Source organism: Solanum dulcamara, chromosome 1, assembly GCF_947179165.1.
Source record: "Solanum dulcamara chromosome 1, daSolDulc1.2, whole genome shotgun sequence".
NCBI lineage: Eukaryota > Viridiplantae > Streptophyta > Magnoliopsida > Solanales > Solanaceae > Solanum > Solanum dulcamara.
The window spans coordinates 49,376,894-49,448,982 of record NC_077237.1 but is presented as its reverse complement, the minus strand read 5'-3'; the positions used below and the strand labels follow the sequence as shown (position 1 = coordinate 49,448,982).

The 72,089-nt window shown below is 37.1% G+C and overlaps 2 protein-coding genes across 3 annotated transcripts; both read right to left on the bottom strand.

The window, feature by feature from the left end:
* Positions 1 to 39,606: 39,606 nt before the first annotated feature.
* LOC129882647 (squamosa promoter-binding-like protein 12) lies at positions 39,607 to 46,107 on the bottom strand. Of its 2 annotated transcripts, XM_055957150.1 has the most exons (5): positions 45,928 to 46,107; positions 45,115 to 45,586; positions 44,787 to 44,923; positions 43,700 to 43,963; positions 39,607 to 40,394 (listed from the first exon to the last, which is right to left on the bottom strand). In XM_055957150.1, the coding sequence occupies exons 2-5, from the start codon at positions 45,495 to 45,497 to the stop codon at positions 40,063 to 40,065; spliced, it is 1,116 nt and encodes a 371-aa protein (XP_055813125.1). In that variant the 5' UTR covers positions 45,498 to 45,586; positions 45,928 to 46,107; the 3' UTR covers positions 39,607 to 40,062. The 2 variants fall into 2 exon arrangements, with proteins under 2 accessions (XP_055813125.1, XP_055813045.1); XM_055957070.1 differs by lacking the exon at positions 45,928 to 46,107 and having other exon boundaries at positions 43,700 to 43,897; positions 45,115 to 45,775.
* Positions 46,108 to 65,179: 19,072 nt separating this feature from the next.
* On the bottom strand, positions 65,180 to 67,358 carry LOC129882570 (uncharacterized). The gene is made up of 2 exons (XM_055956976.1): positions 66,574 to 67,358; positions 65,180 to 65,634 (listed from the first exon to the last, which is right to left on the bottom strand). Exons 1-2 carry the CDS (start codon positions 66,971 to 66,973, stop codon positions 65,618 to 65,620), a joined length of 417 nt encoding a protein of 138 aa, XP_055812951.1. The 5' UTR covers positions 66,974 to 67,358; the 3' UTR covers positions 65,180 to 65,617.
* Between the last annotated feature and the right edge of the window lie 4,731 nt (positions 67,359 to 72,089).

Below are 72,089 nucleotides of genomic sequence, written 5' to 3'. Positions count from 1 at the left end.
TAGGGCCTAGCTGTAACATAGCAATTAGAATCCCGAAGGAACCTAACCAACCCTCTTAGTATAACCTTCATGATCATACATTAAGTAAATAAGCAATAAAGCTTAAACAAGATATGGAAGAAAAATCTCAAATAAAACATTAGGCTCGAAACGAGAAAGCGACAACATAGACTTTTTACTATATAACATGTCTCTACTACTAAATGTGGGCGTAAGACAATCTCCTAGCTCATCTAAATAGACAACATAAGAGAAATAAAATAACAACTATCAAATATGAAATAAGTGTCATATCCTCGAACTGGGAGGACTTACCAACAGTAAGCTAATAGCAAGCACTAGCCATGATCGGAAGAAGGATGAGCGTGATTGGTGAACCCTACATTATGATATAATATAGGCAAAAGTATGCATTAGTACATGAATACACTAAGTATGTGAGAAGATGCATGAACAATAAACATAGGACATAATCAATATGAATCATGGGATGCAATACCAATATCTTTAAAACATGAATAAAGTCATGAAAACATTAAAATATTTATCTCATGGTCAATGCATCAAAATCTCATAATTATCATAAGAACTCATAACTCAATAGAAAAAAGTATGGGATAGGACTTTTAACCGACATATAAGACCATGTGAGCTAATACATGGAATTTGATGACTCCCACATTGAGATGGGGGAGGCTACCATGACAGGGCTTACTCCATTAGTAACTTATCCAACTTTGCTACGTGGATCCACTAGCTTCACCATACTGACATTTGTTAACCTATGTGGACAACATAGTTTGGGACGTTAAGCTACTACTAAGATTCCCTTGGGTAACAAACCTTTGGTTTACCGGACCAAACCCCACCTAAAAGTCCTCTCGGTGCTTAGTCAATATCCCAATGGGACTTTCATGAAAACATAGTCCTTACATCATTAGTAAAGATAATAATAAATATCAATCCATCTTTAAAAGATAACATAAGAATATCTCATCTATCACATCATAGGAAAATAATAGGATTAGCTCATCTATTATAAAACTCAGGTAATGTAGGTGTACGCCTTCCATCATTACATATATTTTACTCATAAAATATCTTTAGGGACTTAACTTGTTCTATCATTAACTTTCTTGAAACATCGTAGAATCATCATTCATAAATTTCTTTGCATAAAGCATCTTTAAACTCATTCATAAAGCTTTCATTGAAATAACTTGAAAATCATCATCATATCTCATAAATCATACTTGAAACTAGCATATATCATGAATCATTGAAATTCATCATAAAATCATGTAATATGATGTGAATTATTCATAAATAGGCTAATAAAATTAAAATATATCATAATTAAGAAGACCCAATGCAAATCATGAAATTAGGGATTTTAATTGAAGAAATCATAAGAAGAGTTTGAAAAGAAAGTTTGTGATTACATGGGTGAAAGGTACCCATGGATGAATTTCCTCATACCTTAACCTTTATGAGCCCTAAATTGAAGAGAATGGAAGGTTGACTTTGAAGAAATCCATTGAATTGCTTGAGGGACAAGAAGCATTTTGAGAGAAAACTTGGGAGAGAAGATTTTGGTTTGGGGAGTATTTTGGGAGATAATGAGAGGGTTAGAAAACTTTAAGGTAGTTAATAGGTAAGAATCTAGTCCCAAAAACCGTCCATATTCTTTAATGAAAATAGGAAAATGACCAAAATATCCCTAACTTAAAATTGGAGTTGGGCACCTGGATAGGACCTCACCACGACCCATGAAGGCCAGTACGGGCTATACTCAGGGTCGTGGTGATGGGGTTCAAATTATGGAAGAATGTTTCTAGAAGAGGTGCCACCACGAGACCCACCACATTCCGTGACGGGCAATACAGCCTGTGGTAGTGTGGACGTGGTCCTAGAATTGGAAAGCAATTTGAGGGTCTTTGGGAGGGGGGGTCACCACGGAGAGCACCATGACTCATGGTGCTCACCACTACTCACGTGCATTGTGCATTGGTACTTTGCCTTGGTGATCTATTGCATCAAATATTTTCTGACCCAATGTTTTTGAATTCCAACGTAAACACCATTCTTAATTGTGTTATTTCCTAGAGTAGTTCCTCGTTCGCTAGATTCATATTATGGTTAGTCCCAATTTCAAAGGTTCTCCTCGCAGTTTTTGTGTCCCTATTACTCCATGCTCTATACATTTTAGTAACATGATCAAGTCTCTTAACAACTTCTTCAAAAGTTTTTGCTTGGAATGCTCCTCGAGTGATAATGTCTGCAACTCATTCATATTTTCATCCAATGCTCTATAAAATATCTCAATAAGTGACTCATCATGATTCTTTAGATTGGTACACTCCTCAAATACGTTGTAAACATTTCCCATGCAATACTTATCGACTCTCCCAGTAGATGTTGGAAGTTGTTGATTTTATCTTTCAGCTTAAGTTTTTTCGAAAAAGGGAAGTATTTTTCTATAAAAACCTCATGTAACTTCCCCCATGTAGTGATGGAGTTAAATAGGATCTCCGTCAAACAAGTAGTTTCTTCACCTATAAGTGATAATGGGAAAACATGAAATTCAATGATGTCCAAATTCAAATTCAGGTTACCAACACTGATCTTGCAAACATACACCATATTATTCAGATGAGTGTATGGATCTTCAGATGGCAAGCCTGCAAACAATCCTCTACTACGGAGCATCTGAATCAAACCACAAGAAATAGTAAACTTTGCCCCAGGAGGCAATATAGGTAACACGATGGCACCCATAGTCTTAATGGCATCATGATTGACCCCATAGTTGTTACAAATACCCAACTCAAGTCCCTATATGGTGGAGGACAATATCTCACTATGGGTTGGTTATTATGAACATTCTACGGTGGATGTTGGGGAAGATTTTTGTGAGCATCCTCTTCTTCCATTCTAGATTGTTCTGCGACTTCTTCTTCCATTTCATGACTAGCATTGTTGACCATTCTCCTTAGATCCCTTTGAATTTTGGGATTAAATAGAAACATGGGTTTGCCTTGACTCCGCTTATTGGGCTTACACTAGAACGCAACTTGTTTAAGCATGAACAAAAAGTAATGAAAACATTCATCAGGAAATAATGATTACTAGTCAAATAACACAGTTGATATAATCTAAATCCTTATTCCTTGGCAATGGCATCAAATTTTGATACGCCCAAATTACACCTCTAAAAGAAGTATAAAGTGGTCGTTTTGCAAATAAAGAACCTAACAAGAGGTTAGGGTCGATCCCATGAGGAATGAGGTTCAGACTTAGCCTTAATATTATTATTCTTAATCTTAGTTGTACTATTTTCATAAAAAGGAGGATATTATATATAAGTAATTAATTGTAATGATCGTAAGTAACAAGTATCAAAGTAACAGATTAATATGTTTGAACTCAATAAAAGATGAACTAGAGTATATGTGTTCTCATAAATCTTTAACTCAGTAGAACTTTATATTAGTAAGCTTCGTCTAGTGTGTAACATGCAAGATTGATAAGTTAATATCACCTAATTGGTTGGTCCCTAAATAAATGATTATCACCATGCAACTTGGTCTATCTATGTGTGTATTGTTTACTAACCCTTACCAGTTATCCCAGATTAGCTAACTCTTGATCCATTCAAGCTATTAGATGAGGGTTGATAGCCTCGAATCTCCATTGTAAAATCCTTTTTTCCATACATTACCTCCTTGGTCGGCCAAGTAAGAATAAGGTGAGTTGTCATATTTGCAACTGTTAAACTAAATCAAAACAAAGGGAAAAATAATACATGCATGCACACTATTCAAGAATTACTATGTATTAGGTCTACATCGCTACTTCTTCATGGCTCTCAAAAACCCTAATTGTGTAATTAGCTACTCATAATTAGTTGATCACGATTCATAATAATTTGGTTAAAATAAATCATGCATTTACAAGTATTAATATGGAATTATGAAATTTTGAATTAAATTGCAAAGCTAAAATTCGACGAATAAAAGTATAACCACAATTCCACGAATTCAAGAATTAAAGCAAAAGTAGTTTGTCCTCAATCCTCAAACCTAAAAATGTGCATAAAAAATAAACAAAACCCAAAAAGTGTATCTGTAGATATCTTATCCAAAATAAACCAAATCTTGGAAAGTTAGAGTTCGACAATCATCTACGACCCCACGACCTATGGACCGTAGATCCTTCTACGGTCATGGAGTTTCTTTGTAGAAACAGCTTTCGAGTTAGCCTTCAGTTTCCTTTCTAAAAATGGGACCTACGGTTCTTATACCAATGCACGGTTCGTCCTTCTCACTCATAGGTCAAGTACTGAGGCTTCCTTCTCTGATCATTTTCTACGGCGTCCTACTACTCGTAGAACTTTCTATGACTCCTAGGCATTCCTCGTAGCTCCAGACTTGTCCTCAACATTATCACTCCCATCTATGAATGTGACCTATGGCTCGTAGAAGTTTCTATGACTCGTACACTGGCTCGTAGAAGGCCAACTTTCAGCTTCAGCACTGCCTTTTCATCTCATGCTGCCAGAACCTATTTTTCTGCAAAATAAAGACAAAACTACATCAAAATCTACTAACAAATGCTTATAAGACACGTAAAATAATGATTTTAAATTATTGTAAGTACTATAAATCTATGTTACATCAAGAATGAAAAATAAGCGTTGGGGTGGTTGTTGTTTGATTGTTGTTTCGCCAAAAAGCCATCTCCAGCGAGGTTGGTTGGAGAAGGAGAGAGATGAGGGGAGCAGTGGGGTGATTTAAACTATTAAAGATAAATTATCTATAAACTGTAATAAAAAAATACACCAAAAAGGATAATAATTAATCTAAAAAATTATTTATGTAAAAAATTCTTAATCTTATATTTAACAACTTCTTTAAGATGATGAGAAGAATATTGGCTCTTTATCGATAAAAAAACAACTCCTCCCCTAAAAAAATTTGAGAAAATCAAAAAATCTAAGAAAGCCCTAGGTTGAAAAAACTCGATTATTATTGATTTGATTTAAATTATAAATTTAAAATCTGACACAAATAAATTAATTTGGTATTTAAAAAATTCGAACCAACCAAGTCATAGTACCCCCCTAGTTATAGATTATAAAATATTTGACACATTTGCTTGTATTTACGTAACTTTCACTAAGTTCAACAAAAGAGGATGGCCTAACTTTAACTTTGGACACATTAAAAATAACTACATTCACTAGTAAATTGATAAAAATAAATGCTATTTTAGTATCAAAAGAGTTTATTTTATATATAGTATATATTTACTGGCCATTAGTTTGATGGGAGACCTACATACTTATCTTTATTTTGTTATAAACCCATTGAATGAGTGGATTATCCATTTAGTTAATGCATAAACTACTTACATTCATGTACACATATTCTCTAGGTTCTATGAACCATTTTGGATAAAAATGTATCCATTAACTTGGGGATTTAACATAGTGACTTTTGGAGTGATTTATCAACCTATAATTAGGGTTGACATTTACCACTATAAGGGATACTTGAAGAAATTTGAATAGAAGAAAAGTTCTCTCTTTCATCGACATATCTTTTCTTATTATCTTTATAGTTATATTATTTTGAGTTTGATTTACGATACGTTATCAGCACGAGAATCTATCCAATTGAGATTGATTTTTAGTTTTTCTTTAGCTCATGTTCTGGTTGATCTCGTTATGAAAATCGACAAGGGAAAATTATATCTACTTTAATCAATAATATTCTATGCATAAAATCACATATGTATTTTCTATAATCTTTATGACTTAGAAATATGTTTTAGTCGATAGTCTAGAATACAATAGTATTCTATCACTAACATTGACCAGGAACCAAAGGTGTATACTCCAATTGGTTGAATATTCTGCTCCACAAAATTTCTTAAATGAGAGAAGGTATAAAATATTTATAGCATGAGTTTGTTTAACTGCAGAAAAAGAACAAAAAGCTCTCTGGTAAGATTGTAAGCATATATAAGTGAGTCATATTTCAATTAATTTCTCATAAAAATTAAGATAATTGATAGAGTATTGTTTTGATTACTCTAATTTTGAGGGTAAGTTTTATTTTTCCTTATTACAATTACTTATATTGTCGAAGGCATTAGTTGAATGAAGTGACTATAGTTTATGAATTTTATTTAAATATTTTGAAAGACTCAAAGGGTGAGTCATGATGTACTTTGGTCTATTATACCATTAATTGAGGGTAAGATGGCAGATTTAAGTTCTATCGCACCAAGAGAGTAAGACATCAATTTGAATTTTGATGCACCATTATGATAAGGTATTGGATTCGAATCCCATATAATTATGGCCTAATGCGCCTTATATAGATAAGACATTGATTTTGAGTCTCAATCCACCATAGTGATGATACAATGATGACTAAGGTAAAAATAATATACTTTTGATGGAAAGTCATGAAATCATCCCATTGAATTTTCTCCATTCTCTAAAGAAAATGTGGTAGTAGTACATGATAACTTTGAAATTCACCCAACTGATTTGCTCCATTCTATCATATGAATGTGGTGGCAATGAAGAATAAGTCAGAAAGATGGCAAGTGATTGAATGTGTTAATAAAAATGTGGAGGGACATAATTAGTAATCATCATTGTGGTAATTATAAAAGGAAGAACATTGTGGGTTATCCAAACAGTCCTTCAAAATGTGAAGGCAATTTTATCATTATAACAGTATGAAAGGTCATTGGATCCATTGTTGTTGTGCGACTTAATAATTTGATAAATTTATATATCCTCCATCAAAAGAAAGGAAGATAGAAATGGTGATACACTTGACCTTTTAAAATGATGTTGAGGTGGGTCATATAAATATGATAAATTTCAAAGGCATGATAATAATATTATAATATAAATTTATGAATCATATACAAATGATTTTCTTGTAGTATGGATAACTTTGTAGAGCCTCATGAATAAGGCATGCTTTGCTGATCAGTAACCAAACAAAATATGAGACTTTCAATGGACATTTCACCTTCCAAATCAGTTTCCACGGCCATCTCTTAGTCAGTGATATATTATGGTTAATCTTCCAATAGCATGACTTCAATGTGTAGACCATTTGTTATGTGTTTTTCATATTGGTTTGTCAAAACTCAGGGATGTAACTGGAAATCATTGAGGACCTCTAATAACTTGGTGACTTCCTCAATTTCCCACTCATTTAATGCTCTTCTAAAAATTAGATTCCAACCTTGTGACTCCATACTTGTGCCCCAGCGGTATTTCTCTGCAAACTCAGGGGTATACAAATGAGGGAATAGGTTTCTCAAACTGTCCTCCCTTATCCATCTTTTATTCTAAAACTCTGTCTTAAGATCATGCCCCCACATTAATGCATATATTGTTTCCGAGATGTGTTCATAATGTTCTAATGGTCTTCCAAACACTGCATCCAAAAGTTCCATAACCTCTTTAGTTGTGCAAACATAGAAATGATTAATCCATTCCTTGAAGAGAATGTGAGTTGTGATAAGGATCGTGAATGCTCGGCCATTCTGAAAGTGAATGGATCAAGATGTGGTGAAATCATTATGAGTTGGATATATGCCATAAATCACCTCTATGGGAGGTTTGAGAAAAATAAAAGTCAATTGGCATGGCCGATTGACCATTCTAGTTCAATTATAATGCAAAAGTAATTGAGAATTCACATCGCTATATGTTGAAGAAATAAAATATTTTTCAAGAATTCTCTTGTGTTATTTGTTCTCATGATAAAATGATCATTGTACCAGCTAAGGTTTGGATTGTATTTCCCAAAATTTTGGAACATATAAAAAGGTGAATATGGACTCGTTCACCTTCTATATAGACCGTTTGCAACTATATAATTTTAATAGGTGCATCTATGGGATGGTCACATATTCTTTTGCCAATACAAATTGGTTTTTGTAAGGTTGTTTGCTCAAATTGTTAAATTAAGAGCACAATTCTAAACTATGAAGTCATGTTAATAATGCTGGTTGGTTTAACAGAAATTGTATGCCTCCAATTATAGTTAAACCATTGGCTACGATAACAAAAGTCCCAAATAATATTTGGTATGAGATAAGTTTATTTAACATATAGTAGCACATGTACACATCAAGCTAATAGGGTTTCTCCATTATAATTGGTTCATAGTCAGGAACCAAATAATATTCATCTAACTTTGAATGTGCGATATATGATTTAATTGCTCCACCATACACAAAGATGGATCCCAACATGAGGTTGGGGTGAATGTTAGATTTTCTAATATTAGATGGAGAGATGATTGGCAGCTGCATATTATGAGATGAATTATCTAGATAATTGTTAAAAATATGTGAACTTGAAGTTCAAGAGATAATACATTTGCATAATTTTATAATTAATTGCCAGATGAATAGTTAACCCTATGTTATAATTGAACTGCAAATGCTTCAATGAGAGGTCCTTGAATGACAAAGTCTATGGTACGCCTGAAGTTTGATAGATCTATCAATTCTAAATGTAAAACTCCTTGAGGAAGGGGAGGAGAAATGATCAAGATGGTCATGATAATCGGACAAGTTCTTTAAAGGAGCACGACGACATAACACTTTATAAAACCTTGGCAAAGGTTCAAGTATCTGAAATGATGAAAAACAAAGAGATATCAATAAATTATGTCATATTGAAATTGAGTCAAATGACCATTGATGATATCTTTGATATGAAGTAGAAGTCAATACTACATATAGTGATGAGGATCTTGAATTCAAATATGTCATATAGTATGGATAGATAAATGCTTGGCCAAATGAAATGCACTGTTTAAGTATATTTTATTTCACTTAGAAAAGTAATATTTTTGAACTTATTTCATAGATCAAGATATAATATCAGTGGGGTACAAATGAATTATTGTGTGAAAGTATAATCATAAGAAATAAAATACGGCTTATGGCTCGAGGCATAACGGATTTTCGTAAAAGTCCTTCCAATATTAAATGGAGATATATTCTCCTGTGGTGCATGCAATGAGGCTTGTTTCAGTCTGGAAATAGATGAAATACTTGAATATGTAAAATGACTAATAATCATGTCTATCTAGACAAGGAATGTTAGATGAAAATACTTGAATGATTTAAAAGGTCTTAAGCGATTCCATTGGGTACCACTATGATTGTGAAATTGCTTAACATAAAGAAAGATTAATTTTAATCTCATGATTAAATGCAGTTGTGCACTTACAGATTGTTGGTTATGCAAACGCTAGAATATTATTACATAACGAAAGTTATATGAGGAGATTGTCATATTACCATTCAATTTATGACAAAAAACTAATCAAGCAAGTGACTCGACACATAAAAGATGTGTGATTTTCTTTGAGAATAGGAAACGAGCTTCAATAAAATTGGAATAATCAATTTTTGAATCAGAAATTATTGATTATACAAATACGGGATATATTTCGATCCCCATAAAGCTCAACCTCAAATGATATATTTGTTTACATGTGGAGGCACAACAATATCTTGGAATTCAATGACTCATACACTAGTAGCAACTTCTTACAATCATGAAGAAATAATATTTAACCCTGAAGTAATTTGAGAGTGTGTTTGATTGGGATCGATGACTTATCATATTCACGAAGTATGTGATTTTTCTTTTGAAAAGAATATTTCAATCACAATGTATGAAATAATACAACATATATAGCTTAATTGAAGGAGGATACATCATAGAAAATAGGATAAAGTACATATCATCAAAAAAAATTTCAATAAAATGGTGAGATAGAAGTTCAAAAGATCCGCTCAAGTGATAATATTGCAGTCTTATTTACTGAGGCATTGCCATCATCAACATTTGATAAGTTGAGATATAAGATTGATTGCGTCATCTCCGATATATCAAGTAAAGTTTTTATCAGGGGGAGTAAAATACGTGTTATACTCTTTTTCTTAATCATGGTTTTGTCCCATTTGGATTTTCCTGATAATATTTTTAATGAGGAAACATTTAAGGCATATTAAGAGATATATGTACTCTTTTTTCTTCACTAGGCTTTTTTCTATTGGGTTTTCCCTATTAAGATTTTAGCGAGTCACATTATCTATGGACATTCAAGGGGGGGGGTTATAAATCCATTAAATTAGTGGATTTTCCAATTAGTTAATATATGAATTATTTATACTCATGTATACATATTCCCTAGGTTCTATAAAATATTTTGGATAAAAATGTATTCATTAATTTTGGTATTTAACATAGTGACGTTTGGAGTGATTTCTCAATGTATAAATAGGGTTGGCATTCACGATCGTAAGGGACACTTGAAGACATTTGCGATGATCACTATGTTCTACTCTCCATATCTCTTGTGTATTGTTTGTAGTATTTTCTCGATCCAAGCCTAGATCCTAGACGTGACACGATAAAGGTAGAACTCTGAAGGTACCTCAAACAAGCCTCTTAACATTGATTTAGCCTTCATAAGTAATGACGATGAACAATAAATGGAAATAAAAGGGGAAAATGGAACTAAGGGAGAACATTATAGAATAAGTTCATTATTAACCTTAGATCATCATACATTTGTGTACAAACATACCTCTACTAATAGACTTGGCTGGGGCTAAGACATGTCCCTAGCTGACCTCAACAAAATAAAATGAAATGTGAAATAAATGTCTAAAGGTCCCGACATATCATAAGCTAGAAAGATAAAGGAGTATCATTCCAGAAACATGGGAACTCACCCAATAGTAGCCTTCAACAATCTCTAATAGACACACGGAGGAGAATAAGGAGGAACGTCGGTCCATATATGGTGATATCATATAGGCAAAAGAGTATGTGTTAGTACTTTGAATGTACTAAGTATGTGGACATGCAATAAATATTGAAAAACATTAAAGTATTATAAGGTAAAGTACATGAGTAGATGCATGCACGAGACATCAAGTAAATAGCATTTGAAACCTTCATTTGTGGGAAGGTGACTATAACCAAAATTAAGACCATACTAGCTATTACATGAAATCCAACATAACCACATACATTGGCACGGGGCTCCTATGTTGGCACTTAGTTAACTCCATCAAACTTTATTCATTTTCTTAATTTTAACTTTAGATGGCCATATGTGGATTCACTAGCCTAAAAGCCTACAAGGGCTCCTATGTTGGCACTTAGTTAATGAGACAAGGGGTTGCTACTAGGATTCTCTTACCGAATCCCACCTCAATGCCCCATTCGGTGCTAAGTCAAATCCCACAAAATAGTATATCATGGTAACATAAGCATAAATATAATTTGAGACTTTAAATCATCATGCGGTAGAATAGCTCCTTAAAATCTTTGGTGATTTAAATATGCAAGAATTGTCCTTATTGCATAAGAATCCATCATTCACATCATTTGATCATTCTTTTATTTCATAAGACTCTTTTTTTCTTTATCATAAACATTCATTTTGATTCAAAAGCTTTCAAGTCAAACTTCATTGAAAACATAGTAAAACTAGGTGGGTTCTCTGCAATTCAACTTTCAAATCATGAAAATCAATGCTAGCATGCATGAGAGTAATGGAATGCACCAATTTAAACATACTTGAAACAAACCCACTAATTCACTTTAAAACTCTTTCATGCCTTCATATAAGGATCTTTGATAAATCAATAATACTATGCAATTTAAGAGCCTATATAAGCTAAGATAGGTAAATAAACTTCAAATACTCAATAATCTATGCATTTGGAATCATGATATGAAAACTCATAAAATTCACAATTGAAAATGAGATACTAAGTTAGAAAATACTTGGAATCCATGGGTGGAAGAACCCATGAATAAATATCTACATACCTTGGGGAATAAAGCCCTAATGCAAGATTTAAAATGGTGACTTGTTCTTGATGAATCCTAGTCTTTGCTTGAGATGAAGAAGGCCTTGAGAGAAACTTTAGGAAGGAAGGTTTTTGTGAATTTGAGACAGTGGGAGAATGAAAGGTTTGGGGAGGTTTAGGGTCATTAATTAGAGTAGATTCAGTCCCAAAATGACTACACTTTGCTGATAAAATATGGGAAAAGACCTGAGTACCCCTCTTTAAAATCTGGCCAGAAATAACTCGTCCTGCAAGGTTTGAGAAAATCCTCAGGACTTTTACTATGACTCATCTCTATGAGTCATAGACTCTTCTACGATTCATAGAAGGAACTCATCCTGAAGAGTTTGAGAAACCCTATGGACTAAGTCTCTAAACTTTCTCTATGAGTCATAACTTGGCTCGTAGAAAAACTTCCTCCCTTAGTCAAATTACCAACCTCAACATTACTTCTACGAGTTATTTCTACGACTCGTAGAAGCACCTATGACTCGTAGGTTGAGTTGTAGAAGCTCATTCAGTTTATTTTCCAAAGTTTGTTCCTTTGTTTTGACTTTTCGACTTACGGAGTCTTATAATATCTCCCCCTTGGGAACATTCATCCTCGAATGAGATTCATATAGCATAGAAAGGAAATGAAAGGAGAACTAGCAACCTAACATGAATGCAATGACACATAAAATGCATAAACCAAGAGATTCTCATACTCATCATAAAACATGACTTTAAAACCAACTTTATGAGCACGCATGCATATGAAATACTTAGGAAAAATTGAAATGTAGGAGTTTTGAACAATGAAGCATGAATAACTTAGTACCTTAGGCTTGAGTAGAGTGAAATCGATGAGGGTATCACTTCATCATTTCCACTTCCGATTCCTATGTAGAACATTCAACTTGTTGATTCCTCCAAAGGACCTTAATGGATGCAACTTCCTTGTTCCTCAATCTCTTGAATTGCCGGTCCAAAATTTCAACCAGGACTTCTTCATGGTTAAGTTTTCTTCAACAATCACTACCTCTAAAGGCAAAATGGAACTTAGATCACCTACACATTTTCTCATTATAGATATATGGAATACCGGATGGTCCATAGTCATTTCCAATGGAAACTCCAATTCATAAGCAACCTTGCCAACATATCTCAAGATTCTATAAGTCCCTACATACCTAGGGCTCAACTTTCCCTTTTTACCAAACCAAACTATGCCCTTCATGGGTGAAACAATCAAGTATACCCAATCATCCATACTAAACTCAAGATCCCTCCTCTTATTATTGGAATAGAACTTTTAGTGACTTTGAGTTGTCTTCAAACTTTCTCTAATGACTCTCACCTTCTCCAAAGCATCAAAAAACAAATCGGGACCCAACAAGGTCATCTCACCCACTTCGAACCAACCAACTGGAGACCTACATCGCCTCACATACAAAGCCTCAAATGGCGCCATCTTAATACTTGAGTGGTAGCTATTATTGTAAGCGAACTCAATTAGCGGTAGGTGGTCATCCGAACTCCCTTTGAACTCCAACACACAAGCCCTTAACATATCCTCTAGTATTTGAATTATCTGCTTGGCTTGACCATCGATTTAAGGATGGAATGTGGTACTTAGCTTCACCTTGGCACCAAGTACCCTTTGAAATGATTTCCAAAAATAAGAAGTGAATTGGGTACCACGATCCAAAATAACTGACAACGGCACACCATGCAAGCTTACCGATTACCGAATTTACAACTTAGCATAATCCTTGGTGCTATAATATGTCTTGACCAGTAGAAAGTGAGCTAACTTTGTCATTCTATCAACAAACGCCCAAATCAAGTCATGATGTTTCTGAGTACGAAGCAAACCCACTACAAATTCCATGTTCACATGTTCCCTCTTCCAAGTGGGGATTTCAATATCTTGTGCTAGGCCGCTGCCCGTCCTTTGGTGTTCTGCCTTAACTTATTGGTAATATGGGAATTTTTCCACGAACCTTGCTATGTCCTTTTTCATTTCACCCCACCAATAAATCTCCTTTAAATCACGGTATATTTTAGTCAAATCAGAGTGAATAGAATATGAGGAATTATGAGCCTCTATTAAGATCAAACTCCTTAAGCCATCTATGTACGCAACATATAACTAACCTTGGTAGTGAAGTACCTTATATCCCTCTTATGAAAAGACTTCTACTTTCTTTTTCTTCACCAATTTGTTTAACTCTACCAATGTCGGGTCAAGGTCTTGTTTTGATTTAATGTTACCAAAGATGATTCAAACCCATTTTGCACTAACATGCCACCATCATCGGAACCACTCAACTTCACCCCTAATCTAGCCAACCGGTGAACATCCTTTACCAACTCCCTCTTACCTTCATCAACATGAGACACAATCCCTGTGGACACCCTACTAAGTGCATTAAAAATAACATTGGCTTTACTCGAATGATAATGCACACTCATGTCATAGTCCTTGAGGAGTTTAAGTTACCTTATTTGCCTTAGATTGAGGTCCGTTTAGGTGAACACATATTGAAGACTCTTGTGGTAGGTAAATACATCCACATGTACATCATAGAGGTAGTGCCGCCAAATCTTTAGAGAAAACACAAAGGCCGCTAACTTAAGATCATGGGTAGGGTAGTTACGCTCGTGCACCTTCAATTGCCTCAAAGCATAAGCTATGAACTTGCCATTTTGCATCAAGACACAACCAAAACCAACCCTTGAAGCATCACAATATATTATGAACCCTTCTAGTCCTTCTGGAATAGTCAAAATAGGAGCGAAGGTAAGTCAATCTTTCAAAGTTTGGAAACTCTTTCCACACTCATCCATCCATAGGAACTTTGCCTTCTTTGGGTCAATTTCGTCAAAGGAGATGAAATGGAAGAGAACCCTTTGATGAATCTTCTATAATACCCTACTAGACCCAAAAAGCTCCTAATATCTGAAGGAGACAATGGTCTAGGCCAATTCCTCATCGCCTCAGTTTTCGTAGGATCTACCTTGATCCCATCATTGAACACTATATGACCAAGGAAAGCTACCTCTTTTAACTAAAATTCACACTTACTAAATTTGAAAAATAATTGCCTATCTCTCAAGGTTTGAAGCACAACTCTGAAGTGACTCTTATGTTCTTCTTCACCCCGAGAGTAAATCAAGATGTCATCAATGAATACCACTACAAATATATCAAGGCACAGTTTGAGCACCCTATTCATTATATCCATAAACACCATTGGTGCATTCGTCAATCCATATGATATTACAAAAACTCAAAGTGCCATATCTTTTTTGAAATGTCATCTTGGAAATGTCACACTCCCTTACCCTTAGTTGATGATAGCCGTATGGGAGATCAATCTTTGAGAAATGACTTTCCCCTTGCAATTGATCAAATAAGTCATCTATCCTAAGAATTGGGTATTTGTTCTTAATATTCACCTTTTTTGATTGACGGTAGTCTATGCACATCTGAAGTGACCCATCCTTTTTTCTCACAAATAAAATAGGAGCACCCCATGGAAAGTACTTGGCCGTATGAATCCTTTCTCCAACAAGTCCCTTAATTTCTCCTTTAACTATTTAATTCTACCAGGGCCATTTGGTATGGAGGAATAGAGATAGATTGGGTATTGGAGAGAAGATCAATACCAAAATCAACTTTCCTTTTGGGGGGGACATAAGAAGGTCATCAGGGAAGACATCAAAAAACTCATTGACCACGAGAACCAACTCAATGGAAGGACTTTCAAAGTCGACATCCTTAAACCCCACAATGTGATAGATGAAAACCTTAGCAATCAACTTTCAGTCCTTAAGACACAAAATGAATTTACCCTTAACTACTGAATCATGACCCTCCCATTCAAGAATAGACTCACTCAAGAATTGAAATTTGACTCTACGAGTTCTAAAATCTATAGAAGCATAAGATGCATGAAACTAATCCATCTCAAGAATAACATCAAAATCTACCATGTCAAGCTCAAGGAGAACACAAGGGATAACTTTGTGCACGATAGACACTAGACAACCCTTATAAACTTTTTTAGCAACAACCAACTCACAAACAGGGGTAGACACTAAATAGGGTTCTAATAATATTTTGGATAGCACATCAAACCTATTAGCAAGAGATGGAGTAACAAACGACAAATTGGCATTAGGATCTAATAAGTCATACACATCAAAATCAAAGACCTTTAACATACCGGTAAAAACATCAGGCACTTCCTCAACTTTTTATCTCCCATACAAGGTATAAAATCAGTTGGTGTGTTGTCCACTCCCTTGAGGTTGTTGACCATGAACAACTTAGCCTTGAGGCCTACCACCACCACCACCTCTAAAATCTCTAGCTTGGCGACCCGGTTTGCCACATTTGAAGCACACATTAGAGCAAGCTAAGCACTCCTTTTTGTGAGTCTTTCCACACTTCTTGCAAGTGGGGAAAGCTTGAGCACCCACATTCTCACTTGGGACCATCAGAATAGCACTATTGTCCTTGTTGAACCTTGGAGGAGGAGTATTGTTGGGACCTTGCCCCATAAATTATTGTCCACTATGGCCCTTTCCACCACCACTATAACCGGACTTTTAGTAATTAAACCCTCCACCATCAACTCTAGCCTTCTTGAACCCTCTTGACCTCTCCCTCAACTTTTCTTCCTCAATTTGTTTTGCATATGTCACGAGTCAGGAGATGTCCATCTCTTTGACCAACATGGTTGTCTTGCATTCCTTAGACACCAAACTAGAAATACTGGAGATGAATTTGCTCATCCTTGCCCTTGGATCGGAGACCATCAAAGGAGCATACTTAGACAGTTTACTGAATTTGAGGGTATATTCCCACACACTCATGCTCTCTTGGAGAAGGTTAATAAACTCTTGGATCTTTGCCTCCCTTAGTTCCAAAGGAAAGAAGCGATCTAGAACCCTTGAACCCTTACCATTTTATAGGTTCCATATCTTTACCCCTCTCAATAACCCATTGCTCATACCAAACCTTTGCTAAGACCTTGAGTTGATAGGCCTTTAGCTTGGCCTTTTCATTTAGAGGCACTCCCATGATAGCCACGATTCAATAAACTCCATAGGGTCCTTTTCTACCTTGGAACCATCAAATTCGAGTGAATTCATTCTTTTGAAATCCCAAAACCTAGAATCTGAAGTATGCACTTGAGAAGGAGAAGGAGCAATGCCTTGATTAGCTTGGTTGGCTACTGCTTGGGCCAACAAAGTGATGATGTTATGGAACTCCGCATATGAAACTCCTTCCTCGTGATGTAGAGCCTCGGGAGCCGGAGGATCTTGGTCCTCATCATCAACCATTTCTCTAGGTGGAGGTATCCTTCTTGGAGGCAATATCTAGAGGACATAAAACGATTCGTTCGTTAGAGAAAATCTTAGGACAACTCTAGGGCATGACATGAATCGTGAAATAAGGGAAAACATACCTAAACAACTAATAGTCTCCTAATCATAATTGTGGCATGGTTTACAACCATGAACAAGACTCTATTTGATGTGGTATGTCGGACTTTGAGGACAATTCAAAACCTCAAGATGTGATACCACGCTTGTTACGATCCAAGCTTAGATCCTAGACGTGATACGGCAAATGAAGAACCCGAAGGTACCTTAAACAAGCCTCTTAACATTCACTTAGCTTTCATAAGTAATGGCAATAAACAATAAGCATAAATAAAAAGGGAAAATGGGATATATATATATATATGGGACTAAGGGAGAACATCATAGAATAAGAGTTATTTTCAACCTTAGATCATCATACATTTGTGTCCAAACATGCGTCTATTAATAGACTTGGTGAGGGCTAAGACAGGTCCCTAGCTCACCCTCAATAAAATAAAATAAAATGTCAAATAAATGTCTAAAGGTACCGACACATCATAAGCTAGATAGATAAAGGAGTATTATTCCCGAAACCTTGGAACTCACCCAATAGTAGCCTTCAACGATCTCTAATAGCCACGTGGAGGAGAATAAGGAGGAACGTCGGTCCCTACTTGGTGATATGATGTAGACAAAAGAATATGTGCTAGTGCTTTGAATATACTAAGTATGTGGGCATGCAATATACATTGAAAAATATTAAAGCATTATAAGGTAAAGTACATGAGTAGATGCATGCATGAGACATAAAGAAATAGCATTTGAAACCTATATTTCTGGGAAGATGACTATAACTGACATTAAGACCATGCGAGCTATTACATAAAATCCAGCATAACCCCCTACGTTGGCACAGGGAGACTACTTGCCAAGTAGAAGTCCATAAAACTTTATTCATTTCTTTAAATTTAACTTTAGATGGTCATACGTGGATCCACTAGCCTAAAAGCCTGCAAGGGCTCCTATGTTGGCACTAAGTTAATGAGACAAGGTGTTGCTACTAGGATTTCCTTACCGAATCCCACCTCAATACCCCATTCGGTGCTAAATCAAAACCCATAGAATAGTATATTATAGTAACATAAGCATACATGTATTTTGAGACTTTAAATCATCATGCGGTAGGATAGCTCCATAAAATCTTTGGTAATTCAAATATGCAAGAATTGTCCTTATTGCATAAGAATTCATCATTCACATCATTTCATCATTGTTTCTTTCATAAGACTCCCTTTTTTATCATAGACATTACTTTCATAAACATTCATTTGGATTCAAAAGCTTTTAAGTCAAACTTTATTGAAAACATATTAAAACTAGGTGGGTTCTTTTCAATTCAACTTTCAAATAATTAAAATCAATGCTAGCATGCATAAAAGTAATGGAATGCACCAATTTAAAACATATTTAAAACAACCCACAAATTCACTTTAAAACCCTTTCATGCCTTCATATAAGGATATTTGATAAATCAACAATTCTTTCCAATTTAAGCTCCAATATAAGCTAAGATAGGTAAATCAATTTCAAATACTCAATAATCTATGCATTTGGAATCATGATATGGAAATCCATAAAATTCACAATTGAAATTGAGCAACTAAGTTAAAAAAATATTTGGACTCCATGGGTGGAAGAACCCATGAATAAAGACCCACATACTTTGTGGAATAAAGCCCTAATGCAATCTTGAAAATGGAGACTTGTTCTTAATGAATCCTAGACTTTGCTTGAGATGAATAAGATCTTGAGAGAAGCTTTGGGAAGGAAGGGTTTTGTGAATTTGAGACTTAGTATGATAATGAAGGGTTTGGGGAGGTTTATTGTCATTAGATAAAGTAGATTCGGTCCCAAACTGACCACACTTTGGTGATAAAACATGGGAAAAGAACTAAATATCCCTTTTTAAAATTTGGCTGGAAGACCCTACGAACTGTCCTTACGATTCATAGAAGGGTCGATGAGTCGTAGAAATGACTCATCCTATAGGGTTTGAGAAATTCCTGATAACTGGCCCTCAAGACTTTAACTATGATTCATCTCTACAAGTCGTAGACTCTTCTACAATTCGTAGAAGGGACTCATCCTACAGGGTCTAAGAAATCATGAGGATTGAGTCTCTGAACTTTCTCTAAGAGTCACTTCTATGACTCATAATACCTTCTACGAGTCGTAACTTGGCTCGTAGACTAACATCCTCCCTTAGTCAAATTACCAACCTCAACATTACTTCTACAAGTCTATTTACGACTCGTAGAAGCACCTACGACTCGTAGGTTGAGTCGTAGAAGCTCATTCAGTCCATTTTCTAAAATTTGTTCCTTTATTTTGACTTTTTGACTTACGGGGTCTTAAAAGTATATTGCTTATGTTTTATAATAAATTTCTCCTTAAGTTGTCATGACCTGAATTCAGGTCGTGTTGACAACTACTAAATCCCCTAAGTAGGCAAGCCTAAACCTAAAACACAACTCGCAAAAGACAACAATTTAATATAATAATAAATAGCGGAAGACAAGAATAATAAATAGGGTACGCGTCATATCATAAATCTGTAATATAATACAAAATTTATAAAAGAGGACCGAAAGTGACCAAAAAGGACTAACTGACACAGACCAACTCCCCAGATCTAGTGTAACCTATATAGGAGCTACTAAGTACAGACAACTATATATACAAGAGAACTACTTGTCAAAATACAAAATATAAAAGTTAATACAAAAGAAGAAAGAGGCAAGTCTCTGGACATCGGGAGCTCACAACGATCTAAGTCTGTGAACGCCAAGGGAGATCCAAAGCTCACGGATGGTGGCTCGTACTGGGAGCTGCACCAGAAAAAGATGCAAAAGTATAGTATGAGTACCAAAACATGAGGTACTTAGTATGCATCATAGGACGGCTGAGAAAGATCTCATATATATAAGAGTAAGGTAATGCAGCATCTACAAGCTAACATTCCAATGAATCACAAGTATAACCGAACATAGATAAACTCACACCAATACCAAAAGAAGAGCATCCAAGTACAAGAAAAGCACAACCATGTAATAAGACAAGATGATGAAATGCACTGATCAAATGCATAAAAGTAAAATCTAGGAAGACCTTTCGAGCCGCCGCTGGACTTATGAGTGGTAATCAACCATGCGATGTTTAGCCATACAACTAAGTGTTTTCGTTCCCTTTTAAGTCATGCAATTTTCAAGAATCCCCAAGTTAACCGAATAAGTTACATTTTTTGGAAACAACTCCCACATAGTATATATATTTCCCTTCAAAAACAAGTTCTTTCAAAATAGTACTACCTTATGTCTTACCCTACGGATCCCAACAGGTAAAAAACTATAGTAAAACCACATGAATAGGTGTCACGACCCAAATCCAGGCCATGATGACGCCTACTATAACCTCCAAATAGGCAAGCCAAACCAAGATAAACGAAAGACAAAGCTCAATCTATTTAAATAATTAATAACATAAGAAGGCAGAAGCAAAAGAATATAACCAAAATAAAGTCGGGCTAAGGAATAGATATATAAATACGATACAAAATATACCAAAGGCCCGATAGTGAACAAAAAATGATGAACTGACACTAGACCAAACCCCGGATCTAACCTATACAAGAGCTACTAAGTACAAAAGCTGACAATATGTATAAATACAAAGAAGAACTGACTGTCCAAAATAAAAAATACAAGTCAAAGCAAAACAGGGAATGTAGCAAGACTCTGAACGTCGGAAGCTTACCATAATTTGACACTGGCACCGCTAAGGATGATCGGGCGCGTGCTGGGGATGGCTCAAACTGGAAGCTACATCAAAAAGATGCAGAAGTGCAGTATGAGTATCAAAACATGGGGTACCCAGTAGGCATCATAGGCCGGCCGAGCTCAGAAAGAATAAACTATATAATAAGTAGCACGATGATACTAATAACAACAAGAGAGAAGTACAAAGTCTATGATCCGGAGAAAAGGGGTACGGAAAGATCATACAATAATTAAGTAACCCAACAAAATAGGTAATCACATCCATAACCTCAACTCATAAAATACCAGAAGAATGCCTAAATATAACCTCATAATTATGGCTCAATATTCTCCGAAAGTATCATAAAGCGCCTGGAAATCACACCTCGACTTCTCAAAAATAATAATGATGATGATGATGAAGATGATAATAATAATAATAATAAATAATAATAATAATAATAATAATATAACCCAAGATATGTATCAACGGGCTACCCGAAATTCACACCTCGAATATCTCGATAACCACAAACACAACAACAACAACAACAACAATAATAATAATAATAACCCGAGATATGCATCAATGGGCCACCCAAAATTCACACTTCGAACTTCTCAATGATAATAATAATAATACTAATAATAATAATAACAACAACAACAACAATAACAACAACAACAATAATAATAATAATAATAATAATAATAAGAAGAAGAAGAAGAAGAAGAAGAAGAACAACAACAACAACAACAATAATAATAATAATAATAATAACCCAAAATATGTATCAATGAGTCGCCCAAAATTCACACCTTGAGCTTCTCAAAAATAGAAATGCCATTAGTAAAATATCACCGGCAATTCTACTTAAAACCTTAAGCGTATTCATCAACCAAAATCTTAACATTTCTATTTTTTTATTATTTCATTTAAAGGGTTTTTTAATACCGATGGGGCAAATCAATACAAGAAATATGTTAAAATCATATATCACGCACTTGAGACTGCGGTGTATCAGAAATACAACCTCGGGCCCAATATTTCAATATCATAAGCAACCAAGGCATAAATATAAGCCAAAAATCCCAATAAGTGACCAATTGACACCAAACGAGTCAAACAAAGCGGAACTCGAAGTTCAAATCACCTAGGAGCACTTTCTAAGGATTCTAGATGATGTGAACAAGTCAAACAATCACCTCAACTACGAATTCAATGACTAAAATCTCGACTAGTCCTTAACGATGATCATCGTTTCCAAAACCCCCAATGTAACACAACACCTAAATCGGCATACTAATCATGCATTACTATTCAAAATATACCAATTCTCACCAAGTCAAGTCTAACAAGAGTAAGTCGTAGCCTACTTCAAATTCGACATTGTATCTGAACCGCTAAATTTGAGCCTTTTCTTTCCAGGCAGCCTCCAAACGATGCCACTCTATCAAATATCAAAGAAAACATGAAAACAAGGCCAACGATACCCATATTTCTATAATTACAACCAGAACTAAAACCGGGTCAAAATTCAACATTGGGACCCGCGCACAAAATTAAAAGGGCAACTCTATCACAAGGTCCAAAACAACTCAAGGAACTTGTGCCTCAAAAAAAGGGCACATTCCGAGCACCAAAAGAACTCAAACAAACCCACCAAATTCAAGCACTAAATTAGTTCAAAAATGCAAGAAGAAATGAAATTTACGCGAAACTTAACAGGTTTTTAGGATGGAGAAATGCCTAGGATTGTTCCCACAAGAATCCCCAATGTACCGGAACGAAAATGATCGAAAATGCTCAAGTAATGCTCTCAAAATCCCAAAAATGCTAACTCCCAAAATGGGACAGCTTCTAGAAAATGGCTCTTTAATTCACTAAAATTAGTGAATTTACTCATCGCGATTGCGAGCTGGGCCTCACGAATATGAAGTATGCTCTAGCTAACCTACCGCAATTGTGATAGTCAATCACGCGATCGTGATTCCCAGAGTCTCAGACCTTCGCAATCGCGGACACATAGGTCGTGAACGCGAAGAGTAAAACTCCCTACACTAGCAGTTCAACTGGTGTTGAACTTTGGAGAAAGGAGTTTTTCTCCAATGGGGGTCCGAAATTCATTCAAAACCCAGCAAACACCAATGGACTATGCTACCCAACTAGAAATGGCATTCCAAACTCAATGGATTTAATGAATTTTCCAACGAAGGTCGTTTCGTTGAAATATTGACCAAAGTCAACACTTTCCAAAGAAAGCTTCCAAAATGCACAATCGGGCAAAAACTCATTACGAGCACCTCAAGAATCAAACCAAAGGTCGTTCTAGATCAAAATCGGCGTTTTGGAGCTAACCGCGCTGATGGAATTTTCATTTGAGTGCGTTAACTCAAAAAGTTTACCGAAGTCAAACTTGGCCAAAACTTTAAAGTTAAAATGCCTAATCGCATAAACTCAAAACAAAGACTCCAAAACGCAAACCAACCTTTATTCTAGACCAAAATGGACCGTCTGGAGTTGATGGAACCGTCGAAATTTTCATATGACGCTCAAATCTCCGGATGCTGAATAAAGTCAACTCTTTCAAACTTTAAGCCTCAAAAATGGCCAAATCACCTAAAAACTCAACTAAGCACCTTGGGAAGCATGCCACCCACCCCAATATCACATATAAGCTACAAAGAATCTACGAGAAGGGGGTAAAATGGTAAAAACATGCATGTCCTATTTGGTCTCCAAAGTAGCCTCCTCAATCAGACGATGCCTCCACTAGACCTTCACCGATGGAATCTCCTTAAACCTTAACTTCCTAACCTACCTATCCAAAATAGCTGTGGCTCCTCCTCAAAGGCCAAAGACTCATCAAACTGAACTGAATCCCACTGAAGTACATGAGACTCATCTAGAATGTACCATCGTAGCATAGAAATGTGGAATACATGGTGAACACCTGATAATGTTGGGGGCAAGGCCAACTCATAATCTACCTCTCCTACCCTTCTCAAGATCTCAGATGGACCAATGAACCTGGGGCTAAGCTTATCCCTCCTCCTAAATCTCATCACGCCCTTTATGGGAGACACTCGTAAGAAGTAAGCAGACTTGGTCAATCGATCTACGATGACCCAAATAGAATTAAAACCTCGGGAGGTACATGGTAAACCTACTACAAAGTCCATAGCTACCTGCTCCAACTTTCACTCTGGAATGGGTAATCGCTAGGTCAAACCACTTGGCCTCTGATGCTTGAACTTGACCTCCTGATAGTTCAAGCACCTAGACACAAAAGCTACAATGTCCCTCTTCATCCCACACCACCAGTAGTGTTGTCGTAGGTCGCAATACATCTTTGCCGCACCATGATGAATAGAATATCTGGAATAATAGGCTTTCTCAAGGATGAGCCTAACTAGATCTCCAACTCTAGGAACAAAAATATGACCCTCAATCCTCAAAATGCCCTCCAAATCTAAGGTCGCCTTCCTAGTCTCTCCACTGAGTACCTTATCTCGAATCACCCTCAATTGTGAGTCCTCAAACTATTATGCCTGAATCTGCTTGATCAAGGAAGACCTAGCCTCTACACAAGCAAGTACCTTTCCCAGCTTAGAAATATCAAGGTGAACTATCTGATTAGCTAAGGACTGAATGTCTAAAGCTAGAGACTGCTCCTCAAATGATAAGAATGCCAAACTCCCCATACTCACCGCCTTTCGGCTCAAGGCATCTGCTACCATATTTGCCTTGCTTGGGTGATAGAGAATGGTGACATCATAGTCCTTTAGTAACTTCAACTACTTGCGCTGTCTCAAATTAAGGTCTTTTGGGCTGAATATTTAATGAAGACTACAATGGTCAGTGTAGATCTCACAATGGGATCCATACAAGTAATGCCTCCAAATATTCAATGCGAAGACTGTCGCCGCCAACTCTAAATCATGTGTGGGGTAGTTCCGCTCATGCACCTTCAGCTTTGTGGAAGCATATGCAATAAATCTAACCTGCTGCATCAGAATGCAACCCAACCCAACACTTGAAGCATCACAATACACTGTAAATCCCTGACCCTCGATAGGAAGAGTAAAAATCGAAGCTACAGTCAACAAGGCTTTGAGATTTAGGAAGCTCGCCTCACACTCGTCAAACCACTAGAAAGGAACATTCTTCTGAGTCAATCTGGTCAAAGGTGCTGCAATAGAAGAGAACCTCTCCACAAACCATTTGTAATATCATGCCAACCCAATGAAACTACAAACCTCGGTAGGAGAAGTGGGCCTAGCCATATCACAAATTGCCGCTATCTTCATCAGATCTACCATAATCCCATCCTTGGACACCACGTACCCTAGGAATGCTACAGACTCAAGACAAAATTCACACTTAGTGAATTTGGCATACAACTGTTGATCCCACAAGGTCTGAAGTACTATCCTCAAGTGTTTCTCATTATGCTCTCTGCTCCCGGAGTAGACTAGAATGAAATCAATGAACATAATGAAAAAGGAGTCCAAGTAGGGCCTGAACACATGGTTCATCAAATCCATGAATGTGGCAGGGGTATTAGTCAACTCGAAAGACATGACTAAGAACTCATAGTGTCCATATCGAGTCCTGAAAATAGTCTTAGGGATATCTGACTCCCTAATCCTCAACTGGTGATACCCTGACCTCAAGTCTATCTTAGAGAACACTACTGCACCCTGGAGATGGTCAAATAAATCATAAATCTGTGGCATCGGGTACCTATTCTTGATGAATACCTTATTCAGCTGCCTGCAATCAATAAACATATACAAGGTATCATTTTTCTTCTTCACGAATAGAATAGGATCACCCCAAGGAGACATACTGGTCCTAATAAACCCCTTACTAAGGAGGTCCTGTAGCTGCACCTTAAGCTCCCTCAACTCAACTGGAGCCATCTGATATGGTGGAATAGAGACTGGTTGTGTACCCGGCTCAATATCAATGCCGAAATCAATATCACGCTCAGGAGAAAGACCAGGCAAATTAGTGGGAAATACATTAGGGAACCCTCAGACTATTAGAACAAAATCAATAGAAGGAGTGTCAACACTAGTGTCACGGACATAAGCAAAATAGGCCAGATACCCCTTCCCCACTAACCGCTGAGTTTTGAGGAAGGAAATAACACCACACGGCATATGACTAACTGTACCTGCCCATGCGACCAGAGGAATACCAGGCATACACAAAGTAATGGTCTTGGAGAAGCAATCCAAAACCGCATGATGAGTAGACAACCAATCCATGCCTAGAATCAAGTCAAAGTCTACCATACCTACCACAATTAGGTCCACTCTAGTATCATATCCCACAATAATCACCACACAGGATCGATACACTCGATTCACTACTAACGAATCATCTACGGGGATAGCTACACATATAGGCACAGAGAATGGCTCACTTAATCATGGTAGCTTGCTTGGAGAGCTCAAGGAACCGAGACTCATACTTTGTGACCGTCATCGATCCCAGTACCAGCGATGTAAACTTATCTCTCAATCTCTCTCTCAAACTATGGGTACATACTTCTCTAAGTAACTCTCGGAGAACTGAGTCCATGACATCGATAGCAATCCCCCGAGCCTGTAGCTGAGATCATACCTCCACCACTGCTTCGCTATTCTATCCAGCTGAAAAGTAGTGCAATCGACCCCGTGAGACTCCACAAACCCGAGGTTATGCAACCTCTCCTGGCAAATAACCAGAAATTCATAGGCATCCTCGCCCGCAACACTTGAGAACCTAGGAGGGACCAATCTGACAAATCTCCCTAACATATTCTACTTCTCTGCGGTCATAACCGGCCTAGTAGTCATGTGCTGAACAACTGTAGAAATAGGCTGAATCATTGGATGAGGAGCTGTAGTAGTAGGTTGTAGAACTGGGGTCGGACTATACTGTGCCCCTGCCTGCCCTAAAATCTGAGAATCTTCTAAAACTTGAGGTACTACAGATGTATTGGGTAGTGTCCCTGCTCAATACATACCCTCCATGAAGCTGAGGATCTAGGATAGAGTATCCTATAACACTAGTGTGGCCATGAATTCGGGTGGAGGCTGGGCTGGATTCTCCTCCGCTGGCTGAGGCTCGAACTGCTTAACCTCTATATCAGGCTGCAGCACTGGTGCTATGGTCTGAGCATTGCCCAAACCTCTGTATCGGTCTCAACCTCTATCCCGAGCTGGGGCTGTGTCAGTAGACACAGGGGGTCATCGGTTACTTCGACTAGATCTCATCCTCGTCATCTGAGAAAGAGTAAAAAAAATAAGATTTAGAGGTGTTCATCACCATTAACACACGACTAAAAACAAGAATAGTGACTTAATTTCCTAACAATGTCCTATCAAACGTCATCGTACTGATCTGCGGGACTCTACCAGACACATGCTCCTAATATGGTGAGACCACTGAACCTAAGTTCTGATAACACTTTGTCACGACCCAAATCTAGGTCATTATGGTGCCTACTATAACCTCCGAATAGGCAAGCCAAACCCAAAATAAATGGAAGACAAACCTCAATATATTTAAATAATTAATAACATAAGAAGGCAGAAGCAAAAGAATATAACCAAAATAAAGTCGGGCCAAGGAATAGATATGTAAATATGATACAAAATATACTAGACCAAACTCCGGACTTAGTGTCACCTATAAAAGATCTACTAAGTACAAAAGCTGACAATATGTATAAATATACAAAGCATAACCGACTTTTCAAAATACAAAATACGAGTCAGAGTAAAAGATGGAATATAGGAAGTCTCTAAAGGCTGGGAGCTCACCACAATCCGAGATTGGCACCGTTATGGATGATTAGGCGCGCGCTAGGGGTGGGTCAAACTTGGAGATACATCAAAAAGATGTAGAAGTGCAGTATGAGTACCAAAACACGAGGTACCTAGTAGCCATCATAGGCCGGTCGATCTCAGAAAGAATAAAATATATAACAAGCATCACGATGATACTAACAACAACAAGAGAGAAGCATAAAGTCTATGATCCTGGGGAAAAGGGGTATGGGAAGATCATACAGTAATCAAGTAACCCAACAAAATAGGTAATCATATCCATAACCTCAACACATAAAATACCAGAAGAATGCCCAAATGTAACCTCGTAACTATGGCTTAAAATTCTCCAAAAGTATCATGAAGCGCCCAGAAATCACACTTCGAGCTTCTCAAAAATAATAATGATGATGATAATAATAATAATAATAACCCGAGATATGTATCAACGGGCCATCCGAAATTCACACCTCGAGTTTCTCAACAACCATAACAACAACCATAATAATAATAATAATAATAATAATAATAACCTTTGATATGTATTAACGGGCCACCCGAAATTCACACCTCGAGCTTCTCAATGATAATAATAATAATAACCCAAAATATGTATCAATATGTCACTTGGAATTCACGCCTCGAGCTTCTCAATAATAGGTATGTCATAAGTAAAATATCAACGATATTTTGTATTCATCAACCAAAACCTTCATATTTCTATTTTTTTATTCATTCTTTTAAAGGATTTTTTAATATCGGTCGGGCAAATCAATACAAGAAATATATCAATATCATATATCACGCACCTGAGACTGCAGTGTACCGGTAATATTTTAATATCATAAGTAACCAAGGCATAAACATAAACCAAAAATCACAATAAGTGACCGATCGACACCAAACGAGTCAAGCATAGCAGAACTCTCAGTTCACATCACCTAGGAGCACTTTCTAAGGATTCTAGACGATGTGAACAAGTCAAACAATCACCTAAACTAAGGATTCAACAACTAAAATCTTAACTAGTCACTAACGATGATCATCGTTTCCAAAAATCCGATGTAACATCAACACCTAAATTGGTATCCTAATCATGAATTACTACTCAAAATATACCAATTCTCACCAAGCCAAGTTTAACAAGAGTAAGCCATAGCCTACGTCAAAGACGAAACTACACCCGAGCCGCTAAATTTGAGTCTTTCCTTTCCGGGCCGCCACCAAACGATGTCACTCTATCAAATTATCGAAGAACACATCAAAATAAGGCCAACGATACCCATATTGCGATAATTACAAATCGAACTAAAATTGGGTCAAAATTCGACATTGAGACCCGTGCACGAAATTGAAAAACTAACTCGGTCTCAAGCAACTCAAGAAACTTGTGCCCCAAAAATGGGCAAATTCTGAGCACCGAAAGAGCTCAAACAAACCCACCAAATTCAAGCTCTAGAATAGTTTTAAAATGTAAGAAGCAATAAAATTTACGTGAAACTTACATGTTTTTTAGGACAGAGAAAGGCATTAGAACGTTTCCACAAGAATCCCCAACGCACCGAAATAAAAATGTTTGAACTGGTCAAGAAAAGCTCTCAAAATTCCAAAAAATGCTAAGTCTCGAAATGGGACTTAGCCGCTAGAAATGGGCTATTTAATTCACTGAAATAAGTGAATTTACTCATAGCGATCTCGAGTTCTGCTCCAGCTAACCCATCGTGATCATGATGGTCAATCACACGATCGCCATGCCTAGGGTCTCAGACCTTCGCGATCGCGAACCCCTGGGTCGCAAATGCAAAGAGTAAAAATCCCTGCACTAGCAGTTCATTTGGTGCTGAGCTTTGGAGTTGGAGTTTTTCTTCGATGGGGGTCCAAAATTCATTCGAAACCCCGTGAATGCAAATGGACTATCTACCCAACCATACACGGCATTCCAAACTCAATGGAATTGAATGATTTTCCAACGGAGGTCGTTTCATTGAAATATTGACCAACGTCAACACTTTCCAAAGACAGCTTCCAAAATGCACAATCGGCAAAAAACTCATTCCGAGCACCTCGGGAACCAAACCAATGGTCGTTCTAGACCAAACTCGGCGTTTTAGTGCTAACCACGCTGATAAAATTTTCATCCGGGCGCGTTAACTCAAAAATTTGACCGAAGTCAAACTTAGCCAAAACTTTAAAGTTACAATGCCTAATCACACAAACACAAAACGAAGACTCCAAAACCTAAATCAACCTTCCTTATAGACAAAAGTGGACCTTCTGGAGCTGATAGAACCGTCGGAATTTTCATATGACACCCGAATCTCCGGATGTTGACTAAAGTCAACGCTTTTAAACTTTAAGCCTCAAAAATGGCCAAACCACCTCAAAACTCAATGGAGCACCTTGGGAAGCATGCCACCCACCCCAACATCACATATAAGCTACAAAGAAGCTACGAAAAGGGGGTAAAATGGTAAAAATATGGAAAAGCGCAAAAATGACCTCAGAGGCCATTACAACAGGGATGTAAACCAAACCCCCCTTCCATTACCCAAGTCATGTCATAAACACAAGTTATTTGCATTAATGCAACCCACCAAAAAGTCAAAAACTTACACGACATAACATATCATACAAGCACCGGGTAAACAATCGTCACCAACTAGCAGTACCAACCTAGAACTTCAGCCAGTCCAAGTTCAAGGTCTCGAGCCCAACAAGTAGAAGATAAAGCGATAAAGTCAAAATAACATACAGGCATCCAACAATTCGAAGCACTCCAAATCATGTAAGAACTAGGTTTCATATAACCTAAAAGCATACCAAGGAGCTAAACTCGTCAATAATACAACAATCAACCTAAACTTAGTCTTAACGGCTAAAGACTATAATAAAATTCCCGGACATGGCCATTTCAAAACTAAGATAATACAAGCCTAAAGTCATTACCTAAAATCCTTCCTAATGATCATACTACTCGAATCTATACATGAAACTATTTGAACAAGTCTAAAGAAGAGACCGTAACCTACATCAAAGCCGAAACCTCACTTGAACCTCTATTCCGAATCTTTTCTTTTCCAAAGAACCTCCTAACAGTGCCACACTATCAAATTACTGAGAGAACATCAAAACAAAACAATTGATACCCATATTACAATTTTAAAAATTTGGAAACAGAAACGGGCCAAAATTGGACCTTGGGACTCGCACATAAAATATCAAAAACGACTCTATCACAAGGTCCCAATGAGCACAAGGAACTTCTGCTCCAAAACTGGGCACAATTCGAGCTATATTCACCCTAAAATATTCCCAAGAGGAATAGAAGATTCAACGACCCTGAAATGTGTCCATGCAAAATTCCAACACCCTCTAACAAGATCACTCAATTTGGCCAAGAATTCCTCTCAAAATTGCAATTTTTCTAAGTTGAGAATGAAAAAATGCGTGTTGGGATCGGTCTTTTAAAAGACTGAAATGCGAGACCTATTAACCTTCATAAATACAGAGCATAGCTCGGCGAATGCGAAGGTCAGTCAACTAACCTCCACAAATGCAGAGGCTAGCCCGCGAACACAGAGCACTGACCTAACAGCCTCCACAAATGCAGAGCTCCTCTCGCAATCGCGAAGAATAGACCCATTGGCCTACGCAAACGCAGAGATCACCCTGCGAACCCAGATAAAATCCAGCAAAACCTCCACAAACTAAGCCAATGGCCCACGATCTCAAAGAAGGAAGGTTAGTTGTACCAGAAGCTGAATATCAGCAACCTTACAAGTATGGAAATTTCCCGTCAAGGGCTCGGAACTCTGTTGACACAAACAAACCATGCTACCCTATTGGAAATGATATTTTAGACTCAATAGAATTGTCGAAATGACAACAAAGGTCATCTTATCAAAATGTTAACCAAAGTCAATACTTATAAAGAAAAGCCAAACAAAACACTAAAATCTACAAACTCATCTTGAAGGTCTCAAGATTCAAACCAAAGACCATTCTAGACCAAACTTGGCGTTCCAAAGCTAACTGTGTGCTGACAAAATTTCAATCCAAGCTCGTTTACCAAGAATGTTGATCAAAGTCAAACTTTGGCCAAAACTTCAAAGATAAAATGCCTAATCACACAAACTCAAAACCAAAGCCCCAAAATCCAAACCAACAATCACACTAGGCTAAAGTGACCCTTCCAAAGCTAATGGAACTGACGGAATCTTCATTCGACATTAGAATCTTCAAATGTTGACTAAAGTCAAATCTTTTAAGCATTAGGCCTTATAAATGACCAAACTCTCTCAAAACTCACCTGATCTCCTCAGGAAGCGTTCCACCCATCCCAACACCTCACAACTACTATAAGAAAGTTACAAGAAGGGAAAAAATAATAAAAGCATGCAAAAACAAAAAAATGACCATGAGGATCATTACAACATTTACTACTAAAAGGACTTTCGTCCTTGAAAGTAAAAGAGAGGGAAGTATCTTAAGGATTGAAAAGGTGAGGATATCGGGTCTGCATAATAAGATCAGTCTCCCAACTCACCTCCTTGATCGGATGATGCCTCCACGAAACCTTAACTGACAAAAACTCCTTAGTCCTCAACTTCCTAACGTACCTGTCTAAATTTGCCACATGTTCCTCCTCAAAATCCAAGGACTCATCCAACTGAACTGAATCCCACTAAAGCACGTGAGACTAATCTGGAACATACTACCTCAGCATAGAAATATGGAAAATAGGGTTAACACCCAAAAAAATGGAGGTAAGGCTATCTCATAGGCCACCACACCTACCCATCTCAGGATCTCAAAAGAACTAATAAACTTGGGGTTAAGCTTGCTCCTTCTCCCTAATCTCATCACGCCTTTCATGGGCGGCATTCATAGAAATACTTGATCACCAACCATGAACTCTAAAGGTCGCAGCCTCTGGTCAGCATAGCTTTTCTGTCTACTCTAGGAAATACGAAGTCTCTCCTGGATCACACGGACACTATCCATGGAATCTCACAACAGGTCGGTGCCACATGGCCTAACCTCAAAAGCATCAAACTAGCCCATTTGAGAATATCACCTCCTACCATACAATGCCTCGAAAGGAGACATTTGAATGCTGGAATGGTAGTTATTATAAAACACAAACTCTACAAAAGCCAAGAACTGATCCCACTAACCCCAAAAATCAATAACACAGTCCCAAAGCATGTCCTCTAAGACCTAAATAGTCCTTTCAGAATAATCGCCAGTCTGCGGGTGGAATTTTATGCGGAGCTCAACCCTAGTACCCAACTTCCTCTAAATAGACCTCCAGAAATGTGAGGTGAACTGAGTACCATGATCTGAAATAATGGACACTGACACACCATGCAAACTGATAATCTCTCGGATGTAGATTTGAGCTAACTTCTTCGAACTATAGGCAGTCTGAACTGGCAGAAAGTAAGCATACTTGGTTAATCAATCCATGATGACCCAAATAGCATCAAACCTCTAAAAGGTGCATGGAAATCCTACCACAAAGTCTATAGATATCCACTCCCACTTCTACTCCAGATTGGGTAGCTGCTGGGTCAAACCATATGGCCTTTGGTTCTCGTACTTCACCTGCTGACAGTTTAAGCACCTAGACAAAAAAGTTGAAACGTCCCTCTTCATCCCACACCACCAATAGTGCTACCTAAGAACACGATACATCTTTGCTGCACTGGGATAAATAGAATATCTAGAACAGTGGTACTCCTCTAGAATCAGCCTAACCAAGTCTCCAACCCTAGGAACATAGATACGACCTTTGATCCTCATAACTCCCTCTAGATCTAAGATCGCCTTCCTAGCCTTTCTGCTAAGCACACTATCTCAAATCACCCTTAACTGTGAATCATCAATCTAATGTGCCTGAATCTTCTCTATCAAGGAAGATCTAGCCTCCACGCAAGAAAGTACCCTACCTAGCTCAGAAATATCAAGTTTAACCATCCAGTTGGCTAGGGTATGGGTGTCTGAAGCCATATGCCGCTCCACCATAGCTAAGTAAGCCAAACTCCCCATACTTACTGCCTTCTGTCTCAAGGCATCTTCTACCACATTAGCCTTGCCAGGTGATAAGGAATCAAGAGGTCATAGTCCTTCAATAACTTCAACCACCTGTGTTATCTTAGATTAAGGTACCTATTGCTAAATATATACTGAATACTACGATGGTCAGTATACAACTCATAATGAACTACATATAGGTAATGCCGCCAAATATTCAACTCAAAGACTACCGCCACAAACTCCAAGTCATGAGTGGGGTAGTTCTTCTTGTGAAGCTTTAGCTGCCTAGAAGCATAACCAATAACTCTATCTTGCTGCATCAACACGCAACCCAGGCCAACACCAGAAGCATCACAGTAGACTATAAACCCATGGCCCTCAATAGGAAGAGTCAGAATTGGAGCTGAAGTCACCAAAGCCTTAAGCTTCATAAAGCTCGGCCATACACTCATTAGACCACTAAAAAGGGACATTCTTTTGAGCCAATCTATTCAAATGTGTCGCTATCGAAGAAAACCCCTCCATAAACTGCCTATAGTAACCTGCTAAATCAATAAAATGCGAACCTCAGAGTGAGAAGTAGGACTGGACCAATCACGATCTGTGGCGACCTTTGCTGGATCCACCCTAATCCCATCCTTGTACATCACATGCCCCAAGAATTCTACAGACTCAACCAAAACTCACACTTAGTGAATTTGGCATACAACTGTTGATCTTGCAAGGTATGAAGTACAATAGGTTCTACTCATGCTGCTCCCTACTCCTGAAGTAGACTAGAATGTCGTCAATGAACACAATCATAAAAAAAGTCTAGGTCGGGCATGAACACAAAGTTTGTCAAGTCCATGAACGCTACTGGAGCATTAGTCAACCCAAAAAACATGACAAAGAACTCATAATGTCTGTATTAAGTCCTAAAGTCAGTCTTAAGGATGTCTGTCGCCCTAGTCCTCAACTGGTGGTAGCCTGATCTCAAGTCTATCTTAGAGAACACTACTTCACCCAGGAGCTGGTCAAATAAATCATTGATACGTGACATAGGATATTTGTTCTTAATGGTCACCTTGTTCAGCTGTTTGTAGTTGATACAAATACGCAAGGTATCATCCTTCTTCTTTATGACCAGAACAGGAGAACCCCAAGGAGACACACTGGGTCTAATGAACCCCTTACTCAAGAGGTCCTGGAGTTCTACTTAAGCTCCCTTAACTCAGCTGGAGCCATCTGGTAGGGTGGAATAGAAATGGGCTGCATTCCCAGCTCAATATCAATGCCGAAATCAATATCATAATTAGGTGGAAGACTAGGTAAATCAGTAGGAAACACATCAGGATACTCTTTAACTACCGAAACTGAATCTAGAGAAGGACTGTCGGCACTAGAGTCATAGGAATAAGCAATATATGCTAGACACCCCTTCCCTATCAAGCATTACGCCCTCAGAAAAGAGATCACACCCCTATGCATATGGCTAACAGTACACGTCCATAGAATCAGAGGAATGTCAGTCATGCATAGAGTAACAGTCTTGGAGAAACAATCCAAGTCTGCATAGTGAGGAGGTAGCCAATCCATGTCTAGAATCAAGTCGAAGTCTACCATATCCAACAAAATCAAGTCTACCCTAGTATCATACCCCAAGATAGTCACCATACAGGATCAATACACTCGATCCACTACTAAAGAATTACCTATGGGGGTAGCCACACACATAGCCTCAGGAAAGGGCTCACACAACATATCCAGACGAGTAGCATAATAGGCAGACATTTATGAGTAGGTAGACCCTGGATCAAATAAAGCATATGCAGGCTGGTGAGAGACAGAGATTGTACCTGTGATAACGGCATCTAAAGCCTCTACCCCTAGCCTCCTAGGAAAAGACTAAATCAAAGCCTTAACCATCTGACCACTAATACCCGCAGAAGTGCCACTATCTGTAAGCAGAAGAGCTGTCTGAAGTAGCCTGGCGGGCAAAAACTGTTGCGGGAAACATCTGCCCGGAGCTACCCTATAACAGGACTAAGACCCGCTGAGACCACCCTAACAATGGGGCCTCTTTTCGTTGCCTCCATAGGCCTCATGATAGATCCCCTCAATGGTGTGTGCATGATCGACTATCTGCAGAAAAGAATAGCCCAACGTCACCATCTGCTTTGTAGCCATCCAAAGTGGGAATGAGAGCCCTCAGACAAACCTACATACCCTCTCGTACTCCTTCTGCAAAAGCATAGCCTCATGTCTAGCTAACTCATGAAATCGAGTCTCATACTCTGCAAATGATAAAGATCCCTGAGTCAGGTCTATGAACTCATCCTGCAACCGCTCCCTCAAGGTGCGAAGTACATACTTCTCCAAGAAATCCTCTGAGAACTGAGCCCAAGTCATTGGAGGTGATCCAACTATCCTACACTGGAGATAAGACCTCCACCACTATTTTGCGGACCCATCTAGCTGGAAGGCGATATAATCAATCACGTGAGACTCTACTAACCCGATGTTATGCAACCTCTCCTGAAAATTGATCAAAAACTCGTGGGCATCCTCGCCTGCTGCGCCTGAAAACCTGGAAGGGCCTAATTTGATGAACAGCCCTAACATTTTCTATTCCTCAAAAGACATGACTAGTCTGGGTGCCATAGGGGGAGCAAAAGTAGGAATGGGTTGAACCAATAAACGAGGAGCTACAACAATAGGTTCTTCCCCTAGATTCTGAATACCCTGTGCCCCTAACAGGGCAGGAGTCTGAGCCTCATATGGGACATGAGGTTCGGCAAAAGTACTAGGTAGAGTCCCTGCTTGGGACATACCCTCCAAGAAGTTGAGGATCTGTGCTAGTGTATCTTCAAGTACTGGCGTGTCAACAAAATCTGGTGGAGGTTGGGTTGTCCCCACAACATCTGGCTGATACTGAACGTACACAACCTCTACTTGGGCTTTGGTGATGGTGCTCGCTTATGATCTTGAGCAGGTGTTGTAGCCTCCGCTCTACCTCGACCTCGGCCCCTAGCTGGGGCCCTACCCGCTGGTGTAGAAGGCTCTCGACCTCCCGCAAGAGATCTCATCGTAGACATCTGAGAAAGAATAAAGTAAACAAACACTCAAAAGTTGCTAAAGTTAGGACCGCACGATAAAGAACAAAACAAGAGAAGTATTCCTAAGAATGCCCTATAGCCTCTCGCATAGGATACAAACGTCATCGTACCGACCCACGAGTTAATCGAATAAGTTCCATTTTTTTGGACATAACTCCCACATAGTACATATATTTCCCTTCAAAAACATATTCCTTCGAAAAAGTACTAAAACATGTCTTACCCCCCCCCCCCCCATAGCCCAATAGGTAGTAAAATATAGTAAAATCACGTGAACTGGGATTTAAATTTGAGCCCCCTTCCATTACCCAAGTCAAGTCATGTCACAAACACAAGTAATTTGCATGAATGCAACCCACCAAAAAGTCAACAACTTACACCACATAACATATCATACAAGCACCGGGTAAACACCCGTCACTAAGAAGTAGTACTAACTTGGAACTCCAGCCAGTCCAAGGCATTAGGCCCAACAAGTAGAACATAAAGCAATAAAGTTAAAATAACACAAAGGCATCCAACAATTCCAAGCACTCCAAATCATGTAAGAACTAGGTTTCATATCACCTAAAAGCATACTAAGGAGCTAAACTAATCAACAATCCAAGAATCAACTTTAACTAAGGCTTAACAACTAAAGACTAAACTACAATTCCCGGACATGGCCATTTCAATACTAAGATCACACAAGCCTAATGTCATTACCTAAAAACCTTCCTAACGATCATACTACTCGTATATATACATGAAACTATCCGAGCCAAGTCTAAAGAAGAGACAGTAACCTACCTCAAGGACAAAACCACACCCGAACCTCTATTCCAAAGTTTTTTCTTTTCGAAGAGCCTCTGAATGATGCCACGTTATCAAATTAGTGGAGAGAACATCAAAAATAAAACAATTGATACCTATATTACAATTTATAAATTTGGAAATGGAAATAGGCTTAAATAGGACCTTGGGACCCGCAAATGAAATCACAAAAACGACTCCATCACAAGGTCATAATGAACTCAAGGAACTTATGCTCCAAAAATGGGCACAAACCGAGATATACATGCCCCAAAACAGTCCTATCGTTAAAGGAGCTCAAAAGAATCAAAAACTAAAGTTTAGAGAGAAATTGATGGGAATTACCGAAAGGAACGGAAGATTTAATGACCCCGAATAGTGCCCACATGAAATTCCAACACCCTCCAACAAGAATCACTCAATTTGGCATAAAATTCCTCTCAAAATCGCAATTTTTCTAAGTTATGAATGAAAGAATGCATGTTGGAATCGGTCTTTTAAAAGACAGCACTGCCAAGCCTATTTGCCTTTGCGAACACGAAGCACTGACACAGCGTCCTCTGCGAACGCGGAGAACAAATCCATTGGCCTCCGCGAATGTGGAGATCATCCTGCAAACCAAAGAACAACCAGTCAAACCTCCGCGAATGCAGCCATGGGCCCACATTTGCAGAGAAAGAATGTCAATTGCATCAGCAACCAAATAACTGCAACCTCACAGGGATGAAAATTTCCCCGTCGGGGGCTCGGAACTTGTTCAAAACCCCATCGACACAAACAAACCATGCTACCCAATCAAAAACGACATTCCAGACTCAACCAAATCGACGAAACAACCAACGAGTTCTTCTTGTCAAAATGTTGACCAAAGTCAACACCTACAAAGAAAAGCCAAACAAAACGCTAAAAGCTACAAACTCATCCCAAAGGCCTCGGAATTCAAACGAAAGGTCGTTCTAAACCAAACTTAGCGTTTTAGAGCTAACTACGCTGAAGGAATTTCAATTCGAGCACGTTTACCAAGAATGTTGACCAAAGTCAAACTTTGACCAAAACTTCAAAGCTAAAATGCCTAATCGCACAAACTCAAAACAAAAGCCCCCAAACCCGAAACAATCATCATACTAGCCCAAAATGACCCTTTCGGAGCTGATGGAACTGACGATATCTTCATCCAACATGAGAAACTCCGAATATTGACTAAAGTAGACTCTTTCAAGCCTTAGGCCTCAAAAAATGGCCAAACTCACTCAAAACACCCGACCTCCTCGAAAAGCATGTCACCAATCCCAACACCTCACAAATGCTACAAGGAAGCTATGAAAAGGGGCAAAATAGTAAAAGCACGCAAAAACACGAAAATAACCACGGGGGTCATCACACAAGTCTAATAGCGTGGTTGAAGTCTTTGAACAAGAACTATTCATTTCTCACAGCTCCACTCTCCTTATCAATGTAATAGAAAAATTGTAGAAGAAACAAAAATCATAAACCTAGAAGCAAGCATCCACTAATTATTGTATTGAGAGAAGAGTCCTCTCTTAGGTGCATAGTCTAAGTTCGCTCCATCTTATAAATGGGGTTAAGTCGAATGGCCTTAGTAGGTTACTCGACTTATGAACCACCTTAATCTCGGAGGTAAGGTTTTATTCCCCCCTCCATGTATTAAAAAAAAAATGAAGACTACTGATTACATAATGCCTGCATCAAAATAGAAAGAAAATTTCCAGGATCTCAGCAGCAGAAATGTGTTTCTAACATAAGAGATGAGGGATACATGAAGTATCCAAATTCACTAAAGCTCATGTTGCCTATGTAAGTTCAGCTGAATCCCACATCAAAATGATTTTAGAGACAAATTGACCATCTCAGCGTTTTTAGCTATCATACATTACATTAAATCTGTGTGGTAGCATCATGTCAAAGTGCAGAAACAAGAAACCACTACAACTCTTTAACAACCCATGTTGATTTATTAAGCAAATAAATTTATGGCATACTTTTCAATCCAAAGTTTTCTTTCAAGATCTGGAGCTCCATGTACTTGTGTAATATGCTACCACTTTAGAATGACACGCTGCTTCCAATACCCTACTTATGAACCATCTGGTAGGTCCCAGTTTAACAACTGCTTACATGGAGAAAGTAAAGCCAGCAAAAATTGAAATCCATTTCAATATTGAGGGTAGGCTGACTAGTCTGCCCTGTCAGTACAATCCATTGACATAGGAATCATCAAATGGATCTTTGGAAAGCTGAATTTCCTGAAAACTACCACCACTGTGATCATTCCCAACCAAAGTATGAATGCGTGGACTGAATAGATGTTCAGCCTGCCAGTGTTCCGTGGACTCAAATGGCAAACTCTGAGGAATTGCATGCATCACCTGCTCCGGTATGATGATCTGGTTTACATGCGAGGAGTGGCCAGTCGAAACAAATTCAGGTTCACATGATGATTTATTTGACAGAAGAGAGAGAGCACGAGGTAATTCCGGTGCCACACCCATATTTAGAGAGAACATGGTCTCCTTGACACCTGATAGAGAAATCAAAGGGTTTTGATTTGATAATCAAACAATCATAAAAATACTACACTTTTAAAGTAAAAGTAATGACATTGTGTATTTTTAAATAACTTGGTGCCTCGGGTGAATCTAATTATCTAGCATTTCCAGTTACTTTCATGAAGATGTGTAAAATTAAGATAACTCTCAGAAAACTGATTAAAGACAGCTCCTTAAACTTTATAGCGTAGCATTTCTACATCCTTTTCTCTTAATTGCTCTTTAGAAGCCTTTACAAAGGTAACTTGGCCAATCATAAAAGAAAACAAAATAAATTGGATTCAAGTAATTCCTATTATACTGACAAGGGGCAGAAAAATCTACTGCTAACAGCAGATTTATAACTAGTCAACAAGTAATCTCAATATTATCGTCCTATTAATGAGAGGAAAAACAGTGCAACTGATATTATATCTGCTTTACTCCGATCAGCAACATATCAAAGCTGGATGCAAATTGCCTAAGAAATCAAACACTCAAGCATCTCCTGCCACACATCTCCAAACTACCGTCAAAAAAAGCCTGACAAAAATTTTGTCCCATCATTTCTATGGCTTGCCAAGAGTTTTCGATCAAAACCAAGAAGAAAGGTTAATGTCCACTTTTTTAGCCGCCTGCACAAGGTTTCCTCGACTGATGAAAAAAAACCATATAGTTTAAGTGTGCCTGATAGAGTCTTAACATCCCATCAAAAGGAAAAAAATTCAGGATTAGGTAACCTTACTTTTCAAGTGGCATTCGGCCAACTTACCGACACCTCGTTTAATCCACAGGCCACCTAGAACTCTCTACAAACACACATAATCGATAACTTTGTCCACCAAAGTTTACAAAAATAGGACAAATTCACCCAGTGAGCCTCTGTTGTACTTGTACCATGGTCTCCAGAGCCAAAATTGTCACTCCAGTTCTTTGACTGTCTGGCTACCCCCTTGGCGTGTACCAGCAATAGATACCTAGTACCTTCAAATAAACTCGACAAGTTTACTTATAGCTATATTGTAACGAAGCAAACCTTTTCAGCCCCTAATTTTTGACAAGCTTAGTGCATATTCCTTCTATAACACATGCTACTGAACACTTCACTCCTTTTTTTCAGTGCTTACAATCTGTAATGCAAGGTAACTAACTTAACCATCATCTCATCCTTTCTTAGTTGAGAACCCTTTGGTGGTATTAGGCAACAGCTCTATGCTGTTACCTAAAACTTTCAATTTTCCAAAATACTGTGTGTGTGAGAAGAGAGAAAATAAGTCATGATCCACAACCACTGCATACTTCTATTAGTTTTTGATACATTCAAGTTAAGTTCTTACAAACCAGTTGACCACCCAACAACGAACTGGTTAGACCGTCGATGTAACGACTCTCATAGTCGTTTTGAGTTTTCTGCATGTTTTTCCTGTTTTTGACCCTTTCTGTAGCTTCATTATATCAATTGTTATTTGCGGGGATGGGTGACACAATTTCCGAAAAGATCGGATGAATATTGGATGAGATTTTCAATTTTGAAGTTTGACCAAAGTCAGCATTCTAGGCTAACAAACTCGGATTCGAATTCTAACAGTTCTGTTAGGTCCGAAAATTTTGACTTAGTTGGGTGGTTGTTATGGATCCTGAAGTGTTCAGGAGTGATTTCAGTCATTGGTTGGATTCATGAGTTTTAAGAAAGTTAAGGTTGACCAAAAGTTCTAAGGTTTGGGATCGGTATTGCACGCCTGCATAACATATCATTGGGATCCCCATATTGCCCGCCTGTGTAACATATTATTGGGATCGGAGTTGCATGCCTGCACATATTATATATGGATCGGAGTTGCACACCTCAACATGTATTATGTATGGATCGAGTTGCACACTTGCACAGTATATAGACCTCATCCTGACTATCTGCCAGAGGAAGCGGGTGTATATGTACCACATGCATTGCATTCATCTCATCATCTTTACATTACTTGTTGAATCGAGAATGTGAAATGGCTAAGTGTTAATGAAAGTGACTTATTTTCCTCTTTGTTGGCTGATTTGACCCAGATAGATGGTGTGCTATAGTTCATATTTACTGTGGAAATATCTGATTTTAGCTGGATTCGGTATTGTTTATGAACTGATTTGATGTTTTATTTAACTGCTAGTATGTCTTTGAATAGGCATTTTATTCTGATATCTTTGCCTAAGTGTTAGAAAGAGCAGTGTAAAACCGACCCTCGCCATCGCTTCTTTTAAGGGTCGGTCGACAGTGTTGCTGAGTACATGTGATCTTTCGTGCTCACCCTTGCTTGCTGCACCTCTATTGTGCAGGTACTGAGCCCAATACTAGCGGTAGGTGATCCTCAAATCAAGTTGGTGGTCATTGAAGTTTTTGGAGGTAGCTACTTAGCTGTTCCGCAGCATCCAAACTTCCCTATCTTTTGTTTATTTCCTGTCTTGACCTTTCACACAGTGTAGTAATTTTGGATCTTATTTGATTATCTTAGAGACTGATACTCATGTCACCAGATTTTGGGGTTGCAAACTGTTTTATTCTGTATTTCGGTTTTTGATCTATGAAAGCTTAATTTTAAGACTTCACTTCCGCTACTTATTTACTTTTATTCCGCAGTGTGTTTAATATTCGGTTAGGATAAGGGTTGGCTTACCTATCGGTGAGTTAGGATAGGTGCCATCACGACCTCGCTTTTGGGTGGTGACAACTTATATTCAGCTTCAACCATTATTTTAGGTCTCAGCAACAAAACAACTAGGATAATTTGTACTTGAACCCTTGAGAATCTAGTAGTATTAGGCCTTTAAAAAGAAATGTAGGATAGACAGCCAGAAATCAGGTAACAACAATCATTTCTACCATCTGCAGAACCAATCTTTATACCCCAACATACAAGGGTTTCCTACGGCATAAAGGTAAAGCTTTCAATAAGGTGTTCCTATGTCACTCATCAAATATATGTCAGTTCAGAGAAAAGGAATGTGCAGAATATGGAAATTTATCCAACAGGTTCATCAAGAAGTCAGAGTAATCTTGCATGTCATGGGATAATAATGCAAATATCAGTTGTTATACTAAGATATCTTGCGGCAACTGAAAGCTCACTACTAATTATCCAATAACTTGATGGAAATCTTTAGAGAGAACTAGCCATACTAGCACAAAAATAAGATCTTTCCCACTTAAATCAAGAGAAGAAGAGATTAATGATGGAATTTCATGCGCAACATAGGAGACAGAAGTTAAAATGAAAATTATTGTAGGGCCGGGTTCCTTGGTATTGAAACAAACCTTGACTGAAGACCTCAGCTGTCGTGTCATTGGACACCGAGTACAAGTTAGATGCATTGGTCCACATTTCAGTGGTCCCTGAAAGCTTGACTCCCCCCATAAGTGACTGCTCATTAATACTGTTAGCTTTGTAGGGCTTTAAAGTTAACCCTCTTGTTATTGTAAACTTGGAAACTTCAGAGGTTTCCCAGGTAGAATCTGCAGTAGGTTTAGAGTGGACAAGGTGGCCATTGTTGAACACAAGATTCATCAATTGCCTATTATCTGTAAATTTATAAGCACATAAAATGGTAGTGGCTAAGCACAACACAAAAACAATGTAAGAAAGTCTTTCAATTAGATGATAAGGTAGAAACCTGAAATTAAAATGTTCTAATTAGCTCCCTACCCACACACGCATCACCAATGGCGGATCTATACTTATCCAATGAGAGTCAATTGACAACCCTTTGCTGAAAAATTACATATAGATAGGTAATTGTTTTTCTATATACTATTACTATATGTTAGAATCCCCTTGGTTTCTTTAATATTTTGAAAATTCTGACTCTGCCACTGCAGTCACCACAACCTCCACCCGTTATGCACTACCACCCATCATCAGAGAAAGAAAGGTATTATAGGACAACAGAACTTGAAAAATGCAAAAGAGGGTGAACTAAAAGTTGGATAAACCTCCACCGCAGAACATGTGCAAAGAAACACGACGGAGAAAGATACTTGTAGAAGACTTAAAGAAAAAGTCATATTCCAAGTCAGTATAAGCTTGATTGACAGAAGCAGCATATCCCATCTCATATGCAGCACCTCATGGGCTTACTTTCCAAAAGAAAATTATTGGACCACAAATATTCTTATAGGTATCCATATGTCTCAAAATGTATGGATTCAAGCAAAACAATGCCACATAAATTGGTTGTTTGCACCAGAAAAGGAATTTCTTACAGAAACATTGACAATTAATCACATTTGTGTCCAATTTAAAAATTAGTCTTCTCCTGTAGTTCCTGCTAAAGCTTTTCATTTGAATGCTCATTAAGTTACATTTCAGAAGAAAAGAAGCCCAATCTCAACATAGGCATCATACCATAAAACCATGAAGAAAGCCTTGTCGAGTTAAACTGGATAGTTTCCTGCTGTGGCTTGCGTCGGCGTGCATTGTGATCAGAAAGCCTCCTGCGACAGCTTCGCTTGTTTTCATCAAAATCCGACAAGCTATGGAACCTTCAGTGGGAGAAAAAAAAGGAATGAGCCATTATGATCTCAAATATGCTTAAGGACTGAGGATATATTAAACCTCCCAAAATGCCATAGGAACCATACATCCAGAAGAACAAGTTGTTATTAACTAAAATTCTGAAGTCAAACATCTAACTACAAGATACTTCAATATAGGTTCATCAAACGAGGTTTACCTGCTACACTGCTGACAAAAGCGTCGCTCGACACCTCGTATGATGACCTTTGGACATTTGGAATGACTGTGACAAACTCGATGCTTTCGGTGATATTCTTTAGCTGAAGACAGATCAAGATTGCAGCCCTCAACCTGACAGCGCGGAATTAGTGCGTTCTGACTAGAGGATTTTGTTTTCTTTGGTGCAACAACAGATGATACAGGGGTCATGGAGAAGGACGGGAGCCTAACACTGTTGCTTTCAAATGTTTGTTTGCCAAGTTTGAAACCAGTGAATGGTCCATCATAGCCTATGGGTGATGAACTCGTAGATAGCTTAACTCTGCACTGCTCCGCATCCTTAACATGAGATTCATCAAAATTGAAGTTGGATGGTTTCATCCCCTCGTCAGTAGAAATTGATATTGAGCTGTTGATTGAAGAAGTAGGCCCCACCACGTCAGAGCCATAAACACCAACAGTGTCAAACCCTGACAAATTGAAGGATCCACCATCAAATTCTCCCCAATCTGTTAATTGCACTTGATTGGGACTTTGACAAGCCTTTGAACCAAACATCATGATGTTTCCCCACTCCAATTCCACTCCATATTTTTTTTGTATAAATAAGAAACACAACTCCACTAAAATCTCAGCATGCCAGGAATCAGACCGACAAGTAGATAATAAGGCAAATACCCAGGACGAAAATAGAAAAAGAAAAATGACAAATACAGAATTAAAGAAGAAGAAAAAAAGGGCGATGCAAGTTGAGTTGTCACTAATTTCCTCCCAATTGCAAGAATAGGGAGAAAGTGATAGCGTAAAATACCTTTCACCAAGCTGCTTCATTTCCATAACGCCAAAAGAATAGTTGACTATAAGACAAAGGAACCATTCCAAAAAGACTTGTCAATGTTTTCATACTCCTATCGTTTATCAATCCTTTTCAGTCATTGTTTTACCCACCTAATTATGACAAATAAATTATTAACTTTCCATCAGGATAATAATGAACAATTTACGCTGATTGTGACATATCGATTTGTTAAAAAACAAAAAATCTAAAGATCACTCTGCATTTATCACTTGATGAGGACAGAAAAACCCTTAAAATTGTGAAAGAATATGTGGGGTTTCGCCATCAAAAAAATTCACTTTATTTGAAATTTTCAAAATTGAAGTTGACAATAGTTTTTGCAGTTAATATTTAAAATTCAAATGTATTTTCTTAAAAAGTATAAAATATTCTATGAACATGGAAAATAATTTAAATGAGATTATTTTATGAAAATAAAAAGTTTAGATTTTTTTCTTACAACAAAACAAATTAAAAATTAAAAAAAAAGTGAAAACAAGATTTTGGTTGTTTTCCCAATACCTCAAAATCCATATTTTTTTGCTAAACACCTTTTAAGTAAATCCATCATAACCTTTTATACGTAACTCCGATTTATGAACACATTAATGCGTTGGAAACCATACTCAAAGGGCTACAAACTCAAAGTTTTTGCATTTTTCCAGATTCATTATAGAGTGATATTCTCGTTTGAAGTTAGGTATTATGTGCGCTCATTTGAAATTTTTGTCCGCACAGCACTTCTGCTTGAATTATAAATAACTTCCCAAAGTTTATACGGATCACAAATGATAATACAAACCTAATAGAACCTTCTAATTACCAAACAACTCATGTTTTCTCAAAACGATATCAATATCTCAAATAATATGATATCGAAATTTTCAAAACTTATTCTTCTCCAAAAGTGAACAGAATAACGTTTGATTGACCTAAAATTTGCAAGAAAGTCAAAAAGGGAGGTGCACATGCATCGTTCAAGAAAAAAACGCGTAAAATATACGCGTTTCAAAAGTTGTTGCCTCCTTTAGCAACTTTTGACAAGAAAACACATATTTTACACGAAAACGTGTATTTTATGTGTTTTCAGTTTCCTATAAATAGAGGGTCTCTTTTCCTCATTTAGATCATCCCACAAAAATACAATCCAAAAGAGTAAGAACACAAAGAGAGTTATACACCAAGATAAATATTGTAGTTTTGAGTGTGCTCTTTAATGAGTTATTCAAAACTTAAAATATACGTGTTTCAAAAGTTGTTGCCTCCTTTAGCAATTTTTGACAAGAAAATACGTATTTTACATGAAAACGTGTATTTTATGCGTTTTCAGTTTCCTATAAATAGAGGGCCTCTTTTCCTCATTTAGATCATCCCACAAAAATACAATCCAAAAGAGTAAGAACACAAAGAGAGTTATACACCAAGATAAATATTGTAGTTTTGAGTGTGCTCTTTAATGAGTTGTTTCTTTTACAAGAGATAAGTGTTTATTGTTGTTTTCTCCTTGTATTTAAGAGCAGTATACTCTCATATTATCATAGTAAAATCTTTCTACCCCGTGGTTTTTCCCCTCTATCTGTTTGAGGGTTTTCCACGTATAATTCTCGTGTCCAATTTATTTTTATTATTTATTATCATATCAAACTTTAATTGTGGTGTTTCCTTCCCCTAACAGTAGTATGAGAACCCTCGGTTATTCTGTCTGTTTTATGAGAAGGTACTATCTGTAAATAGTAAATTTTTGTGAATAGTAAAATTCAGTGAAAAGTATTATTCACGTGAATAGTAAATTTTGGTGACGATACAGTTTGTCACGATTGTTCGCAAAAATATTCAGAAACAATCTAGAAGGGTGTGAAGCAAATAACAATGTCGAATACAATAAAATTTGATGTTGAGAAATTCAATGGGACTAATTTTTCATTGTAAAAATTGAAAATAAGAGTGATATTAAGAAAAGACAATTACTTAGTTGCAATTGAAGGCAGACCCACAGACTTTACTGACGACAGTAAGTGGAACGACATAGACAGCAACACAGTTGTTGATATACATTTGACACTAGCTAATCAAGTGTTGTCTAGTATGACTGAAAAACGGACGGCGAAGGAAATATGGAATACTCTTACGATATTGTACGAGGCCAAGTCTTTGTATAATAAAATCTTCTTAAAAAGATTTAAGAAGATTGTATACTCTTCGAATGGCAGAGTCCATGTTGGTTACTGAACACACTAATACTTCGAATACTCTATTTTCGCAACTTACAATAATGGAAAAATAGAAGGGACTGAACGTGCGGAGCTTCTACTTCAAAGTCTGCCTGACTCGTATGATCAACTCATCATCAACCTGACAAACAATATAAAAAGTCTAGTTTTCGATGAAGTTGTAGTCATTGTCTTAGAAGAAGAAAATCGACACAAAAATAAGAAAGACAGACAAACAAATTTGCAGCAAGCTGAAGCTTTGACGATGGTAAGAGGAAGATCAACGGAACATGGCTCTAGTGGGAGTCACAATCAGGGTAGATCTAAATCAAGAATTAAGAAGAATATCAAGTGTCACAGCTTTGGCAAGAAATGGCCCATCAAGAAAGATTATTGGTTCAAGAAGAAGAGTGAACATCCTGAGTCATCAAATGCTCAAGGGAATGTTGCAAGTGCCTCGGATGATGGTGATATTGTATATAGTGAAGCAATATCAAATAATGAAGGCAGAAAATATTTCACTGATGTTTGGATCTTGAACACAGGAGCAACATAGCACATGACTTTCCGGAGAGAATGGTTTCATCAATATAAACCTATCTACGGAGGATCTGTGTTCATGGGAGACGATCATGCTTTGGATGTTATTAATATTGGGTCCATCAAAATAAAAATGTATGATAGCACGGTATGTACCATCCAAGAGGTACGACATGTAAAAGACTTGAGGAAGAATCTATTGTCTTTGGGACAATTAAATAATAATGGATGTTCATATAAGACTCATAGTGGAATCATGAAAATATCAAAAGGAGTGCTTGTAGTGATGAAAGCGAAAAAACTTGCTGCAAATCTATATGTGCTTAAAGGTGAAACACACCAAGAAAGAGAAGCATCAACCGTGTCAGCAAGTTCATTTGATGAATCAACGATGATGTGGCATCGTAAAATTGGTCATATGTCGAAAAGAGGTTTGAAGATTCTTGTTGAGCAAAAGCTTTTTCCAAGGCTCAAAAAAGTTTCACTACCCTTTTGTGAGCTTTGTATTACCAGTAAACAACATAGACTGAAGTTTAGCAGTTCCTCTACTAAAAGCAAGAAAATATTAGATATGGTCCACTCTAATGTCTGGCAAGCAATGGTGGAGTCCCTAGGAGGAGCGAAATATTTTATGTCATTTATCGATAATTACTCCAAGAGAAGTTGGGTGTATCCAATCAAGAGAAAGACATATATTTTTTTGATTTTCAAAGAGTTCAAAGCGCGGGTGGAACTTGAATCTGAGAAAAAAATCAAGTATTTGAGGACAGATAATGGAAGATAATACACTAGTGATGAATTTGATAACTTCTGTAAATAAGAAGGAATTAAAAGGCATTTCACAGTGGCATATACTCCACAACAAAATGGAGTAGTAGAGCGGATGAACAAAACCTTGTTAGAACGGACAAAAGCTATGTTGGCAACTGCAGGTTTGGAAAATCATTCTGGGCAAAAGCAGTCAAAACCGTCTGTTATGTGATCAATCGGTCATAATCAATCGCAATTGATCTGAAAACGCCAATGAAGATGTGGACAAAAAAATTAGCTGATTATTCATGCTTACATATATTCGGAAATCCTACTTATGTTATGTACAACACCCAAGAAAAATCAAAATTGGATCCAAAATCCATGAAATGCATTTTCTTAGGGTATGTTGATGGAGTCAAGGGGTATCGCTTGTGGAATCCCACTGCCTGCAAGATAGTAATCAGCAGGGATGTTATATTTATTGAAAATAAGATTCAAGCAAAAAATATAGCACTTCAAAAGAAAAATCAAAAACTACTACAGTTGAAATTGAAGAAATAGAAGAAGTTCCAGTTTCCTCTGAAGCAGCACCAGAGCATGAAGAACAAGAGCAAGCTGAGATCTAAACTCCACAAGTTTGATGGTCAACTAGGGAGAGGAGAGAACCAGCTTGACACTTAGATTATTCTATAGAGGACAATGTTGCATACTATCTATTAACAGAGAATGGAGAGCCTTCAACTTTTTATGAGGCTATGAAAGGCGAAGAATCATCTCTTTGGATGGTAGCAATGCGAGAAGAAATTGGAGCTCTTCATAAAATAAAATATAAGATCTTGTTCAATTACCACAAGAAAGAAAGGCCAGTGGAAATAAATGGGTCTACAAGATCAAACGCAATGGTAATGATTAGAGAAGTATCGTGCAAGATTGGTGGTAAAAACATTCGCTCAGAAAGAAGGTATAGACTTCAATTAGATATTTTCTTCAGTGGTTTGACTCACAACAATTCGAGTGGTCATGGCAATATGTGCTACATTTGACTTGTACTTGGAGCAGTTAGATGTCAAAATTGCATTTCTTCATGGAGAGCTTGAAGAAGAAATTTACATGCTCCAACAAGAAGGTTTTGAAGAACAGGGAAAAGAGAACTTGGTTTGCAGGTTGAACAAATCTCTATACGGTCTCAAACAAGCGTCGAGGTATTGGTATAAGAGATTTGATTCCTTCATTATAAGCCTTGGATACAACAGACATAGTTTAGATCCTTGTGTTTATTACAAGAGATTTGGTGATGATGATTTTATTATTTTGCTGTTATATGTTGATGATGTTATATTTCGTATTTTTGCTTCTTGGACTATTCGTGAGCTAACGGATATAAATTCAAGGACTTTTAATTTTGAATTTTAAAATGACATGATTTGTTGTAAATGACTAGTTATATGGATAATTTATGTGAAGTAATAGACATATCAAGAAGTACCCTTGAGCCAATCAAAATAGAAGCCATCAAATATTTTTTTCTTAAAGTCACATTTCTGATAAGCTGACTTCAGGAGGCCATAACCCCTTTATAATTTGGTAATTTGGGAAAACCCTCAAATTGAAATTTATAGAAAATTGAAATATCTTTCCAACCATAGGTCGTGGGTCTGGAGGTGACATCGAAATAAGGAGATATAGATGTTTTAATACAAAGGGGTCGAGTTGGATAGTAGATTCGGCCCAACCCGATTCTAACTCGGGTCAGGCCCAATAACCACATCCTTAAGGGATTTGTTTAAGCTTCTATCTTCATCCTTAAATAAGAAAACATCCATAAATTTCTAGAGAGAGAGAGAGAGGAAGTTCTTGAGAGAAAATACCAAATCCAACCAAAATTCGAGTTCCGAAATCCGAAGCTCATAAAGAGAAAATTGTTGTATGTCGCGTTGGCTTCAATTTGAGCTAGATATCAGCCAATAAGGAGAAGATTTAATTTTTTTATGCACACTTGAGGTAATATTAAAGTCCCTTTTTCATTGTTAACAAGTTTAGTTAGAGTTTTAACGGAATAGAACGGCAAAAATAGCGTTATAAATTAGTTTGGTGATTTGTTGAGATTTATGGGTTAAAGGGTTGTTTTAGGTAGCTTAAATGGATGGAATTAGCTTAATGATGATGTATAATAATGGTTTATATTGCTTTGATGTTTTGATGAGTTGTTGTTCTTGAATTTGGAGGAAAAGGTGTATGAATATTGTGAGGGTTCAAATCCGTTTTTGGGATTGTGTAGCTGGTAGTAATTCTGGAATATCTCATTGTGTAGACCTTTGATTTTAGATATTAAACATGTTTTGGAAAGCTAATACACGTACCTACAACTATTATGTTTATGTTATAGTCTATATCTGCTGTTATTATGTAAAAAAATGGATGAATCATGAGACAAATTGTGTCCAGATTCTGGATTGAAAAATCCCTCATGTATAGTTGTTAGTGTTTTGATGATATATTTTTGTACAAAATGAGTTTTGAATTGATTTATTTTGGGTTGCAAACTTAAAACATAGATCTAAAAGTTTTATGAAGGTCATTAAGTCCAGTTTTATCGTTTTCAATTTCAAAATATGGACACAACTTGAGGTGCTCGGTTTTCCGAACTTACTGTTTTGGGTAACATAATTCGGATGGCAACATTCTAGGCTTATTGTCAATAATAAATTTTGTTTTATGTCAATATTTTGGATTGTTGATATTACTTGATGATTATATGGCTGATTTGAAAGTGGGAAAAATGAGAGGTATGGGGGAGATGTTGTCTAAATTTTTTTTAGAAATAACCTACTAACGGTAGAGTACGTTTTATTCATATCCATAGCTTAATCATAGTGCTTAACGTTTTAATATAGGTTGAGAAAATATTGGGCAATATATTCGTGTAAACGTTAAAGGTATGTAAAGCTAACCTTTCTTTTTTTTGGCATGATCTTATGAAACAAATGGATGACGAATGTATAGAATTCCAACGAAGCTCTTATTCTTAGATATACTAGGATGGCGAATGTTCTCAATTTTCAGAATTTATATCGATATGTCTTGATTCATATGTATGATTCCAGCCATCCAAGTTGGTATAAGTCGTATTTTAGTATAGATCATACTTCTGTATAATTCATAGTTGGAATAATTTATAAGGTCAATCGGAGGTTACTTGAAATGAATATTGTCATGATTTTTAAATGATGGTTCATTTGAATTATTCTATTGAGGCTCAAATGATGATTTAAATGCATATGGTTACTCACTGCTCTACTCGTGCTTGCCTTAATGTATCTTTCACCGAGTCCCGGGCCGGGTATGTATTCGTGCACAGTTTCACTGTATAATTCACCAGTTCCTCACTAGAGGGTTGGGTACGGTATATATGTGTATGATGATATGACATGAGGCCATGATAGGCTGAATATGATATATATGTATACGACAGATTCACTGAGTCCCTAAAGGGCCGGATATGATATATGATATAAGCATGCATGATTTTATTTCATAAGGTACAGGTATAGTGACTTCTTGAGTATCATACTTATCTCGGGAAACCTCTACTTTAGCTATGATGTTTCTTATTGTATTTTATGCTTATATACTCAGTACATATGTCTTACTGACCCCCTTTCTTCGGGGGGCTGTGTTTCATGCCCGCAGGTATAGATACTCATTTTGGAAAGCCGCTAACTTATTATTCTACTCAACGGGTTTGAAGTGTTCCATTGTCTCGGAGCCTGAACTTGTGGTACTAATCCTTATAATGTATATGTTCGTGTATTTAGGGGTACGACGGGGTCCTGTCCCTTCATATACTATTGTTAATTCTCTTAAAGGTCTGTAGACACATGTGTGGGTTTTATATAGATGTTATCCGTTTGTACTGGTATGACTCATATTTTGGAACGTTCCCATTCGTAGTGGAAGCCTTGTCGGCTCGCATTATGTATATAGTGGGATGTTCGTACATGTAATGAAATCTTTGTCGTCTTACGCACTATGCTATCTTATTTTTGATAATTGTGACTCTCAGGAGACAGATAATTTCGATATACATGTATATTTGACGGTTTTTAGACGACGCTCCATCCGTATAAATTTCATGTCATAGGGGGGTTGATCGATTATAGATAACAGATATGTATATGAGTGTCCAATTCGGACACCAGTCACGACCTATGGGGTTGGGTCGTGACAAAAGTGGTATCAGAGCAGTTCATCCTCGGAGTATCTACAGACCGTGTCTAGCATAGTTTTGTTTATCGGTGTGTTATGCACCACATCTATAAACAGGAGCCTACAGGACATTTAGGATGTTTTCTTTCTTTCATATCTAAGATCTTGCGATAGAGCCCAGCCATATGACATGAAATTCCTTTTTTCTATCTTTTGATTTCAGATGAAGAACGACATTGATAGAAAAAAACGATCGATGATATTGGAAGCTACACAATATACGGGTAAGTGATGATACGAAAGAGGTATGGTGAATAAGGTAAGCATATTGAAATATGATTGAAATGTAAAGTTGAAAATTGAAAGAAAAAGTAGACAGGAAAGTGTAACAAGTGCAGTTCGAGTCGGACATATGAGGTAAGTCAATCATTTTCATACTGTTGTTGATATTGGACGCCCTGTGTGGCTGTGATATGATATGAATATATATATGTTGGCTATGTGAGGCATTATTGATATTTTCTATGTAAAGATTTTGGGATAGTAAGAAATACAGAGGAAACTCTGCCCAAATTTTTTTCCAAAAATAAAAAAAATAAAAAAATAAAGAGAAAGTGGAACATAAGTTCATAATATATTTTGAAGGTTGATACCCACGAGGTAAATTTATTGTGTTGGAGTAAAGAGTTAAGAAATACCCCCATGTCATCCTTAAGGGACACCATTCTTATTTGGGAAATTTTATTTCAGAAAAAGCCTATTTAAAATTGATTTGAACGGACCAAGATAACTTCCAATCGCATGTTTTCCTTAAAAGAAGCTTATGTTGAAGGGAAAAAATATCCCATAATTAAGTTTTACTTCTATTGAAAAGTACAAGGCACTCAATAATTAGTTTGTGAATTAAATAATTCATTCAAAATTCAAGAATAAGCCTGGAGGTAAACCAGGTGCATCAAGCACTAAGAGGTCCGGTGGTGCTCGTTGGATTCTAGCTTCCTTTTGGTGGTGGTTGGAGAATGCCTTATGATAACATTTTATTAGTTCTTACCCAATTAATTAGAGATGGAACTTATGAATGGAAAACATAAATTTGTGGAATATTCAGGATCATGTATTTCATGTGTTGTTGATGAAATGCTAGGATGATTCGAAAGGGGTTGTGATACTAAGGGATAATTTACAAAAAGGTTAAGTACGCTTACTCCACCGAGTATAATTGACCCTTAGTAAGAATCATGAATAAGGTTAAAAAGTGTTACACTATGGGATTGAGTAAGAACAGAATATAATGTGAGTATGATGAGAATCGTTATGAAAATAAGTAAAGTCTAGCGGGAAAGTGACTAAAGGATATGATTTTGAGTAAGATTAAAAGTTAGTATTGGATACACGACAAGGGTGAAAGCGTATAAGGCATAAATGAGTATTGTGTATATGTGACTTCACCTCGGAAAATAGTGAGATCCTTAGATGATAGGGAATGTAGATTTGCAAAAATAACGGATGTATTGTGAGTTTTCTAGAGGAACATGTGATATCTATTGGGATAAAGATAGTGTTATAAGAAAGCTTGGAACACTAATCACTAGAATATAAGTGCTACCGAATGGAGAATTTGAAACGATTATAAACACTAGCTAATTACTGATTAGAATGAATGGAATGTGGCTTTGAATGAATTGCTACATTAATTATATCATTTGAGTACCATTTATTAGACGAGATTTTGTACTATATATCGGGAATTCTCATCACCTTGTGATTGTGTTAAGGTTTCATACATTGGTAATCTAAGTTATTGATGATATAAAGAAAGACAGAGATAATGTATTGGAAAAGAATTACATGAATCTGAAAATTTGAAATGGGGACATAGAGTAGAATATAAATAGATAATGATATGGGTACACCCTAAAGGGGGGAAGTGGATGAGAGAAATATAAGTGTAAGATGAAATTAACTGACACTGCAACACGTTAAGGTGAACACCTAAACTTCATGTGAGATCTCATGCTGGAACAAGTTAGAAAAATTTGAAAGTCAGCAATAAATGGATAAAAACCAAGATGATATTTGAGACGGTGCTGAGAATTATTGGTAAAGATCTTAGATAGTGTGACATTAAAAAATGGATGCTTATAAAAAGGACGAATACGTCAGGAGAATAGTAACAAGTGGCTTGAAGATATTATAAAGGATAGCAAGGTTATACTGGATTAGAGGTTGAGATGTTGGCAACGTAATTATCGGCTAATAAGATTGGAATATACAAGTAGAAAAGGAGAGAAATCTCTCATATGGTAGAATATGAGAAAACTTAATAGTAAGTAAAGGAAGGGATGCAGGTATGACAAAATAGACAGCAAGTGAGTGTTAGTACAATAAGAAATTTAGAGCAGAATAAGCCAAGAAAAGGAAAGACTATGATTAGAATTGAATACACTTTGTACAAATTCTACAAGATTGGTTATGCAGCCTATGAATATTGGTATGTTAAAGGAGAGATCAAGTGATTACTTGATAAGCAAATAAGAATTTAGTAACCACAATGTGATTGCAATATTCCGGATACATCAAAGAAAAGTATAAGATGGTTTGAGGCAAAACTATAGAGATATAATTAGTATTGGGAGAAAAAACCATAGGTGAGTCTTGATATCAACTGAAAGAGGTAAGAGAAAATATAGGGTCTGCATAAAGACTAACGTGGTGACGTTAAGGTATTTTCTGGGCTGATTTAAGCACCTACACATATTCGTATAAAAATTGCAATAGTATGTGTGGTAAGAGAACTAAGAGGAAATTAGAGTAAAGGGGCAATAGAAAAGTTTGAGTCAAAAATAGAGAAACGACTCAAGATATTATGCCTAAAATATTGCCAGTTAGGGTAAAGAAAATTACGAAATGACTTAACCGAGACAATCAGAATAGGCGGGTTACTGGTTACTGGATGACGGTAAGGTCATAAGATGAAGGAACCTTAACACTAATTGATAACCAACCCAAAAGATAGAGATCAAGAGGTAAAAACAAATGATAGTTAAAGACCTTCAAGTGAAAGTCAGAAAGTCACACATGATGCCGAGGATTCCAGAATACGGATTGTCATAGTAAGGTAAAGAAAGAATATTGGAGTACCAAAATGTTACCCTGGTGAAATTTCAATTTACTCATAGAACTTGGAGTGCGTTATAATGAACTAAAGCGAGTCGACAAACGGAGGAGGTCTATGAACGGCATAATTAACTAAGAGAACATTTGAGAAAATATTGGAAAGCAATTAATATGAATTTTTTTTACAGGCTTACCTAGCACTCCACGGAAGTATGATTCCATATGGGTGATTGTAGATAGGCTGACAAAATCAACTCACTTTTTTTCAGTTAGAACTACATATTCAATGGAGGACTATGCGAGGTTATATATCAAAGAGATAGTAAGACTTCCTCGGATTCCCACATCTATTATCTCAGACAGAAGGGCTTAATTTACAGCTTGCTTCTGGAGATCATTTCAGAAGGGATTGGGAACACAAATAAATCTTAGAACAACATTTCACCCTCAGACTGATGGGCAGGCTGAACGTACTATTCAGACGCTAGAAGATATGTTATAGGCCTGTATTATTGACTTTGGGGTAGTTGGGATGATCATTTGACACTTATTGAGTTTGCCTATAATAATAGCTACTATTCTAATATCCAGGTGGCACCGTATGAGGATTTATATGGCAGGAAGTGCAGGTCATTTATTATCTGGTTTAATATTGGTGAGGCTAAGTTAATCGGCCCAGAGTTAATAGAAATCATATGCAGATAATCGACGTCGACCCTTAGAGTTTCAGGTTAGTGATTAGGTATTTTTGAATGTGTCACCCATGAAGGGGGTAATGAGATTTGGTAAGAAAGGGAAGCTTAGCCCGCGATACATTGACCCTTATCAGGTTATTCGTAGGATAGGCAAGGTTGCTTATGAGTTGGACCTACGATCTGATTTGGAAGCAGTGCACCCCATTTTTCACGTGTCGATGCTTCACAAATGTATTGGTGATCCTTCTAAATTATTCCCAGTGGATGACATCCAGGTGACGGAGAAGCTGTCTTACGAGGAAAACCCTATAGCTATACTTGATCGCCAAGTCAGAAGGTTACGTACTAAGAATGTAACTTCCGTCAAAGTATTGTGGCGAAATAAAAATAGAGAAGAGATGACCTGGAAAGTCGAGGAAGAGATGAAGAATAAGCATCCTCACTTGTTCTCTACGCCTACAGGTAATCTAAACCTCTAGATCAATTATATTGATTTATATATTAAACTATATGTTGTTGCATTAAAAAAAAATATTTCCTCAAATTCCTTATAATACTTTATGAGGAGGATTTAACATTCGAGGACGAATGTTCTAAAGAAGGGAAGAATGTTATATTCTACATTTTTGCTTCTTGAACTATTCGTGAGCTAACGGATATAAATTCAAGGACTTTTAATTTTGAATTTTAAAATGACATGATTTGTTGTAAATGACTAGTTATATGGATAATTTATGTGAAGTAATAGACATCTCAAGAAGTACCCTTGAGCCAAATCAAAATAGAAGCCATCAAATATTTTTTCTTAAAGTCACGTTTCTGATAAGCTGACTTCAGGAGGCCATAACCCCTTTATAATTTGGTAATTTGGGAAAACCCTCAAAATGAAATTTGTAGAACATTGAAATATCTTTCCAACCATAGGTCGTGGGACTGGAGGTGACATCTAAATAAGGAGATATAGATGTTTTAAGACAAAGGGGTCAAGCTGGATAGTAGATTCGGCCCAACCCGATTCTAACTCGGGTCATGCCCAATAACCACATCTTTAAGGGATTTGTATAAGCTTCTATCTTCATCCTCAAATAAGAAAACATCCATAAATTTCCAGAGAGAGAGAGAGAGGAAGTTCTTGAGAGAAAATACCAAATCCAACCCAAATTCGAGTTCCGAAATCCGAAGCTCATGAAGAGAAAATTGTTGTACGTCGCATTGACTTCAATTTGAGCTAGATATCAGCCAATAAGGAGAATATTTTTTTTTTCTGCACACTTGAGGTAATATTAAAGTCCCTTTTTCATTGTTAACAAGTTTAGTTAGAGTTTTCACGGATTAGAACGGCGAAAATAGCGTTATAAATTAGTTTGGTGATTTGTTGAGATTTATGGGTTAAAGGGTTGTTTTAGGTAGATTAAATGGATGAAATTAGCTTAATGATGATGTATAATAATGGTTTATATTGCTTTGATGTTTTGATGAGTTGTTGTTCTTGAATTTGGAGGGAAAAGGTGTATGAAGATTGTGAGGGTTCAAATCCGTTTTTGGGATTGTGTAGCTGGTAGTAATTCTGGAATATCTCATTGTGTAGACCTTTGATTTTAGATATTAAACATGTTTTGGAAAGCTAATACACGTACCTACAACTATTATGTTTATGTTATAGTCAATATCTGCTGTTATCATGTAAAAAAAAGGGATGAATCATGAGACAAATTGTGTCCAGATTCTGGATTGAAAAATCCCTCATGTATAGTTGTTAGTGTTTTGATGATATATTTTTGTACAAAATGAGTTTTGAATTGATTTATTTTGGGTTGCAAACTTAAAACATAGATCTAAAAGTTTTATGAAGGTCATTAAGTCCAATTTTATCGTTTTCAATTTCAAAATATGGACACAACTTGAGGTGCTTGGTTTTCCGAACATACTGTTTTGGGTAACATAATTCGGATGGCAACATTCTAGGCTTATTGTCAATAATAAATTTTGTTTTATGTCAATATTTTGGATTGTTGATATTACTTGATGATTAAATGGCTGATTTGAAAGTGGAAAAAATGAGAGGTATAGGGGAGGTGTTATCTAAATTTTTTTTAGAAATAACCTACTAACGGTAGAGTACGTTTTATTCATATCCATAGCTTAATCATAGTGCTTAACGTTTTAATATAGGTTGAGAAAATATTGGGCAATATATTCGTGTAAACGCTAAAGGTATGTAAAGCTAACCTTTTTTTTTGGCATGATCTTATGAAACAAATGGATGACGAATGTATAGAATTCCAACGAAGCTCTTATTCTTAGATATACTAGGATGGCGAATGTTCTCAATTTTCAGAATTTATATCGATATGTCTTGATTCATATGTATGATTCCAGCCATCCAAGTTGGTATAAGTCGTATTTTAGTATAGATCATACTTCTGTATAATTCATAGTTGGAATAATTTATAAGGTCAATCGGAGGTTACTTGAAATGAATATTGTCATGATTTTTAAATGATGGTTCATTTGAATTATTCTATTGAGGCTCAAATGATGATTTAAATGCATATGGTTACTCACTGCTCTACTCGTGCTTGCCTTAATGTATCTTTCACCGAGTCCCGGGCCGGGTATGTATTCGTGCACAGTTTCACTGTATAATTCACCAGTTCCTCACTAGAGGGTTGGGTACGATATATATGTGTATGATGATATGACATGAGGTCATGATAGGCTGAATATGATATATATGTATACGACAGATTCACTGAGTCCCTAAAGGGCCGGATATGATATATGATATAAGCATGCATGATTTTATTTTATAAGGTACAAGTATAGTGACTTCTTGAGTATCATACTTATCTCGGGAAACCTCTACTTTAGCTATGATGTTTCTTATTGTATTTTATGCTTATATACTCAGTACATATGTCTTACTGACCCCCTTTCTTCGGGGGGCTGTGTTTCATGCCCGCAGGTACAGATACTCATTTTGGAGAGCCGCTAACTTAGGATTCTACTCAACGGGTTTGAAGTGCTCCATTGTATCGGAGCCTGAACTTGTGGTACTAATCCTTATAATGTATATGTTCGTGTATTTAGGGGTACGACGGGGCCCTGTCCTGTCATATGCTATTGTTAATTCTCTTAAAGGTCTGTAGACACATGTGTGAGTTTTATATAGATGTTATTCATTTGTACTGGTATGACTCATGTTTTAGAACATTCCCATTCGTTGTGGAAGCCTTGTCGGCTCACGTTATGTATATAGTGGGATGTTCGTACATGTAATGAAATCTTTGTCGTCTTACGCACTATGCTATCTTATTTTTGATAATTGTGACTCTCAGGAGACAGATAATTTCGATATACATGTATATGTGACGGTTTTTAGACGACGCTCCATCCGTATAAATTTCATGTCATAGGGGGGTTGATCGATTATAGATAACAGATATGTATATGAGTGTCCAATTCGGACACCAGTCACGGCCTACGGGATTGGGTCGTGACAGATGACATGTTGGTAGCAGACCCAACAAGGATCGTCTCACAAATTTAAAGGCATAGTTGTCTAGGGAGTTTGAAATGAAGGATTTGGGATCAACAAACAAGATTCTAGGAATGCAAATTCACCGAGACTGAAATAATAGGAAGATTTGGCTTTCTCAAGAGAACTACTTGAAGAAAATCTTGCGATGCTTCAAGATGCAAGACTGTAAGTCAATTTCTACCCCACTTCCTATTAATTTCAAGTTATCCTCAAGTATGAGTCCTAGCAATGAAGCAGAGATGATGGAGATGTCTCGAGTACTATATGCATCAGCAGTGGAAAGTTTAATGTTCTCCATGGTATGTACAAAACCTAACATTGCACAAGAAGTAGGAGTGGTTAGTCGATACATGGTTAATCCTAGTAGAGAGCATTGAAATATTGTCAAGAGGATCCTGAGATATATCAAGGGTGCCTCAGATATTGCAATGTGTTATGGAGGATCAAACTTTACTGTTAAAGGTTATGTTGATTCAGATTATATAGGTGATCTTGATAAAAACAAGTCCACCACAGGTTATGTGTTTACTCTTGCTGGAGGAGCTGTAAGCTGGGTTTCAAAACTGCAGTCTATCATGGCTACATCTACGACTGAAGTAGAATATGTAGCAGCTACACAAGCTAGCAAAGAGGCAATATAGATGCAGATGTTACTGGAGGAGCTCAGACACAAACAAGAAAAGGTTGCTATGTTTTGTGACAGTCAGAGCGCTTTGCATCTTGCAAAAAATTCAGCATTTCATTCAAGGACAAGCACCTACGAGTTCAGTATCACTTTGTTCGAGAGAAGGTGGAAGAAGACAGTATGAATATTTAGAAAATTCACACTAATGACAACCTAGCAGATATGTTTACGAAGCCGATCAACAGTAACAAGTTTATATGGCATCAATTTTTTATTGGCCTAGCAAAAACGTAACATTGCATTAATTGAGTAGAAAGGATGGTGTGAAGACTTAATTAATTCTCAATTAAATCTTCAAGTAGGAGAATGCAAGAAAGTCAAAAAAGGAGGTGCACATGCACCGTCCCAGAAGAAAACGCGTTTTCAGTTTTTTATAAATAGAGGGTTTCTTGCCCTCATTTAGATCATCCCACAAAAATACAATTCAAATATACCAAGATAAATATTGTAGTCTTGAGTGTCTTCTTTACTGAATTATTACTTTTACAAGAGAGAAGTGTTGATTGTTATTTTTTCTCCTTGTATTTGAGAGCAATATACTCTCATATTATCATAGTAAAATTCTTCTACCCAGTGGTTTTTTCCCCTCTATCTGTTTAAGGGGTTTCCACGTAAAATTCTCGTGTTCAATTTATTTTCATTATTTTTTATCATAACAAACTTTAGTTACGGTGTTTCCTCTCCCACTTAAACACTCGATTAGTCTTCGAATGAAATCAGGAGTACTAGCGATAAGCCAATAATGACATCAACAAGTTGCTGCACCGTATTCAAATCTTCACCATATACAAACAAGAATTAGCAACAAACAATAAGCTGAATTTACAATATGGAGCTTTGGTGCTAATTCTTGTTCATCTTCTGTGTGAGACTCCTCCTGCTTATCCTTTTCCGCCAAAGCTTCAAATTTGTTTTTAGTTTGTATCTTGGTATATGACTTAGTGGCATTCACAGGAACACTATTTATAAATTTGTCAGGGTTCTTCTCCAATGTAAAGACCCTACTGTCTTCTATCAGATTTCACTGATTAACTCCTCTGCCTCATTTGACTTGCTTTCCTTGAATTCTTTGTGGCTCATTCGTCTGCATCAGAGTGTCTTCCTCTATGTCTTCTTCCTATTCTCTCTGGTCTTTTCATCCTCAATCTCCATTGTGATTCCTTTTGGCAATTTTGCTTAAAGATATACCTGAACTTTGACCCTAGCACAATTAGGCCTGGTTTTATTTATTGTGGCAGAGTCCATGTGTAGGGGCTTCCCTACTGCAGAAGCCAAAGTAATTAAGGATTCTTTCACGAAGAAGGTAGGTAGCTTATTGCGAAACGATAGTCATGCCATTGCCTGTGTTGTTTCCTCATCTACTTTGAATTTTGCATCATAAATCAGTGGTCTTATCTGATTAACCAAACAATCTCTGGCTTTAATAAATTAAATACCTTTTGAGAGCATATTAATGAAGTCTTCCAGTAACACAAAACATATCAGAATGTCTCTATTCCGCAATAGACCTATTTGACACTCTTCTTTAACACAATATTTTTTGGGGATTTATTTGCGAAGATCTTCAAGATGAGTTATGAGAATTTACTAACTACTGCATATTGTAGATTCTCAATGGTATTCATCTGTGTAACTTCAGCTTCAGTCCATTTAACAATAGGTTCACCATCAACGAATTGTACTGTTTTGATAGGAATAGGGAGAACTTCTTGCACTTGGTTCTGGGTTACTGAGTTTAAAGGTTTTGGTTGAACATGTGCAACAAAATTCATAGTGAAATATGAATATTAATGATATTGGAGTTTAGGGGTGAGAACTGAGACATGAGGTCCTTTGTTGATTGACCAACCACCATAGATGGCTGGCCACCGGCCTGAAACATCGACTATGGTTACATTCAAAAGCTGTGCGGCATAAAGCAGTCAACACTCTATAGGAGATTTGCTTGCCAACACTTCTTTATAGTGCTGCATCCGTTTTTCTAGCCTCATTTGTCATACTAGGCGAATGACGAAGTTGTTTAACAGATGGGAGTTCAACAAAAAATCACGTCCTAATCCAGCCTATAGTTGGAGATTTACGACAAAATCATGTCACTTTACATGTGTCTAAATTCTATTGGTTTTCATGCTTGAGTAAGAAATCTCTTTAGCAAGTCATGCTTAAAAAATAAAAAATTCTTTGTGCTAGGTTAAAGGAGAAATTGATCAAAATGTTTCTCAACGGGTATGTTCGTACAAATGAAAATGTTTTCTGTAATTTTTCTCTTCAAAAATAATTGAGCTTTTTTATTTTATTTGTCCTATTTTCTTTTTTAATTTTTTTAAAAAGAATATTTTTTATTTTATTTTTTGACAATTCTTTAATCAAAACGTTTCACGTGACATGTTTAAGACTATAAAATTAAATAATATTTTGGTATATTTGACATATGTTTAATTAAAAACCACATGATTTCAAATTTTTCTTTGCTTTCTTAAGCTCTGTGTCAAATATAAATAGGACAAATAAATTAAAATAAAAGGAGTATTTAATATTAATATTTGATAATTAAGTAAAAGTATTGTCCTAAGAATATTTATACTTAATTTAGCTGGGAATGGGATAGGGTGGAAAGGGGGATTGGAGTGTAGGATGAATGGAGAGGAGACCATGAACTTAAATGTCACTTATGAAATTTATTTTTTATTTTTAAAAATTTTCTCATTTTTAAAAACTCTTTTCTTAAAATAAATAATTTTTAAAATATTTTAATCAAACCAAACCAAACATTAAAAAAAAAGGGTTTCCTCATTACCAAATGCACACACTTCAATGTACGAGTTTTTCTTCCATTTGATCTTCATATATAAATTTAACTGAAATGGTCCATGTATAAACATGATGAAAATGATTATAAAATTATAAATTTCTTACCATATCTATGTTGTTGTGATGATCGTGACAGGGAACCCAACAAGTTGTTGGTGAATCCTTTAAGCTAAGCTTGCTTTCTACTGAAATTGATAAGTACGGATGTAATAAGAGCCTGTTTGAATTGACTAATTTTATATATTCTCAAGTTAAAATAACTTTTAAGTCTTTTTTGGAGTGTTTGGATAAATTTAAAAGGTGTAAATAATAAAAATAAGCCAAAAATTATAAAAAATAGGATTTTAAACTCATGATTTTTGATTTATAAGTCAAAAACTAAAAACTAATCCAACCAGGCTATATTATTAGTCGATGTAAATTTGGATAAGAGAAAAACAGTTAACCAAAAGGCAAAACACATCCAAAGAACATTATATATTGTACCATGTTTTTTCGTATTCAGACTTAGAGCTATATTTTCCTCAAACGAACCTAGATGATAGTGTTGAGAGCACCCAAAAGTGGTATACACAATCATGTCAAGTATGTATGCCTAACATGATAGTAATCCTGCGTACCTACAATCTCAAGATGCAAAAAACATATAAGCGAAAGAAGATTGCAATTCTCAAATTCAGAGCAATATTATTCACTATATTTTCCCATCGACATGTATCGTAGAAATATTCACAAAGATAACGTCAATCATAATCCAAATCGTACTTCACTTCCGCCAAAGTTACTTGAAGGATGAAAAAAGGGACTGCGATTTCTACATCTCCAAAGGAACAAGAGGCATAAAATAGCGCACTGAGGAAACAAAATAAGGAGGCACAGAAATTTTGAGCTTCCTGCTCTGTGTAGGTAATAAGTGAAATATACTTTCACTTTGAAATCCTCAAGTTTGTTCCCTGCTCCACTGGGAAAGATGAGCTTCCAATATCCTCAATTGATTAATATCAACATTCCTGCATCCATTGTCTAAACATTTGCTGGGAAGATTGCATCTAATGACGAAAACAATCAATCATACTCCTCAACCTTACAAAGTGTTTAAATTGCTTCAGAAAAGTTTCCATGCTGCAATTAAAAATTCAAGGAATGGAGTGAAGAAGAATTCTGGGTCTACATTATGGAAAATCACATATAAGTGGGTAGACTAGTGAGAGAAGAAGAAATAATCCCTATTGAATCTTCCCTCCTTTAGATTCACAAGAAATAATCCCTAATTCCTTCCACGGATTGCATTTCCAAAACCATACATGGCTTATCTCTGATCTGTATGCTTATATGACTATGCAAATACAGTAACAACATACCAAGTTTGATCCCAAAAAATGGGGTCTAGTGAGGGAGGACTTTACCCCTACCGAGGGTAAGGTAGAGAGGTTGTTTCGGATAAGACCATCGGTTCGAGAAAAGCATTTTCAAAACAGGGTTTCCTTTCGGTGTACATCTCACCCAAAACAAAATACCAGAAAACAGAGAAATACCAGATAGAAGCTATGTTGAAAAAATGTGAAGAGTGACAACAAAAAGTAGTAGAGATCCAAAGTAAAAAGGAATAGCAACTGTAGTAAAATGGAGTAACGATAATACTAACACAATAGTAGTGAGACTGCTAATGGGAAGGGGAAGCAACTAAAATGCTCTAAACTAGCACCAAGAAAATGCAACTCTAACAATGAAGAATAGTTTACTTTAACTGCTTACAAGTACATGATGAAAAGGCATTCTTTTTAAAGCCTCATTTACATCCAGAGTGAACTTGCAAGAATAATCATATCAAATATGCCACTCATTTTGACCTTGTACCTATTTGCGATATACTTCCAACTCTTTCTACTAAAGCCATGTGAAAATATCAAGCAATACGTTGTCCTGATCATAAAAAAGGTGGTGGTATGCAATTTGATATATGCAAAAGAGAATCCCAAGCGGACATGTCAAACTAAATTATCATGAATTAGCTACAATAATCATCATTAAACTAGAACAAGAAAGAGATTGAAATCTTACGCTGAAAATCTTTTCGCGGTAAGGAGGGAGAGGATATATGATAGAAAATAGCCCGTCCAATCATAGTCAAACTATAGACAATCCCAGCAACATAAAAGACCATAACCAAACCAAGCACCCATGGCATCATTAAGAACCCAATGAAGAAAGTCACCGATCCGCAAAGCATCAAAGCAAAAGAAATCCCCAAAAGCAGAGATGCAAATCCCGCCGGAGTAATTTGCTGCATCGATCCTGTCAACGCCGTCCTCCTCCCTGAAGACGATGGAGACATTGCCGTAGTCGACATGGAATCGTCGTAAAACTCAATTGGAGCCGGTGGTGATCGTAGAATATTTAAAATCACAGAAGAAAGTTCTTCAAAAACCTTAGATTGTTCATCCTGTTGCCTTCTCATCATATTGGGTTTGAAGAAAGAATGGAAATTACAGAAAGACGAGGCAAATGGATAAAGCTGCGAGGGGATTTTTTTGACTTGTAATTATCCAACCAACAATATTAAAGCCTCTATTTTTTTTGTTAATAAAACTATGTTGAGAGGCTTTTTTCTTGTTTTCCTTTGCCTGTTTCGAGGATTCAGAAATTAAAATTAGAATTAAGAGAATTATTGCGTATAGGGAGAGAGTTTCTTTATCTTGAAGGAATAGATAATAGGATTTTGGGAAAAGTAGAGAAGATAAAGGATTGCCCTAAATTCAGTGGAAGAAAAGTATTGTAGGCTGCTATGGGCGATTGTGGAGTACGATGGAGGGATAGCTTATCCACATTCATACGTGCATCCCAACATTATGTAAAGGAGCGTCTTTCATTGGAACCTGACGTGTAAAGATCAATTATGTGATGACTCAAGATTACGAAACTTGTTTATCCAAACTAAAAGAACAAGTTTTAACCCCATTTTCCAAAGTTCACCGTTTTATTTTCAATTTCAACTACCCACACGAAGCTACCTCATTAAAGTAATATTGTTTTCCTTTTTGATTTTGTACACAAATAAAACTTTGTTGTCTTCAAATTTTTTTTTCTCTCAATATATATATATATATATATATACGAGGAATTAAAAGGGATATAAAAAGATAGAAAGTTTGTATTTCAATGCTTAAACATAATTGTCAAGAAATTTTTATCCCTATGATAAAAAGTTTCATGAAAATGAATGTGATATTGAGTTTTGTTTTGTTGTTCAAAAGATATGAGAGTCATAGAGGAGACTTTAAGAAAATCTCCATAGAAATATTTGATGCGACAGAAGTAAAACAATTATCTAACTTTGCAAAAATTAGAAAGAACATTTAATCATGTAAAAGCATATTGCATAAAAATGAATTGCTTTTTACATCATCAATAAGGAGTATTTTGCTTTAGAAATAATAAATATGAACTAAGGCTGGCAACGGAATCGACACTTACTGGTACCGATATCGGTCCGTCCTGGTCCGGCTCTGATTCCGATTCGGTATATGCTAGTAGGGGTATGGGGTAGGTAACGGAACGGAGGGGTTAGGGGTTATCGGTCCGTCCTGATCCGGTTTGTGCTGGTACCGATCCAGTCCAGTCCGTTTCGATTACATCAGATTTTAAAAAAATTAATTAATAGTAGAGTCGTTAAACTAGCCGTTGGATGGGCCCACCCCAACGGCTAGAACAACCCCTATCCCTCCAAATCACCCCCTCCCCCTCCCCCCACCCTTTATTTTTTTATACCCAAAAGTTTATAAAAATAACATTTAGGTCCTATTTTTTAACTATAAAAATCCCCCACCCCCTTCTCAATTTTTACACACTCATTTCTACTCTCTCAACTTTCAAGTCTCAAGTCTCAACTCTTTCAAAGTTCTAAAATACTCTCTTTAGTGTTATTACTTATTAAATTCTATTAATTGGAGAATTTTGGTGGATTAAAATTTTGGAGCATCTTCAAACTTCAAGATTCATTCCAACTTACAATTTCCGGCTTTTACGTCTGCTTTTACGGAGACATTCAGTACATTCGTTCTAACTTACAATTTTCATCTATTTAGTCTTTATTAGTTTACTTATTTATTTATTTGTGTTTAATATACGTAATATATTTAATTTGCATATTTGTAAAATTTTAATAGTTCACTTATTTAGTCTTCGCTAGTTTACTTATTTATTTATTATTTGTGTTTAATTTTTTTATTATATTTAATTTGCATATTGACTACTGATTCAGACCACGACTTTCTTCAACGGTTCTTTCTTCTCTTCCTCTCCGGTGGCTTTATCCGACGTTTTGATTCACTGCCGATCTGAAGCAGACAGCAGCTGCTGTAATCAATTTTTTTTTACAACTGCTCTTTCTTCTCTTCTTCTCCGGTGGCTTTTGCTTTGTTCTATTTTATCTTTGATATTTGCAGGAATAGGAGTATTTGTTTCCTTTGCAGTTTCTAGCTTGCTGGATTTGGGGTTGTTTTGAATGTACCCCATCTGTTCGATAAATTTTCTAAGAGGGAAAGGAGCTTGTTGGTAAGCCAGCGTGAATGGTAACTCCGACGTGAACAGTACTTCCGAAGTAAATAGTGCTTTTCGGTGGCAATCAGGTTCATTTCAACTGGAGTTGGTACCTCCGGTTTTCGATTTCCATATCCATTCTTTGTTCTTACACTTGTAATTACATTTTGCTGACTTTAGACCTTAGAATAATTTAGTAGTTCTTACAAGTTTTCGTGGCTTTGGTTAGTGATGGTAGACTAGGTTCATGTTCTCGCTCAGGGACGGGGACGGAAACGAGGGTAAGGAGGGGTAAATGGGTTAAAAGAGCATCTAGACTGAGAGTAGGTTCTTGGAACATTAGGACGTTAATGGAAAAATCTATAGAGCTAGTTAAGATTCTTAAGAAGAGGAAGATTAATATAACTTGTGTCCAAGAGACCAAATGGGTAGGTTCTAAAGCTAAGGAGGTAGACGGGTATAATCTTTGGTTCTCTGGTGTATCGAAGTATAGGAATGTGGTAGGCATTTTAGTAGATAGCGATTTAAAGGATCAGGTGGTGGAGGTTAGGAGAGTCACTGATAGGATGATGTCGATTAAGGTGGTCATTGAAGGGATCACATTGGTCATTATTAGTGCTTATGCGCTGCAAACGGGCTTAGATGAGGAGGTTAAGAGGCATTTTTGGGAGGATTTAGATGAATTAGTGGGAGGCATACCGCCTACTAAGAAGCTTTTCATGGGAGGAGATTTCAATGGGCACATCGGGTCTATTTCGAAAGGGTATGACGATGTGCATGACGACTTTGGTTTCGGGGACAGAAATGGAGGTGGAGTCTCACTTTTGAATTTCACAAGAGCTTTTGGGCTGGTGATAGCCAATTCGAGTTTCCCAAAGAAGGAGGATCATTTGGTAACCTTCGGTAGTTTGGTGGCTAAGACCCAAATAGATTTTCTACTCCTTAGGAAGGATGATAAAGGTCTGTGCAAAGACTGTAAGGTCATTCCGATCGACAACCTAACAACCCGACATAAGCTCTTGGTGATGGATTTAGAAATCAAAATGACGAGGAAGAAAAAGGTCGAGGATGACCGACCTAGGATCAGATGGGGGAGTTTGACCACGGCTACTGTCCTGGAGATGGGAGAAAAATTGAAGGATTTGGGATCCTGGAATAGTAGTGGGAATGCGACCAGTATGTGGGTTAGGACGGATAGTTGTATTAGGAATGTAGCAAGGGAAGTGTTGGGAGTCTCAATAGGTAGTCGTAGTCGGCATCGAGGGAACTGATGGTGGAATGGAGAAGTGCAAGGGAAGGTGGAAGCAAAGAAGAAGACGTATGCGAAGTTGATAGAAAACAAGGATGAGGTGGAGAAGTCGACGAATGAGGAACTTTATAAGATGGCGAGGAAGGAGGCGAAGTTGGCGGTTTCAACGGCAAAAATGCCAGCTTTTAAATGCCTTTACGCAAAACTAGAAGAGAAAGGCGGGGATAGAAAATTGTTCAAGCTAGCCAGGGCGCGGGAGAGAAGGGCATATGATGTGGATCAAGTGAAGTGCATTAAGGACGAGCATGGAAAAGTATTGATAGAAGAGACCCTCATTAATCAAAGATGACAGTCCTATTTCCATAAACTCTTGAATGAAGAATGGGACAGAGAGATTGTGTTGGAAGATTTGGAACATACAGGGAGGCGTTGCAATTTTGGATGTTGAATGAGTATTACGGTTGAGGAGGTTAAGGGTGTTGTTCGTAGGATGCGTTGGGGAAGAGCGACTGGACCTGATGAGGTTCTTGTGGAATTTTAGAAAAGCGCGAGCTCGGTATATTTGGAGTGGCTGACTAGGTTATTTAATGTCATCCTTAAGACGACAACGATGCCCGAAGAATGGAGGTCGAGCGTAATGATCCCCCTATACAAGAACAAAGGAAATATCCAGAGCTGCGACAACTATAGAGGTATCAAGCTTCTAAGCCATACTATGAAAGTGTGGAAAAGAGTGGTAGAGATGAGGGTGAGGAGAGGAGTGTCTATTTCAGAGAACTAGTTCGGATTTATGTCGGGACGCTCAACTATAGAATCCATTCATCTTATGAGGAGACTGGTGGAGCAGTATAGGGAGAGGAAGAGGGACTTGCATATGATATTCATTGACCTAGAAAATGCTTACGATAAAGTTCCACGAGAGATACTGTGGAGATGTCTGGAGGCTAAAGATGTATCGATGTCATACATTAGGATGATCAAGGACATGTATGAGGGTGCCAAAACCAGGGTAAGGACAGTAGGAGGGGACTCAGAGTACTTTCCAGTTGTGATGGGGTTGCATCAAGGATTAGCTCTCATTCTATTTTTATTTGCCTTGGTGATGGATGGATTGACGCAACAAATTCAAGGTGAGGTGCCATGGTGTATGCTTTTCACGTACGACATAGTCCTGATCAATAAGACTCGCAATGGAGTTAACGCTAAGCTAGAGGATTGGAGACATACCTTGGAGTCTAAAGAGTTTAAGCTGAGTAGGACCAAGACAGAGTACTTAGAGTGTAAGTTTAGTGAGACACCTCAGGAGGTTGGCACGGAAGTTAGGCTTGGAGACCAGACCATCCAAAAGAAAAGTAGTTTCAAGTACCTTGGATCTATCATGCAAGGCAGTGGGGAGATTGACGAGGATGTCACACACCGTATTGGGGCAGGGTGGTTAAAAAAGAGGCTCGCTTTCGGTGTGCTATGTGACAAGAGGGTCCCACCACAACTTAAGGGTAAGTTCTACAAAGTGGTGGTTAGACCGGCTAAGTTATATGGGGCGGAGTGTTGGCCAGTTAAGGTCTCCCACTTTCAAAAGATGAAAGTTGCCGAGATGAGAATGTTGAGATGGATGTGTGGGCATACCAGGAGCGACAGAATTAGGAACAAGACTATTCGGTACAAGGTAGGAGTGGCCTCGGTGGAAGACAAGATGCGGAAAATATGACTGAGATGGTTTGGGCATGTGAGGAGGAGAGACCCAGATGCCCTAGTGCGGAGGTGTGAGAGGTTAGCCGTGGATGGTTTC

Bases quoted from the DNA above. Each gene is read 5' to 3' on its own strand.
- LOC129882570 (XM_055956976.1), bottom strand. From the start codon at position 66,973: ATGATGAGAAGGCAACAGGATGAACAATCTAAGGTTTTTGAAGAACTT.
- LOC129882647 (XM_055957070.1), bottom strand. From the start codon at position 45,677: ATGATGTTTGGTTCAAAGGCTTGTCAAAGTCCCAATCAAGTGCAATTA. The intron at 44,924-45,114 runs GTAAACCTCGTT...CTCCCACTGAAG, and splicing joins TTTTGTCAGCAGTGTAGCAG to GTTCCATAGCTTGTCGGATT. The intron at 43,898-44,786 runs GTATGATGCCTA...AACCTACTGCAG, and splicing joins GCTTTCTTCATGGTTTTATG to ATTCTACCTGGGAAACCTCT.